Source organism: Hemiscyllium ocellatum, chromosome 2 (genome assembly GCF_020745735.1).
Source record: "Hemiscyllium ocellatum isolate sHemOce1 chromosome 2, sHemOce1.pat.X.cur, whole genome shotgun sequence".
NCBI classification, from domain to species: domain Eukaryota; kingdom Metazoa; phylum Chordata; class Chondrichthyes; order Orectolobiformes; family Hemiscylliidae; genus Hemiscyllium; species Hemiscyllium ocellatum.
The window spans coordinates 39,355,281-39,427,369 of NC_083402.1; the positions used below are offsets into that span (position 1 = coordinate 39,355,281).

The 72,089-nt window shown below is 40.0% G+C and overlaps 1 protein-coding gene across 2 annotated transcripts; it reads right to left on the reverse strand.

The window, feature by feature from the left end:
• Nucleotides 1-653: 653 nt before the first annotated feature.
• Nucleotides 654-43,171, reverse strand: hexb (hexosaminidase B (beta polypeptide)). Of its 2 annotated transcripts, none has more exons than XM_060836064.1 (13): nt 42,705-43,171; nt 36,808-36,873; nt 34,528-34,574; nt 30,641-30,751; nt 29,331-29,432; nt 26,904-27,033; nt 23,652-23,832; nt 18,505-18,591; nt 15,440-15,512; nt 11,104-11,278; nt 4,370-4,460; nt 1,458-1,562; nt 654-1,187 (listed from the first exon to the last, which is right to left on the reverse strand). In XM_060836064.1, exons 1-13 carry the CDS (start codon nt 43,111-43,113, stop codon nt 1,127-1,129), a joined length of 1,638 nt encoding a protein of 545 aa, XP_060692047.1. In that variant the 5' UTR covers nt 43,114-43,171; the 3' UTR covers nt 654-1,126. The 2 variants fall into 2 exon arrangements, with proteins under 2 accessions (XP_060692047.1, XP_060692057.1); XM_060836074.1 differs by lacking the exon at nt 11,104-11,278 and adding an exon at nt 10,311-10,482 and having other exon boundaries at nt 42,705-43,170.
• Nucleotides 43,172-72,089: the final 28,918 nt, after the last annotated feature.

Below are 72,089 nucleotides of genomic sequence, written 5' to 3' on the forward strand. Positions count from 1 at the left end.
ATTGATGCAAAAGGAAGTTAATCTAACAGTTGACAATAGGATTAACAACATTGTTGATGCGGAGATGAACACTAATAAGGATTGTTTGGGTCTAATAATCTTTGAGGTAGACACTCCTTTGTAATTTTCCAACACTAACTATTCAACTTAAAACTACTTCTAACAGTTTATCGGAACTAGTTCTCTTCATCTAATTGGAATCCTTCTTTACTTTTCAATTTTGATATTAGAATTAATTTTTTGTTTGGTCAATAATTTCCTAGGTGTTCCCTAATAACATACTATCTACGTTACCTACTTTGCTTTCTAGATTCAGCTCGGATTCATTTCTTGCATTAAGGCCATGATCTCTATGACTCTGATGTGGGTGGCACCAGAAAGGCTAGCATTTATTACCAATCTCAAAATACCTTCAAGAGACATACAGTCTGACTGGAGTGTTTCTGCATTTTCAGTCTACTGAAATTGCTGAGCTTCTCAAAACGTCTTCTGCCAAATTACCAAGCTTTTGTTTCTGTTCTTTAAATAGCTCAATAACTGATTAGCAAGCACTAAAAAAGGCCACTGGATTCGAAATGTTAACTCTGCTTTGTCGTCTTCACAGATGCTTCCAGACCTGCTGACAAACTCCAGCAATTTCTGTTTTTGAAAAATTAGGACATGATCAAATTTTATTTTCATTTAATTTCAACACACTGCATTTTTATAATTGTAAGGTTATACATAAACATTTTCTTTAAAAAAAAGTGTAGAGGAAATAATGCATCAAGATAAAATGCCATAATAGCTCAATATTGGTCATGTCGCAAATTTAGACTTTTGATTTTGGTAAGTTAAAATATAACACATAATATTTTCATCACTGACTAGATACATCATTAAAAAAATTCTAAGAGAAGGCAACAATAAAGTTCATTTTTAAAATATAATTTTGAACTTTATTGCACAATCCTTCCAAATGACATTTTAAAAAAAATCAAACATTCATTCTTATTCCAAAACAAAATTCTGTAAAACCTCAGTGTCGATCAAATTTAATTTTAAGTTATGTTAGTTTGCATTGAATTACTAAAGATGCATCGGTTTTCTTGTTCCAGAGAAGCTTCATTTGATCAGATGAATGTTGTTACCCTCTATACTCATAATCACAGTGGCCAACAAACAGTGGTTCAGCTGGTATCCCACGTCTGCAACAAGGGGGTAAAAAAAAACGTCAGTTGCTTGTACTAATACTGCAATTTAGTGAACAGGTTGAAAGGACGTCTTTCAATATGCTCCTTAAGCAGATTCAATGCATCAATATCATTACTAATGATGAAATCCAAATTAGAACCACCTTACTTGTTTACTGTGGATGTAGTGAGACTTGACGAGAGGGCAATTTAAACAAACACTAAAGACAATTATGCAAATGAGGAATATTTGAAATAAACAGCAAATTTTAGATCAGTTTTTACCGGACCATGCGGCAGCGATGTTTGGTTAGCCTCTTGTATGCATCACTTATATTTGTTGTATTTTCAGTGCTCCAAAGACGCTCACCAACTGCACTTGCCCGAGGCCTTCAGGGAAAAAGTGAAAGTAGAGATGCATTTTCAATGACCAGCCCTGTTCTATAGTTTGAATATGTTGAATTATGCAGGAAATATGAAAACTGGTCCTTTAGGCCTACTACATTAATGGATAATATCCTGCCTAATCCGACAGTGGCCTCTATTTTCCTGCCTGTCCTTCCATAAACTTGTATCCTTCAACAAAATCAAACAGCCTTCAAATGATTCAGCCTGCACTGCTTTCAGAGGAAGAGAATTCCACATGTCACAAATCCATAAAAAAACTCCTAACCTCCACCTTAATTGGCAGACTAATTTGTGAAAAATAAAATCCCGTCGTTCCACACTCACCCGAAGGGGGAACATCCTTTCAGCATTCACTGTAGCAAGTAACTTTAAGATCATGACTGTTTCAACAAAGATCATTATGCACTCTTCTGAACTTTAAATGGCTATAAGCCCACATGCTCAACTTAGCTTACAAAGATAAATCACTTCAGCTCAAAATCAGCTGAGTAAACCCAAGCAATTGTTATAAAGACAAAAAAAACATATATATGCATTTTAACCAATGTTCAAGCTGCAATAAAATTTCTTTTGTGAATTCTGTTCTTTTGCAAACAGCTATACCATTTGCCTTTCTAAGTACTTGCTGTGCCTGCACTCTGAATTTCTGTGGTTCATGATGCAGAACAACCGTGTTCCTCTATAAATTTAACTTAACAGCCCAGAAACAGGTCTTCTGTCCAATCCTCCTATGTCAACCAATATTTGCCAACATTTAGCCCATATTCCTCTAAACCCTTGTTGGTATTCATATACCCATCCTTTTAATGATGCCTTTTAAATGTTATAATTGTACTAGCCTCCATCAATTCCTCTAACAGCTCATTCCATACACTCACTACCCTCTGCATGAAAAAGTTGTCCATTCAATTCCTTTTAAATCTCTAATCTTTAAAGTATGCTTTTTAGTTCTGGACATCCCACTCCGGGGAAGAGACATTGTCTACTTCCCATAAACCTCTAAAGGTCACCCCTCAGCATCTGATGCTCCAAGTAAAATAACCTCAACCTATTCATTCTCTCCCTATAGCTCAAATCCTCTAACCCTAGCAACATCTTTGAAAGGGTTCAGAAAAGATTTACAAGTTTCACAACATCCTTCCTATATCAGAGACCAGAATTACACACAGTATTCCAAAAATCGCCTTACCAAATGTCCTTTACAACCCAACATTACTTCCAAACTCCTATACTCAATGCACAGATCAATAAAGGCAATCATACAAACATCATCTTCATTATCCTATCTACCTGTGACTCCACTTTCAAGGAACTATGAATTTGCACCCCAAGGTCTTTGTTCAGCCACATTCCAGAGGATCTTACCATTACCTGCCCTCATTTGCCTTTCCAAAATACAGTGCCTCACATTTATCGAAATTATCCATCTGCCACTTTTTGGCCCATCTGATCAAGATCCTGTTGTACTGAGGTATACTTCTTGGCTGTCCATCTGATTATACTTGTCCATAGTTGCATTGTAAATGTTGCACAATTCAGATAAAGAGCCTTTAGTTTTTTGTTAAAAATTAGTTTGTGGGATGTGGGTGTCACTGGCTGGCCAGCATTTATTGCTCATTACTAGTTGCTTGAGAGATGGTACTGAGTTGCTTTCTGAACCACTGCAGTCCACATTCTATAGGTTGACCCACAATGCTCTGAGGGAGGGAGGGAACTATCATTCTTGCTGCACTCCAAGTTCATATGTTCCACCATTCTCTGCTCGTCATTATATATGTCATGCCTTTTCTATCCTTGCCCTTTTTAATTTAATCACATATGACATATGAATCCTCCATTCTGGGCTACTAATTGATTACATTTGTTTTTAAGTCCTCCCTTGGATCAAGCATCGGGAATAAAATAAAGTATATTTAAGAGCCCACATCTGATAAATCGCAAATTAGACAAACAAAACTTAAGAAATTAAGAGAAGTGGGAAATCTTAAACTTTCAGTAGTAAATAACATTCTATTTTACTCTGGAGGATTTATTCACTTATTCAGTAGTCTGTTCATGAAACATCAAGTCAAAAAAAATCTCTTTAAAAATCTTTAATCTATAAAATACTTGTAAAACATTTATGTACTGCAGACTTGTTTCATTTGGAAGCACTTGTTGGGGTGGTGAGAGAACGAGATGAAAGGAGAAATGGAAAGGAAGCATCGGATCAGAAATATCAAGAAGAATGTGGGGTTTAAAATGCCAAGTACAAAGCCTGCATACTGAATACACCACATCTCAAAACATCATGTCCCCTCAGTCAAGGAGGATGTGGCAAAACTTGCACACAGTCAGGCTAAGCCCTCAAAAATAACCAATTTTATCAAAATAATAAATATTATTTGCCAGAACTGATTTCCCTTCAGAATCATACAAGATCTGTAGAGCTATTTTGAATGCCAAGAATTTCACAACCAGCAACAATATGCAACTTCTAAATCGCCCCAATAATGAATCTTATTTTCACCAAAAGTGTAAGTTAATCAATAGTTTATAGATGCCACCTGGCAAGATGTGAACTGGTAAAAGTGCCAAATATCTCATTCTACAAGCATTTTGTCGTCCATCCCCAACTACGATGGAGAAAAACCAAACAAAAATCTGAACACAGTATAACAAAACCATAACTACATACATTGCTGAATTAAAATGTATTGCATGAAAGGTTTTGAAAACTACAAAAAAAATTGACTTAATTTCTGGGTTGAGAAAACTATATATCTAATAGAAGCGGGAAATTTTGATACCATAATCGTGAGGCAAGATTGGTTGCATCCACATATTCACCCCAGAGACAAGCTTCTCCACCAATCACCAACTTCTTCTGTGCTGCAGTTCCTGTAAATTTTTTAAAACGAGGGAAGGTTACTAATGAGACAACAAATCAAGAAAGAAAAACTCTAAGTTCAATTATCCAAGCAAATAAGTAGACCTTTAGAATGAGTTGGCAGAATAATAATCATAAACTATATTGTAGAACAATTCACATTATTTAACATCTTTAGAATACTAAATGGATTCCAAAACTAAATATTTTACATTTGTGATATTTGCAGCAAAAAGAAAAATTGGAAAAAAATCATGCAACATTAACTCTGGGGGAAAAAAAAAAATCACAGTTGGGTTAACTTTTTTCCAACGATGTTGCCTAAAACAACTGTATGCAACATTTTCAACTGTCTCAAAATATAGTGCTGTTGAAGGCAATATTTATATTTGAAAAAGTACTATATTTATAGAATTGTGAAAATACAACATACACTAAAGAAAATACATGATGAAATTCATTGATCCAATCAAAATTAAAAACTTAATTACCACAAATCTATTGATTTAAATGGTAAGAGAATGCAGTAGTATGACGAACTTTTAAAAGTTTTTAAAAAATGTTCATTACTTGTTTTATTTAAAAAGACAAATTATGGCACAGGTGTCAATTGTGATGACCAAGCAAATAGAACAGATGAGTTTGCCTTTGTCAATCAAAAGAATAAAACGTATTGTAACATTTGAATACTGAAATATTCCTTGTACATGATGTTGCAAAGTGCAGACTTCCTTAATTTACAGAAATGTCAGCCCCATTTTGTATCAATCAGATTATGTATGGTCAGGTAGAGTTCAGTAAACTCTCCAAATCATTGACTAGTATATATTAAATCTATGAAGTAGAGGTTTGGACTGCTGCAGTTCGTTCATTTTATATGTTGCTACAAGAGATAGTGGCAATAGCAGATGAGATTCAAGTGTTTTCTATCCAAGTCCAGACACTTATGCCTTTCAACAAGGAATACCTAATCAAATCAATCAATCAATCAATCAGTTGTTTGAATGTTTCAAAAGTACACATTACTGAACGTAGAGCTTCTCCACGTGCTCTTTGGCATTTCAAAAAAATTGAAAGAAAGCTTGGCTGCATTGAATTTGGCAAAGATTACATTCTCAACAGCTCAAATGGCAAATGCAAATTATTTAAGTTAGTGGTAGTAAAGGGTGAAAGTTTGAGGAATGTGAAAAGATTTACAAAAATTGTTAGCAGCATGCACTTTTTGGAAAATGGTAAATCCTTCAAACAGAGAAAAAAAATTGTACAATCCAGAAGTCAAGCACTTAAAATGCTGCTTCTAAGTTACTGATTCAAATTTAAAGATCCAAATAGATTCTCTTGCATACTCTATTGTTTCAAACAAAACACTTAATGGTAAGGTCCTAGGGAATGTTGCTGAACAAAAGAGACCTTGGATTGCATGTTCGTAGTTCCTTGAAAGTGGAGTCACAGGTAGATAGGATAGTGAAGGCAGTGTTTGGTATGCTTTCCTTTATTGGTCAGAGTATTGAGTACAGGAGTTGGGAAGTCATGTTGCAGCTGTACAGGACATTGGTTAGGTCACTTTTGGAAGATTGTGTGCAATTTTGGTCTTCTTCATATCGGAAGGGAATTGTGAAACTTGAAAGGGTTCACAAAAGACTTACAAACGATGTTGCCAGGGTTGGAGAATTTGAGCTATACAGAGAGGTTGAATAGGCTACAGCTGCTTTCCCTGGCGCGTTGGAGGCTAATGGGTGACCTTATAGAGGTTTATAAAATCATGAGGGGCATGGATAGGATAAATAGACAAATTTTCTTCCCTGGGGTGGGGAGTCCAGAACTAGAGGGCATAGGTTTGGGGTGACAGGGGAAAGATATAAAAGCGACCGAAACAGTACAATACTTATAGAAGGTGGTATTCTATGATTCATGAAAACTGATTGCTCACTGTGATTATGGGTTGATATCTTCCCACCAGATGTGGATAAATGTACAAAGTATTGCAGTCTTTTCAGGAATCTCTGGAAATGTGGTTGTAATTTCTTGCTGCTTAAACTTACCAAATTGAAAGATTAAACTAGATGAACATGTGGGAAGGGTTGGAGTGGGATTGAGGGGAAGAGAGGTGCTGAAAGTTTGAGATCAGGTAGATAGAATGAGAATGTAAAAAAAAAGATAGATCAGTTGGGACAAAACGGCCTGTTGTTTCGATTTTTGTATATCGTGATATATTTTAGATAAAAGCAACATTCTGTCTATGCATATTAAAAGTTATGCATCTCATTTCATTTGCCCAAATAGTATACAACAATAAAATTAACCAAATTATGACAGTGTCCTAAACAGCAAGTACAGGCATATGATTTTACAAACCACACTAATAGGATTAGAGTGAGTGATTTATAAAAATATAATGCATTAACTTAAAGGGATGCCATGCAGAATACTGACTGCCACACGTCAATTAGAAAAGTTAAAAATGGAAGAGCTGGCATATTTTAATTGGGACAGGTGAAATATAGCATTTAGATAACTTTCCAAAAGTAAGAAAGCCTAGAGCAGGAGGTACAGAGTATGAAGTTATTCATTTGCCTGCTAGCACAGAACATTACAAAAAAACGGAGTTACTACCTGTTCAAAATGAGATATAATTCAATGGGAAGCAGGTGGTCAGTAACTAGAAAAGCAAATTTCTAATACTTAAACACAATGACCAAAGGAGAAAGGATTTGTGCAATACAGATGATCTGTAAAGAAGGAAATGATATAGAAAAGGAAAGCAGTGGAGGGTAATGCAGAATTACAAGGAATCAAGCTACTTAGAAGTTTCTCCAAAGAGCAAGCGAAGAAATGAGTTACATGGTTTATTTGAAGTGTATGGCTAGTGTTAAGAGGAGGTTGACACCCCTTTGATAATCAAAACCCACACACCCAAAGAAAATAACCTTGTCTTGTAAATCTGATAAAAGGGAGAAAATTTGCAATTTTTGTGAAGATTTGTAGCTCAGGCTGTAAGCTTGCTTGCTGAGCTGGAAGATTTGTTCTCAGCAGTGTCTGCACCATGCTAGGTAACATCAGTGAGCCTCCGTTGAAGTGTTGGTGTCATTTCCAGTTCTTTTTCTGAGAGGCTGGTAAATGGGGTCCAAATTGATATGTTTGTCAATGGAGTCCCGGTGTGAATGTCAGGCCTCTGAATTCCCTTCATTTAATCTGTCCCAAGATGGATGTATTGTCCCAGTCGAACAGGTGTCTCTAATCATCTGTGTGTAAGGATACTAGTGATAGTTGGTTGTCATCAAGTCATTGTCATTGCGATGTACAGCATGGAAACAGACCCTTCAGTCCAATTTGACCAAGCTGACCAGATATCCCAACTCAATCTAGTCCCATCTGCCAGCACCCAGCTCATATCCCTTTAAAGGGGTGGCACGGTGGCTCAGTTTAGATTCCAGCCTCAGGCGACTGTCAGTGTGGAGTTTGCACATTCTCCTAGTGTCTGCGTGGGTTTCTTCCCACAGTCCAAAGATTGCAGGTCAGGTGAATTGGCCATGCTAAAATTGCCCTTAGTGTTAAGTGCATTAGTCAGAGGGAAGGGAGTCTGGGTGGGTTACTCTTCGGAGGGTCGGTGTGGACTGGTTGGGCCCAAGTGCCTGTTTCTACACTGTAGGTAATCTAATCTAAAGCCTTCCTATTCATATACCCATCCAAATACTTTTCAAATGTTGCAATTGTACTTGACTCCATCAATTCCTCTGGCAGCTCACTCCATCCACACACCACCCTCTGCGTGAAAATGTTGCTCTTTAGGTCTCTTTTATATCTTTCCCCTCTCACCTTAAACCTATAGCCCTCTAGTTCTGGATTCCCCAGGGAAAAGACTTTGTCTATTTATTCTATCCATGCCTCTCATGATTTTATAAACCAAGGCTTCACTGGGAGGTCGCCACTGATGATGTTAACTAGCCAGGTAATGAAACGCCTGGATATCAAACCTACAGCTCAGTGAGCAAACCTACACCCTAAATTTTATAAACCTCCACAAGGTCACCCCTCAGCCAGGGAAAACAAACCCAGTCTATTCAACTTCTCCCTATAGCTCAAATCCTCCAACCTTGGCAACATCTTTTCTGAACCCTTTCAAGTTTTGTCGTGTCTTTTAGTGGCTAGTTGGTGCTCGTGTATCCTGGTAGCTAGATTCCTAGCCATCTGTCTGATGTAATGTTTACTCCAGACCATTCTGGCCACTAGGCATCATGGTAGCCCACAAACCTACCAACACAAATCTAAAAAGGAGCCTTTACCAACGACCAGCAAAACAAATGTCATATACAAAATACCCTGCAAAGACTGCAGCAAACATTACATTGGATAGACTGGCAGGAAACAAACAGGAGCACCAACTAGACACCAAAAGACATGACCAACTATCAATGGTATCCTTACACACAGACAATGACGTACACCAGTTCGACTGGGACAATACATCCATCATGAGACAGACTAAACGAAGACATGCACAGGAATTCTTAGAGGCCTGGCATTCAAACTGGAACTCCACTAACGTATTGGTTTGGACCTATTTACCAACCTCTCGGAAAAAGAACCAGAAGTAATATCACCCAGCACAACAGACCAAGACAGACTCAAACAGAAACTGAGACAGAACACCGGTGCTTCAACAGAGGCTCACTGGTGTTACCTAGTGTGGTGACAAAGCCTCTGAGAACAAATATTTCAGCTCAGCCAGCAAACTTACAACTTGAGTGAGAAAAGTGGTATAATTTACCTCTTATCCCAAACCTGTTATAAATGGAGTGGTTAAATGAAACGGAATTCTTTCACGCTCTCTAATTAACCAGTAACAATTTATTTATCTAATTCCAGCAGTGAACAAATTAACAGAATTACTAACAAACCAAACAATTTCCCCCTAACTATTCCTAATTGAACCATATTCTACAGTTTAATAATAGGTCCCACTTACACAAATCCAAGAAAACAATCAATTAAAAACTTAGTCTCTCAAAGTTCATAGAATGTGACTTCCAAAATTCTCCTCACCCTCTCCACTGATCATCTTTCTGAAACATGCCTCCACCAAATTTTGGTGACAGGACTGTTCTCTTGGAATTCTGCTGTCTGGAATAATAGCTAACCATGTTGTGGTAACTTTTACTATGGATAGATGGAGCTTTGAGAGAGTTGGAAGTTGTTATCTCTTCAGTTGGATCTTCCATATTTGCCAAAATGCCTTCACCTTTCTACCTTTGATGACCTATTAATTTCTTTACAATTGGATTAGTTCTCGGTTGTCAACACCATCAGGTTTAAATTGGATAGGTTTTTAGTATCTAAAGGCTTGGTTTAAATTAATGGACTAAATTTGAGAAGACTGGTTATCTTGGTAAAAATGCTGCTTGGCTGCTCGATAAAATGTTTCAATTTGGGTGTTCTTTATATAATTTCTTCCCCCCAGATCGCGAAGCATAGAAAAGATTTTTTTTTTAAAAAAAGGGACCACACACACACTTCCCCCCCCCCACCCCTTTACAATTTTATACACCAGCTTCACAACACTAGAAAATGAACTGTTTGTGTCCCTCGCTGTAGTTTCATTTCCCAACAAATAAACAAATAGCTGGAAACATCTCAAAAGTGGAGCAAATTTTAGTCCTCTGCTCATTTTTAGCCCAATTTAGTCACCATTGGCCTTTAAGAGTAACAATCTTAAATCATTATTTTCAATAATACATTCTGTGTCCTAATCATCTTTAAAAACACTTGCGTAGTTTGAAGCTCAATAACAGGTGCTAAAAAAGTTCAATGTCGGAAGAGTACAGATAAAATGTTCCTATATGTGGACAGTTGTAACAACACACCATTGAAGTTGTATGGTTCCACTGCATATATCTTCCGCCAGTCTTGGCCATATGAAATGACATTCAGGTACCATGGAGAGGACAGAAGAGCATGAAACTTAGCAAGTGTTACAGCTGCCATTTGCTGCTGGTAGCCACCTTTCCACACATGGATAATGGTATCCGGCTTCAACTACAAACCAAAAAAGTGCAGAGACAAGAAACCCAACATGATAATTTCAGTCTAACAAAATATCGTTATACAAAGATCTTAGAAACAAAGCTGTAGACTAAAACATCTAAAGTACTTGTTAAACATACTAGTCCCACTTCAGTTCTAAAAGCAAAATTAAGTCAGACATACAAACAGCAGGTAATAAGGAGTCCAATAAAACACATCCAGCTAAATTACGCCATGAATTAGCTCAAAAGTAGCTCAACCAGGCAATAGCAACGTTCCCCTATAAAAGCAGAACAGCTGAAGGAAATACGCAAAGATTTAGTGCTCTGAAACATACACCAGTATATAAAGTACCACAGATTTATGATCATTTAACTTTTACAGCTTCAGCCCAGGTAAAAAAAAACCTTAATCTGCAGGTGATCATCAAGAAAGGTGCAACACAAATGCAAGGAACATGGTATTAACAGAATAATGAAGCAAGTTAAATTTATCAGGTCATCTTATTTTTCACTGAGTGTATATTTAAAAATTAAAATTAGGAATTTTGGATTCAGAAATGTGTAACTAGGGAGGGACAATATATACTATGGCATTATCGTTCCTAATTTTAATTAATGAAAAGTAACCAACCGTTGAAATGGAGAGGCTCAACTTGATGGTACTTTTGCCAGTCCTGTCCATAGGAAATGTAATCTAAGTACCAGGGTGCTGCAAGAATGGTTGTAAACCCAGCTAGTGTTACTTTAGATAACTCTGCTTTCGCATTTCTCTCCATCCACACTTCAACTATAGTGTCTGGCTTAATCTGAAAAAGTAAGTACATTTAAAATTTACGGCCAACTATTCTTAGCATTCAAGTACGATCATCCAAATAAAAAGGATTACCACTGAAGACAATCTGTGTATTAAGGACAAATTATCACGTGAAAAGTTAATGCCCTCAATATTAAATTTGTCACAAAATCTATTGATTGAATTGAGTAGTAAGGCAGCCACATTAAAAGCAGCAAAATAGTTCACAGGTCGGCACAACATCAAGGGCTGAAAGGCCTGTTCTGTGCTGTATTGTTCTATATTCCAGAAGCATAAGGCCAGTACTCCTGTTTGCTGTTTTATTGCATATGCAGGAAATCACTGCATATTAAATGTAAAACAAATTTGATATTCTGATGTAAAAATTGCATTATACATAGCAGTTGACTGGACTACTCACTATGTTAGCTCCAATAGTAAATTTCACTCTGAACAGGACAGAAACTAAACTGCATTAGCATCACTTGCAGGATTGTGGAAGAGGCTCTTAAAATAAAAACAGCCAAATTAATAATGGCACTATATAGAATGACAGTATGGTTACAGACAAGAGGGAGGCATCTCCAAGAGCAATTCAGCTAGCACCACTACCCATATTTTCCTCACAAAAGATGCAAACATTTACACTGGCAGATGTATATTCGATTTTGATAGCCACAACAATTCAGTCGACCTTTATAAGCATTTCAGAACCACTTGCTGTTTAAAAATAACGTCCCTTATATCAGCTTTGAAGGTGCCTGGAAAATGAACCAATCTGTGCCTTCTGACTTTTTATCCTCTAATCGAGGAACTTCTGTCTAGCTGCTTATATTAGATCCTTCATGATCAAGGGAGGACAATCCTAGTTTCTTCAACTCACAACTGAAGTTTCATCGCTTCTCAAACCTTTTCTGCATAGATCCACTTTCAGGTGATGCTTCACAAAATGGATATTTTCAACATTTTTTAAACTAACAAGATGGAGCCGGCAGAGTGGGGCTGAAGAGGGAAAGAGGCAGAGAAAGAAAGAAAGATAAGATACATTTTCCTCAGGGGGTCTTTTCCTCGAAAGATGGTAGAGGCAGAGTATGAACATTTTTAAAAAGCAGAACCAGATAAATTCTTGATGAGCTAGGAATTGACTATTTATTGGGTGTGGATGGGAATAATCAAATCCACGATGATCTTACTGAGTGGCAGAACAGTTTCAAAGGACCATATACTTAATTTTTTTGTTAGTCAATTTCAAGAAATCCAAAAAGTAGTACCTAGAAGTCTAATTTTGTAACAATTTTCCTATCAAACCTTGGAAGAATTCTTTATGCTTCAGGCGATCACCTATTATTCTAAACTTTAAAGAATATAGGCTAAGCTTCCTTATAGGTTCAGGGTGTGATAGGTTGTCCTCCCTCTACAGCAAGTATATCCTTCTTTATACAGTATAAGCAGACCCAAAATAACTTCACACACTATATCCTAGGTTCAGTTTCACTAAGGCTTTATACAATTGGCAGCAAGATTTCTTTATTCCTTAGTGCCAATCTTCTTGCAATAAAATACCACATGCTATTTGCCTTGTGAACTGCTCACTGTACCCACATCTTACAGCGAGCAATGGACAAGGACACCAGAGTTCATTGGTGAGTTTTGATGTGCCAATTGACATGTTGGACACACATTCCTGATCACTCTCCTCACCTCTCCAAATTTCCCTTGAAGTCTCTTTGCAGCCTATTCAATTCATTCTCACTCACCTATTTGTCTTGTCAGCAAAACTTCAAATATTCTGAATGGTCTCCACTTTCAAACATTGAACACCTGGGGCCCAAGCATTGTTTCTTTTAGTATCACGCTAGTTACTGCCAACCTGAGAATGATCCTCTTTATTCCTGGTTTTAATCAGTAATGGATCCTTAATCCAAACCAATGCATGTACAACCCCATCCCATTTTTACTGATCACATTTTGTTTATCAAATTCTCATACAGAACTTGACTGGGCGCTTTATGAAAATTCAAATACAACACATTCACTTTACTTGCTGAGAAATTCCTACTGATTTGGCAAACATGATTTCCATTTCATAAATCCATGCTGACTCAACCCAATCCTACCATACTTTTCTAAGTGCCCAGCTATAACATTGAAAATAGATTCAAGAATTTATCTTACTAATGCCAAGCTAACTGGTCTATGGTTGTCACTCTCCTTCCTTTATTGAATATTAAGGTTACATTTGTTAATTTCCAATCTGCAGGAGCCATTTCTAGCATCAATAGAATTTTGAAACATGATGATCACCATTATAGTCACTGTCTATATAGCTACATCTTTCAAAATTCTAGGAGACAAATCCAACAATCAACTTTCAGTTTCATTTCTTTTGTCCAGCACTACATTATCACTAATTTCTCAGTTAAAATTTAATAGACAGGTGCAGGAGTAGGCCGTTCTGCCCTTCAAGCCTGCACCACTATTCATTATGATCATGGCTGATCATCCTCAATCAGTATCCTGTTCCTGCCTTATCTCCATAACCTTTGATTCCACTATCCTCGAGAGCTCTATCCAACTCTTTCTCTCTCGCTCCTTTCTTAAAGTGGTACAACATTAGCCACTCTCCAATCCACAGGAACTGATCCTGAACCTATCAAACTCTGGAAAATAAATCACCAACGCATCCACTATTTCTAGAGCCACCTCCTTCAGTACCCTGGGATGTAGACCATCAGGCGCCGGGGACTTATCAGCCTTCAGACCAAACAGTCTCTCCAACACCAATTCCTGGCAAATATAAATTCCCTTCAGTTCCGGTCCTTCAGCCACTGTTACCTCTGGGAAATTGCTTGCGTCTTCTCCAGTGAACACAGATCTGAAGTACCAATTCAACTCTTCTGCCATTTCTTTGTTCCCCATAATATATTCCCCTGTTTCTGTCTTCAAGGGCCCAATTTTAGTCTTAACCATTTTTTTCCCTGTCACATACCTAAAAAAGCTTTTACTATCCTTCTTTATATTTTTGGCCAGTTTACCTTCGTACCTCATTTTTTTCTGCGTATTTCCTTCTTAGTAATCCTCTGTTGTTCTTTAAAAGCTTCCCAGTCCTCCGTTTTCCCACTTATTTTTGCTATGTTATACTTTTTCTCTTTTGACTTTATATGTTTCTTAAATCCATAAAAAAATTTAAAAGGTATGGTTAAATGTGGTGAAGTCTACGGATTTCATCTCTTAGCACTGATGAGGCCAAGACCTTTCCTGGTATGGGGTCAAAAGTGAAGGGGGCGACTGCGAACCATGGCAGTCATAAAGGTGAAGAGGTGATTTTGATCAAGGGAATGAGGGAGAAATACTCCCTTTCATTGGTGAGTTGGTCACTGGGGGGTCATGGACTAAATAGATTGGGATGGACAGAGGAGGGAAATCTATTTTTTGATGCAGTCAAAACAGATTCACCAACAGCTTTAAAAGTAAAAGGATTTTTTTTAAAAAACCAACACAGATTTGATATATGGAAGGACATTTTCTTATGCTGTATGACTATAACTTGGACTTTAACTGCACTTCCAAAAAAAAATTCAGCGATGGTTTGTTCTTTTTGGCTAACTGATGCAAATTAATGGGTAATTAATACACTATGTCCGGAATTTCACAATGTACACATCCTCATTATCTGCATATTATAGACCTCATGCATGGTAGGGACTTATATAAGGAACATGCTATCTCTAAGGCAAAAAGGTGGTTCAGAAAACCTTAAAACAATACATACAATATCTTAAGAACTCACACTGTATTTTAACTAAATATTTGTAATTCTAAATAAGTTGCTTAACTGTTTGAGAAATTAATACCATGAACCCTTAAGAAAGAAAGCAAAAAAGCTAAAATAAGGCCATGCAATACCAAGCAGAAGAGCAAAAGCTGAAAAGACAAAAAACACAGAACATGAAATAGTCACAGCGCCAAGCTCAATTATTTCAATTTCTGGAATTACTATGAAACAGGTTGTAAATTTAACATTCATACTACAGTTGCTCTTTTAAGTTCAATTATTCAGACATGTATAGCTTTGCCACTGAGCCAATGCTTTAACTACTGGAAACATCAGGAGTATTCTGCTTTGCTTCTGGTTTTCAAATAAATGCAGACTACACTGACTCCACACACTTACCTTCACTCCATTATCAAAGACTTCCTGCCAGACCATGTAGCCTTTCATATAGCTTGCTACAATATCCAGAACACTGCAAGTAAATGTACACAAATTCAGTATTTGATTTGCAAAAAGCTAAAATCAATAGGAGCTTATGTTTATTTACAACATTTATTTCAGGAAACATTTGCAAAGCTTTGCCTTTTGGATTACAGTCAATTCTTCTATAACGTTATGGTTTCGTTCTTGTGCAATCCCGTGTTATAGAAAAATTGTACTTTAGAGACAAAGCTGAAAATGTTGGCAATGCAATCAAGTTACAGCCAATACATGTTTTAAAAGTTCATGCTTTAGAAACAGCATCCTTAATTCGTCAATCATGTTACAGTGAATTTACATTGATGAAACATATGTTACAGTTGAATGACCTGTACAACTAGTCAGATTCCTGGTGACTTCTGGGAAATGAGTGTTAAAAACTTGGACTTCAAGTTGGTTTGTTTTAAATTATAGTAACACTAAAACTAAAACTGATGAAATGGTACTTGCATAATAAATTGTACAGCCATTTCAGGCAAAGCAAGCAGAACATCTAAACTCATCCAAAAATTGTTATCTCCTTTGCATAACTCATTTATCGGACAAAATTCTGCCGCAACATTGAAATGCACTGAATGGTGCAAAGCTACTGTATATTTGCAGTAGGTACAAATGAACCTTGCCAAAGAAGCTCAATTTAGAGTAAGAACACATTGTCATGTGGAAATATTAGTGACTCCAGTTAATATCTGACACTGAAAATTACCTATTACAAGTTTGGAGTCAAAGTACTCCAGATATTAGTTCATAAATTTCCAACAGTTTACATATAATTACAAATAACTTTGCATTTGTCCCTTTCACACCATCTTTCCCTGAAATTGATTTACCATTGAATGTACCCACTCAATTCTATACTTGCTTCTCAATCCGTTAATATGACCAGCTAAGAACATACACCACCATGTGCCCATTTCACTTGGGACACTGGTGTTTGTTTCAGTCAAGCTTCATTAGGATACTTGCATCTTAGCTATTTTCCATGCATAGGAAAATGGAAAATCCCAAGCATGCAAAGTCAGGCAGATTGAATGAACAGAAGATAGGGTTAGATGCCCTTCTACAGCAAATTATGTATCAATAAGAGAATATTGAGCTAAATTTCCTACAACATAAAACCAAAGATCCACCAAAAATGCTTAAAGCTTCTACAGTTTTAAATCATAAAAGTAAACATGAAAGCCCCCTTCATAATAATGTGAACAAGTGTTCTCATAGCAAGTTTAAGAAAATTTCAGGGTGGTAAGCCAAGCAAATAGGATTGGACACTTATTATTGATGTCAGTAACAAATTGGGATCAATTCCTTTTCAAGTTACTGAATGCAGTAATACTTTAGATTCCAGATCTTCAGAACTATATTTCTTTTATATGTAATATCGGAACGTACATAAACTGAAGTCAGTGGGCAGAATTACATCTGATGCAATTGAATATATTTGCATACAAAGGATGGTAGATGGGAATATAATCTAAAATCCAAAAAAGGAAATAGTGAATAATGTTTAAAGGATCCACTGGCAATAGTATTTTAAAAGTGATTTGCCATTTCAAATCACACACACAAAAAAAATTGAGTTTCCAGACTTCCATCAAGGCATATAGAACAGAAGGCTGGAGCACTACTGCAAAACTGAGTGTTGGTGAAGTTACATTTGGAAGTTTTAGTATTTCATGACAAGAATGATTCACTGATCGTAACTGCCTAGAATTGATGACCTACGTCCTAGCTAGTCACAGCATTGTAATACATGGTAAACTACCAAGATACACATGACACCAGTGCTTTCCTTTCAAATGTTGTTGCCACCCAGTTAGCCACTTAATTTCAAAATCTCCATCTCAGTATAGCATTGCCTGTCCTCAACAACGAAAAACCCTCAAATTCCTTTCATGATGATCTTCATATTTATACCATCATAACCAATGTTGAAAGCTAATATCTTACTAAATTTCTTCTAACTATCACATGTTGCTTCCATGCTCATCCACCTTGATATATATCCTAAAAGTAAATCCTAAATCAAAAACTGTTTGAAAAGCTTTCGAGTTAGCTAATGTTATTTCCACCAATATCCAATGATCCAATTTAAAATCTTTCAAGTAATGAAGGAGGGAAGGGAGCTGAAAGGACAGATAAGGTCAACTATTTCTGCAGGAGAAAAATCAAGAACAATCCTACAATTCAAACAAAGCAGAAAAAAAATTTCAAAGAATGCAAGACGTAGAATGAATTTAAGGATTTGTGTGGGAAAGTAATACTTGGGAAATATCAAAAAATGACACCGAGATCAAAAGAGAATTTGCCTTCTTTAAAAGAAAATCATCTTGGTCAAAAAGACTTGGCCTGGATAGGCTCTTCCTACAAACTGAGGTAAGTGACAAATAGCTAGAAGAACTACAAAGTAATAGTTGATCACAATTCAGTTAGCAAGATTAAATCAAAAAAGTAGATATTTGCATTGTCTGCAGCAAGAGCTTGTTAAAATGTAATACAGTGCATACACATTCTGATGTATACTAAATAAGATTTATTTTTTGCATGTTTTCAGAATTATCAAGAGCAATTTGTAGCATTTTACACAATGCTGGAATGTAAACCTAGAGAGGTGGACCTCCACAGAACTAGGATGTTCTGAAGGAGGACGAAGTGCTCAGTTCAAGAACACAAAAGCAAAGAGATTCTCAGAACTGTGCAGAAGGAATGATCAGTGAATATTGAAGAGCAAGACAAAAACAAAAACAAACCTGGACTGTCCACATTCTAATGCAACGAGGTTTCTAAAAATGTGTTTAAAAAGATGAGAGGGATGCAAACCAAAAAAAAGGAATGGATGGTAGACAACTCCAAACTGAAAAAAAAGCAAAGCTCCTAATGAACATCCAACAAGGAAAGCACAAGACAGCAACAGTGGCAAAAACAAGTACCACAAATATACCGCCTGCAATATCAAAATTACATAATCGAAGGCAAAGAATCCTTACTTTTGGATATAGAAAGATTCCAGTTTTCTGTAATCATTTCCAAAGCCTTGCTTTTGCATGAACTCTGTAATAGCAGGATTGGATTTCCTGTAGAAAAAAAATAAAATCAGGGGTAAAAACCAGCACACCCTTGCTCCAGTCAACATAGGCATTTAATATGCTTGATATGAATCAACTATACTCTGATATTGTAATATTGGTATATAGCAAACTTTGTTTTAACCAGCATCTGATCAACCAGCACTCTTGATAATCTGGCAAAAATTAAATACCTGAAATATCACAATGTCCAAGTATTATACTTTTACTGCATAACAGTGATGTGTACATCTCAGCATTAAGTTTCTATCACTTACTGGGTATTTTTAACAATTTTAGAAGGTTTGTTGACATTTTTACATAGATTTTGAGACAGATGTTGACGTCATAAAGCTTTGCTTGGTGAGGATTTACTGCAGTTATGCGTACCTTTTATTATCTGGAATATTTGATCAACTAGCATGCTCCTGGTCCCAAAAGGTGTTTGTTAATAAAATGTTTGCTGTACTTACTTAAAGAACTGAGAACAAAGGAGCAGGGATAGGCCATTTGATCCCTTGAGGCTGATCTGCTATTTAACAATGATCATAGCTGATCAAACAACTGAATACCCTAAACCCACCTTTTGTGGCTGAATGGATCAAGGGATATCTAGCTCCTTCTTTCAAGGAGTGTTTTGACCTCAAATTATTTTCTGTTGTAGTGAATTCCACATGCTTACCACTCTGGGTGAAGAAATTTCTCTTTGTCTCAGTCCTAAAAGTTTTGCCCCTTATCCTTAAACTGCGAGTCCTGGTTCTGGACATCTCCCATCATCAGGAAAATCATTCCTATATCTAACCGGTCTAATACTGTTAAAATTTTATAAGTTTGAGGTCTGCCCTCAATCCTCTAAACTCAACTCAATACAATTTCAATCCACACAATCTCTCATGTCAGTCCTGCCATCCCACAGATCAATTTCTGAAAGCTTTGCTAAACTCTCTCTTTACCAAGAGCACCCTTTCTTAGATAAGGGGACCAAAACTGCACACAATATTCCAGGTGTGGCCTTGCCAATGCCCTGTATACACTATGAAACAAATGTAGAGTTTTGCACAAATCTACTTGATTATGTTCAGCATAGCATGCATACAAGGAGCAATGATATACAGACAGGTACTTATGCAATAGTGTCAAATTTATCCAAACCCCTTTTCTGAAAGCAAAAGAAATCAGCAAAGTGCAATATGATTTCATTCTGCAATGTTCAGAGGCAGTAAACAGAAACATAGAAAATAGGTGCAGGAGTAGGCCATTCAGCCCTTCAAGTTCACATTATCATTCAAAATGATCATAGCTGATCATGCATTTTCAGTATCCCATTCCAGCTTTCTCTCCATACTTCTTGATCTCTTTAGCCGCATGGGCCACGTCAAACTTCTTTCTTGAATATAATCAAAAGAACTGGCTCTAATAGCTTTGTGATACAGCATTCCACTGGTTCACAACTCAGTGAAGAAATCCTTCCTCATCTCAGTCCTGATTAGCTTACCCCTTACTCTTAGGTAGTGACCCCTAGTTCTGGGCTTCTCCAACAATCGGAAATATTCTTCCTGCATCTAGCCAGTCCAGTTTTGTCAGGATTTAAGTGCTTCAATGAGATTACCCCTCACCTCATTCTACTAAGTTCCAGGGAGAGTACAAGCCCAGTTGATCCAGTCTATCATAAAGTCAATCCTACCATCCCAGGAATCAGTGTGGTGAACCTCTGCTGGATTCTCTCAATAGCAAGAATGTCCTTCCTCAGACTATGAGACCTAAACTGCACGCAATACTCAAAATATGGCCTCACCAGTGCCCTGTATAACAGTAAGACATCCCTACGTATACTCAAATCCTCTTGTTATGAAGGCCAGCATGCCATTAGTTTTCCTTATTATCTGCTGCACCTCCATGCCAACCTTCAGCAACTGTTCCACCATGACATCAGGTCTTGTTGCACCTCACCTTTTCCTAAACTGCCACCATTCAGATAATAATCTGCCTTCCTGTTTTCTTCTCCAATTCATCCACATTATATTGCATTTGCTGAGGATTTGCCCACTCAGCCAGCCTACATCTTCTAAACGTCCTCCTTTAACACACTACCACACAGCTTAAAGTCATCTGCAAGTTTGGAGATATTGCGTTGTATTCCTTTGCCCAAATTGTTAGTGTATATTGTGAACAGCTGGGATCCCTATGATACCCCACTCACCATTGCCTGCCACTCTGAAAAGGACCCATTTGTTCCAACTCTCTACTTCCTGTTTGCCAACCAGTTTCTAATCATACAGAATAAATTATCTCTGACACCTATGCTTTAATTTTTCTTATTAATCTCACATGAATCCTTGTCAAAAGCCTTTTTGAAAGTCCATATGCACAAGATCTACTGACCCTCTGTCCCCTAGCGCTTCTGAAAGATTTGTCTTCTGTAGTGAAGACAGATCCAATGTCTTTGTTCAATTGGTTTGCCATCTCTGTTGTCCATCATGAATTCATCGGATTCTAACTGCAAGAGACCTACGTTTATCTTCACCAGTCTTTTTCTCTTCACGAAGCCATAGAAGCTTTTGCAATCAGTGTTTAGGTTTTCCACAAGCATACTTTCATATTCTATTTTCTCCTTCTGAATTAAACCTTTTTGTGCTCCTCTGCTGAATTTTAAGTTTCTCCCAGTTGTCAGGTATGCAGCTTTTCTGGCCAATTTACATTCCTCTTTTTGCCTTTAACACTATTCCTGGTTTCCCCCGTCAGCCATCTTCCCCGTTTTGCTCTTAAGCCAGACAGGGGTGTACAATTGTTGAAGTTCATCCATGTGTTCTGCCATTGCCTATCCACCTTAAGAACCTTTGGCCAGCTTATCCTAGCCAATGCATGCCTCATACCATCAACTTTAGTTTTAAGTTCAGGACCCTAGAATCAGATTTAACTGTCACTCTCTCTCACCATATTACAGTCACCCTTCCCTAAAAAAAATCTTGAACACAAGGTTGCTAATTAATTCTCTCTCATTACACAATACCAATCTAGGATGACTTGCTCTGTAGTTGGCTCTTTGACGTATTGGTCGAGGAAACCATCTGTCATACATTCCTGGAAATCCTCCTCCATTGCACTGCTACCAGTTTGGTTAGTCCAATCAATGTATAGATTGAAGTCATTCATAATAACTGCTGTACCTTTCTGCATGCATCTCTCACTTCCTGTTTGATGCTATCCCCATCACAATTACAGTTTGGTGATGTGTGCGCAATTTTGGTGTTTTGCAGTCTACCCATACAGATTCCACATTGTCCAGGCTAGTGTCCTCCCTTACTACAGCGTTAATCTCCTTCTTAAACAACAACACTACCCCAACTCCCTTTACATCCATCTTTCCTGAAAACTGAATAACCCTGGATATTGAGTTCTCATCCTTGGTCAATCTGGAGCCAGATCTCCATAATCCCAATTTACATCATATCCATTAATAATTGTCTGCACAATTATTCATCCACTTTATTACAAATGCTACCCATTGAGACAAAGTCTTCATACTTTTTGACATTTATTGCCATTTAGAAAAATAATATAACGTGGCCCTTTTTGATTTTTGTCTTTGGTGACTCTGCCTTCCACTTTTCTCCCCCATCCTGTCTTTTGTTTTGGTCCCCACTTTTACTTCCCTCCGTTCCTGCGTTGGTTCCCACCAACCTGCCATTTTAGTTTGAAACCTCCCCAAAAGCACCAGCAAACACTCCCCAGGACATTGGTTCCAGTCCTGTCCAGATGCAACTGTCTGGTTGGCACTGGTCCCACCTCCCCAAGAACTGGTTCCAATGCCAAGGAATTTGAATCCCTATCTCTTGCACCATCCCTCAAGTCAGTTTTGGGTTTTCATTAAGTTTTCAAAAAAAACTCAGGTGGCTGATACCATTTACTGTTCAACCCTAGTTCATGCCTGCCCCTAGATGGAGGGGACTCAACCATTTAGTTCCAGCTTTTTAATTTTGTACCTGCTAGTTGACCACACCACCTAATCAGTGTTTAATACTGGGCTGAAAAATCATCCTCTTTAGAGGGATTATAATATGCCATATTTGTATATAATGTCCTTACTGTGGGGAACAGGCTTACATAGATCATTGAAAAAGGCCTGTCACCCCACATTTGTGCCAACCACGATGCCATTCTAAACTAATCAAATCTGCCTGTACATGATCCATAATCTGTTTAAATGCTTCTTAAACATTGTTAGTGCATCCATCTCTACCATCTCCCATGACAGGAAGTTCTAGGCACCTATCACTCTGTATAAAAACAACTTTCCTCACACATCTCTTAAACATTTCCCCCCTCTTACCTTAAAGATATGCTCCCTCGCATAGGATATTTCCAACTAGGGAAAAGACTCCAACTACCCACCCTATCCATGGCTCTCAATTTTAGATACTTCTATCAGCTGGTCTATCAACCTCTCATACTCTCAGAAAAATCCAAGATTGTCCAACACTCCAATCCAGGCAACATCCTGGTAAACCTCTTTTGCACCCTCTACAAAGCTTTCACATTTTTCTGATAGTGTAATGATCAGATTTACACAAAATCCAAAATGTGCCTAATCAAATTCTTACACAGCTGCAGAAGTGAGTTATAGCAAGATTTTACCTATGTGATTAGCAGACAGGTACAGCTGCAACAAAATTTGTTGGTTTCTTCAATACCTTGAAATTTGGCAGAAACACCCTTTGCGGTATTGCCACTAAGCTATTCAAGCAGATAAATTCTAGATTCAAAAATGTATTCCATGCCATCACTTTACTCAGAACTTCCTCCAAGTCAACATAGAGATATTCATTCTATAGTTGTGGAAGAGGCTGTAGTTGATTGCATGGTGACTTGATTTTGTTTTAACTGTGAACTTGGCACAAATATCTGGACCGGAGCACTATTGCAAAGAAAACTGCTGTGCACTTTTGCATTTTTCATTAACAGATTCAGCCTTCTTAATTACTAAACGAGATTTAATAATTGAGATAATGATTACAAAAAAAAAGGCATACATTTCAGGGAAACAATAGGAGAGAGAGAAGTTGACATACCAACATGCAAAACTGACTTCATCACCTCCCAAATGAACATAAGCATCTGGAAACACCAAGCTGATCTCTTTAAAGAGCTGATTCAAAAATTCATAGGTTGTATTTAAAGAAGGATTTATCGGTCCAAATGTTCCAGAAAACTTCTCACCATTATAACATGGAGTAAGGAGGTTTTTTATGCCTAGACAATAAGGAAGAGGAAGTTTATATTACTGCAAAGTCAGCACAACTGTTCATTTCAAAATTATGCAACTATATTCTTCTCAACTGAAAAAAAACTACCCTATTTTAAAACTACTTCTATAAAAGACAGCAGATATTTTTTGTTCCATTTTCCAACATGGCCTTTAAATTGAGGGAACAGAGGACAAATTACTGACATGGCTGGGAAATTGGTTGAGTGGCAGATGACAAAGTACGAATAATAAATAGGTAGCCAAACTGGCATGATATGTCCGTGAGTGCCGTACAAGCACCCATGTTCGTTCTTCAATTATTCGCATTATTAATTATTTGGAGAATGGCATAGAATTATCGTTTAAGCCCAATGTGCTGTTGACACAAAGTCAGGCAGAGCGCGAGCGAGAGAGTGCGTGCGAAGATAATAGTACAAAATTAGAAAGGAACATTGATAAACCAAGTAAATGGGCAAAACATCAGCAAATGGAGTTCATTACAAGTGAGTGGTTATCCATTTTGGAGCAAAGTTTCCCAATCTACCCTTTTTATGATGGTATTAAATTACATATGTTAGACGTCCAAAGACACTTGGGAGTTCAGATGTATAGATCTTAAAATGCCATAAACAGATGCAGAAAATAATCAAGAAAGTTACTGGAATGATGGCCTTTATAACTAGAGGATGTTATGAAAAGGATGCAGAAGTTACGCTGCAATTTTATAAAACACTGGTTGGGCCCCATTTGGAGTACTGAGAGCAGATCTGGGTACCTCACTTTACAAAGGAGCCTTGGAGGGAGAAAAATGTAGGTTTACAAATACGATGACCTTCACCCCCGAAGTCCAAGTAAATTAGGAGGAAAGATTATATAGTGTGGTCTTCTTTAAAATTTAGAAGGTTAAGGATTGATCTGATCAAACTCTTCAAAATTATAACAGAAAAAGACAGGGTAGACAAAGATAAACTACTGCCTCCAACTGGAGGCTTTAGAACTAAGGGGTATATTCTAAAATGTAGGGCTAGACCATTCAGGAGGTAAGTTAGGAAGCACTTCTACACATAAAGGGCACCCGGTGTTAGATCAGTTGTTAGTTTTAAAATCTTCAATAGATACATTTTTAAGCAAAAAAAAGGGTTAAACGATATGAGCCATAGGTAGATACAGAACAACCTTGGCTATCCAAACATCAATTATCCGAATTTTGGATTATTCAAACAAGATCAAGGTCCTGTAAAAAGGTTACATCAAAAGAAGTGTTACTGACACTGGTGCAATGATTGCAATCAGGCAGAATTATCAAGAATATCCGTATTTACTAAGTCGTAACTTATTTTAAGGTAGTATTAAAAATTACTTTTGTTAGATATAATTATTTTGACTCTTCTACCTGCTGAGAGGCATAATATTGCATCTAAAGATATATTCATCCAAGATTGATAAAACTGACACCAATAGCATACATTTAATAGATGCCTCATTTGAAGTGTACACGAAGCAGTGGAGCAAAGAAACACAAACCCCTCAAGCAACAGCAACTAGATACTTTCTTCAAAAAAAAACAACCTCCACCTCAATTAATTTTATTTACACAAAAAGTGATTTCATTTGTAAAATATCATGAATTTTTAAGCAATATCCAGTGTTTGTACACATTTCAAATAATTGAATGAAATAAAAACTCTGTAAACATGCATTTTTACATAATTATGTTCAGTATGGCTTCCTATATTTATGATCAGATCAGTTATCCAAACAAAATACTCCCCGCCTGTCTCATTCAGATATTCAAGGCTGTTCAGTATATAGATTTAGATGACAGATCAGACTTGGTCTTATTAAATGGCAAAACAGGCTCAAGTGGCTGAATTACCTACTCCTGATTCTTTTAACATTGCTCTAAGAGTACCAAACAAAGATTCCTGACGAAGGGCTTATGCCCGAAACGTCGATTCTCCTGCTCCTTGGATGCTGCCTGACCTGCTGCACTTTTCCAGCAACACATTTTTCAGCTCGGATCTTCAGCATCTGCAGTCCTCACTTTCTCCTAAAAGATTTAAGTTAGGCCAGCATGGCTACTTGTAAAGGATGGCACTGCCACTTTGCCTCAAATGTTATAACTACAAAAATAGCCCCTTTCCTGTAACGTTGTTCAGACAAGTATAAAGCGAAAGTTCATTACGGCACATGGGATTAAACATCTCTGTTGGGGGTCGGGGGTGTGTGTGTGTGTGTGTGTGTGTGTGTGTGTGTGTGTGAGTGAAGTGAAAAGGGCAATATTTTACTGTGTCGCTTCACAATCCATTATGTAGGCTTTAACCTACAGTTTTTACATGGTAGTGAGCTTCCAACTTCAAATTTTCCATTTTTGTGAAAGTTAATATGCTGATAAACATTTAAAAAAGAAATACCGAGGACACCTTTGTATAGTAACTTTTTTTCCAAAACTGAGACCAAAATTTGGAAATTGAAGTGTTCTAATCTGAAACCTTATGTGCACCTTTTCTTCTTTGCCCATTATCACTCCCAAGAGAGCAATAAATTACCATATACTTTGTATTCTAATAATAATTCTTGGACAACTAAGTCTCTTCACCCTCTCTGTACCTGACTTTAGAACTGGAATGCAATGCAAGAATAGTTCTCAAAAAAAAAACCTCTGACCCCGAGCACTGAAGGACATAGGTTGCTAAGCTCAGCTGCATCCCTTCCCCTGACCAGGGGTGGTTGACCTTTGGATAGATTTTATTTAACACAAATATACCTGTCTAAAATTAATTTTCTTTTCACTACAAAATATTCTGATAAACCAATTCCCAGTTTTGTTTCAGATGAAAGAAAGTTCAAGTTTCTGCAAATAAAGTTAAGAAAATCTCCAGATTCTGAAAACGGATTACAAATGCATCTCAGTACAAACAGGCCGCGTTGCCTAAAGTTCTAAAATCAGGATGGACTACAACTGACTAATACGTTTACTAACATCCTGAACTGCATTGTTTAGAAAAAGGCCTTTGTCTACTAATAAAATTACAAAAAGAGGCAAAATTGTTTAGTTAGGTGATAATTCACTCACCTCTCCAAGACTGTGTGTGCCCAGGGGTGTCAAACTCTGGGATGACCCGAATCCCTCTCTCACGAGCATACTCAATAACCATTTTCACATCTGCCAATGTATAAATGTGTGTGACTGGATGGTACGCACCCTACAAAATATAAAGGGAGAGGGCCAAGAACAGTGGGTCAGTACTAAACATGAGGAAAAAAAAAAAATCGCAGCTGAACAAGAATACCAACTAAAAAAAAAAAAAGAGTTTTGATATATTTCATTCAGACTTTTAAAGAAAGGTAAAAGAGAGAAAAAAAATTGATTGATTGGGACTATATTCATTGAAATTTAACAGAATGGGTTGGGGGGGAAATCTTGTAGAAACATAAAATTATATTTCCACTGGCAGATGAAACTAGAATTAGGGGGCATAGCCTCAAAATGAGAGGTGTCAGATCTAGGATTAAAGTCAAGGATGAGCTTTACCCAAAGGATTGTAAATCTGTGGAATTCCCTATCCAGTGAAGCAGTTGAGGCTGCCTCATCGAATGTTTAAGGCAAAGATAGACTTTTGAACAGTAAAGGAATTAAGGGTTATGGTAAATAGGTGGGTATGTGGATCTAAATCCACAAAAAGATCATTCATGATCTTATTGAATGGCAGAGCAGGCTTGAGGGGCCAGATGGCCTACTTTCTTATGTACTTAAACATCCCCTTCAAAACACTGTGCTTCGCAAAGCAAATATTCTAATGAATAGTATTTATAAAACCAACATGTCTAGTGGATATGGAGTCAGATTCTACTTCATAGAGAAAGGGAAAGATGATGGACTACAGAGCAAGTACAAAGATCTTTTTCCTTAAATGGAGGTTAATGGCAATTATTCATTGCAAATAAGAAACTGAATTTAGACATTTCAATAAAAACACCACCAAAAGAATGAGGCAAAACAAAAATTAAAGACGCTAAAGAACAGCCAAGGGAACCAATGCAAATCTAGAGACTTCAAATTTGCTTCAGGATAGGACTGGAATATATAGGAAGCTAGAAAGAAGGGCAAGACTATGAAGCAGCTTGCAACATGGAGGATGAGAATTTTGTGTGTGCTTGACCTGCATTGTACCCTGTATCCAATGGGCAGAGGGTGATGTTTTCCCACATTCAAATAAATTCAAGAGAGATACTTTATCGCATGCATAACTGGTTTAACCATTCTTGCCAAATTTGGATAGACTGTATTACCCCATGAGCCTTTGCTATCCAGGATGATTCAGTTGTGGAAAAGCAAGCTGGTTTGACAGAAATAATTTCTAGCTTCTTGCAACCACTATTGACACACAGTCTATAAACTGCCCTCTAACTACAAAAAAAAGTCCAAAGAGCAGATGAATTTTGACACCAAGAAAACTTGCTCTACTGTTTGCTGATGATTACTTGATAAATTAGAACATCCATCCTTCACTTTACCAAACCAGAACCCATGCCTTCCTTCAGATTCACACATCACCCCATACACAAGCTCACAACAACAGGTTCTATTCCTACTAACCAAAGAAAGTCACTATTCAGTCTGTCAAATTGCAGAACAGCTGTCCAGCAATGGGTTAGATGAAAATACATAAAGTTAAAGTCCACAGGCAGAAGTGGTGTAAGGTATCACTTTCGTCACTAAACTAGAAAAGGCTGGTCCCCAGAACTGAATGCAATAATTATACTTCATCCATCTCAAGCTATGGTGGTGGCTTAAATGAAGCAGCAGAACAACTGTCTATTCCTTATTCAACTGATTACAATTCAAGAGAGCTGTTACATACACTTAAAAGGTTATTGGGCTTTAGTGCTTATCACCCAGTGTAGTGCTCCATGGCAAGTCAGATGAGGTGGATTTGAATACTTCTACAGAGGTGGCTTTCCAACACAATTTATCAAAATTGATATAAATTAAAACTATACAGAATAAAGTAATTACAAGGCAAAAAAAGGTGCAGATTAATGTTTGAAACAGATCAGACTAGTCATGGAACCACTTAAATCATTGTAAAGAAAAACAACAACAACAACAACTCTTATTTCACTTTACTTTGCTCTGGTAACTACAGACTTCTACCACATAGCAGAATCAGTTATAAATCTTTTCTCCAATAGGAAATAGCAAGGTAACTTTATGGGTTCGTCTGATATTGAAAATTAAAGTCTATAGGAGTAGAACTTCTATACTGTTGCATCAATTGTGGAATCATAAGTATATACAATTTGAACAGAACCAAAGTTTAGTTTGCTTGATGACCACGTTGAGCACCAAGCTGGTCAGTATAAAAACGTTGTCAGTTATGTAGGAAATGTAATTTTTTTAGCACATCATATACATTGAACTGTATAAGTTACTTTGCAATCAGAAAGCGGTATGTAAAGTAGTAGTTTAAAAAAAAATTGTAAAAATGCCTTTACTAACCTGTGTACTCAGCTCAGGGAAGCTGATACTTTGATAAGGGAATGATGGGTCATCCACAATATGCCAATGGAAAACATTAAACTTATTGAATGACATAGCCTCCTGAAATAAGCCAAAAGCACGAGAACTATGAGGTAGAGCTTCTAAAACCTACAACAGTTAACTTTGGCCACTTTATTGCTTATTCTAATCAAATAGATATTAACATTAGCACAGAAAGCTATAAAGAGGAGGTAATATTTAATAAAAGATATGGCTGAGACAGAAATGGCCAACATCAGACTAGTCATGGAACCACTTAAATCATTGTAAAGAAAAACAACAACAAATCTTATTTCACAATTGAGCATAAAATTAAAGCTAGAATTTTAATAGCTGGCTTGTTTTCTTTTAAAGGCTATTCCCCAAATTATAGCATTGATGCCGACTCTTTGGCGTGGAGCTGCAAGTCCTTTAGAAAAAGCGCAAGTAGCTTTATCTAATGCTACACCTTTAAACATTTGTTCTAAGAAACAAAGCATTCAATCATCAAAAGCTTTAGATCCAGGGTGTAAAAAAGATAGGATCAACACAATATGGGTTTATTAAATACAGGCAGAAGACAGGACATGTAAACCCCTGTAAATATATCTGATTTTGCGTGTCCATTACATATATATTTTATATTCTCCAAAGTCTCTGTTGCTTTATTGAGTTCTGGTGAAGTGGGATTACAAACACGTGGATAGAATGGGAGACAAAGGGCTATTTTTCTTAAGCAGTGGAGATTTAGAGGAGATGTTTGAAATCTCTCCCTGAACGTACTTGAGGAGATAGTTCTAAAATCTATCAGGGAGCTGGTTGCTTTGCTGAACTGACATAATAGAGGAGTTGTGGTCTTGGGCAGATCAGCCATGTTGAATGGCAGATGAGACTTGAAGGACCTACTGGTCTACTCTTGCACCTATTTCTTATATTCTTAAAATCATAAGGGTTCATGGAGTAAACTAGAGAGATTACTTGCATTGTAGGAAGGGTAATTTGTGATTTGTTTTTCCAGTGCTACTCTGCGCTTGTAGAACTCTGATGTGGTTTTCAAAAGCAAAATTAGCACTGAAGAATTTCAACAGGTCAGAAACTAGAGCTAGACAAACCCTTCAATTATCTCACCTTCAAAAGAAAATTAACCAGGCATATTGCCTATTTCTGATTTCCATTTCAGATTCAAAGTTCTTTCTCCCTTAGCTTTAAATATAATATCCCAGTTTTAGAACTATAAATTATAAAATGCATGGAGGAGGAGTTTACTAACATTCACTAGACGTACTCACCAAAGTTTCAAAGATTACTTTAAGAGGTAAATAGTGCCGCGATGTATCAAGTAAAATTCCTCTATGAGCAAATCTTGGAGAATCCAAAATCTGAGTTTTATTAATGAGAGGCTGAAAGAGCACAAAGGTATTTTGAATAAGTGGAAAAATTAGTACAGATTTTTCAGTTGAAGAAGCCCCAATTCCCTCAAATGAGGAGGCTAAAAATCACACGACAGCAGATTACAGTCCAAAAGGCTTATAACCTGGTGTCATGAGATTCTTAACTTCGTCCACCCCAGTCCAACATCGGCATGTCCACCTCAATGAGAACACATACAAAATAGTGAATAGTTCCTTTTAGAGCACTGTCCATAATCAGATTATCACACCTGAACAAGGGTGGTGTGAGTCTGTTCCTTTTCCTAATTCTGCTGATCGTATCACTGCAGCTTAATCAGAAGCTTTTATCAGGCAACCACCATAACTTGAAAGATTCTTGGTTCTTTTCAATCTCAAAATCTGTTACTACTTCCAAAAAGCAACATAGTGAATGTAAGGTTGCTCGCTGAACTGGAAGGCTGGTTTTCAGACATTTCATCATTATACTAGGGAACATCATCAGTGAGCCTTCAGTGAAGCACTGGTGTTATGGCCCACTTTCTATGTAGGTGTTTGAGTTTCCTTGGATTGGTGATGTCATTTCCTGTTCTTTTCTCAGGATGACAGATGGGATCCAAATGGTGCGTTTATTGATAGCATTCCAGTTGGAATACTATGCTTCTAGGAATACTTTTGTATGTCTCTGCTTGGCTTGTCAGAGCTTGGATGTGTTAAAACCAGTTGAAGTGGTGTCCTTCCTTATCTGTATGAGAGGATACCAGTGATAGTGGTTATGTCCTTTGGTGGCTCGTTGATGCTCAGGTACGCTGTGGACTAGTTTTCTCCCCATTTGTCCAATGTAGCGTTTGTTACAGTTCTTGAAAAGTATTTTGTAAATGATGCTTGTTACCTGTATTAGGCATTCTAAAGTTCATTAGCTGCTATTTTAGTATGTTGGTGGGCTATCACAATACCAAGGGTCTGAGCAATTCTTGATATAGGGGAAAGTGGCTAGGGTTTCTGGGTGCATTTTGTCTGTTTGTGAGGTATATAAGAACCCTACTCTTATTTTCAGGTTGAGCCTTGAGACATCAATCATAGTTACAGATAGTAGGCCTCATCGCTCAGCAGCTATCTTTGAAAAGCATGTGAACCTTCAAGTGTAACAGGAAGCTGAGAATTATTAAAGTTATCATGGTAGCTTCTAGGGTATTTTACACAAACCTCTGTTAGAGGTAGCACCAATGATCACTCAGTACTAAAAACGAGATGGTGATTATTTGTTGATACTAGGGGCATGGAGATTAGATTAAAGCACCATACATCTGATGAACAGCAGCTGGCCTTGCAAAGCTTAGTACCCAGACTGCAACATTATTAACTCTTAATACAGTGGAGTTAAAAAGGTAACTAGAGCTTAGTGGATTTAGGAAGCCATCCAGCTATCTAAAAGTTAAGCACAACTGTAATGACTACTCACCCCTTCAGTTCACTTATCTATCACAGGAGAGGATAGTTCTGATGGTATCCCAGGCCTGCACCAAACCCCCTCACTCACCTGAAAATGAGCAAGCCAATAGACCTTGTGTCTCCTAAGCACCCAAGGGGATCTTTAGCTGGGTAAGTTAGCAGATGTAGGTCATTTGCCCCATTGACCCTACATCCTCAAAAAAAGGGATGAGTAGATATGAAATTTTCAACTTCACTTTCCAGCTGTTTCTGCCCCCACCCCATAACAATTCTCTTAATGATAGAGATCTCAGCCTTGAATATACTTAATCAGTAAGTCTTTATACAATCTTATAAAGGGATTCCATATATACTTATGACCCAAGGAGCTTCTTAAATGGGTGGGGGGTGTGATCCCTTGACCCACACTTTCCCCAGATCTACCTTGTCAAGGTTCCCCATCCCCACCGTATTTGAAGGCTCCTATTCTTTTAGACTAAATATAGAGCCAGCTTACTCAACCACTCCCATAATAAAACCCCTTAAACGCAGCTGGCCTCAGCAATTCTCTGGACAGCCTCCAAAAGCAGTATAGTTAACTAACTGTACAAATGCAGTCTAACTACAACCTTGTACACTGGCCATAAATCCAAATGAATTGGGTAGGGAAATAAGTAGAATAGGTCCTAGTTAATGTAAGCAGACAGAATTCATTTCTTGATACAATTAACCATTGAAGACTGAAAAATCATCATGGAATTTTCATAGATATTTGACACAAGGACCTTATTCTGATAAGTGTAGCACAAACCATATCTTGTAAAGACAGTGGAATTACTGAAGTGTGGTCTCCCAAAACCTCATTCCTTATGAAAATGTAGATGTAATGCTACCTGTTTCTTGCTGTTACAAGAAACATAATCAGCCTGATCAATGCAGTCTCTAGGATCCTGGATTGCCTTTTGATAGACAACAGATGCCAAGGTTGTCTGGGACAGATCTTACTTCAGAGACCACTATGATCAATGTCATGATCATGACATGGCCAGTATTGATTTTCCATTGGTCACTGCATGTATTTCAGCCAGTGATACAAGCCCTGACTTATTTCCTTTGACCATGAAATATAGCAATTTGCTTAAGTGCTGCAGAGTAACATATCCATCCCTTTGATCACTAAAACCAGTCTGGCTTTATCTGCCTTGAAAGAGAAGTATTGGGTAGCTGCAAGTCTAACTCCGGTAGCAAAGTTCAAAGCCAAGGCATTTGTAAGCAAAGATGAAAAGTGAACAACCAGTAAGCAGCAGCTAAGAGCCCAGAGACACATGACAAGTGGTTGCAGTAGCACTTCAATTAACAAAGTCAAAGTCAGAGTGCTCCAAACTGTAGTGTTGAATTAAATCAGTGAATTATAGATGGTGAGTTTGGCATCATATGTACCAACCTCTGAAGATAGATGCATGTGGTTATTTATGGAGCATAACCTGAGACATTAGGAATACTGGGCAAGAAATAGGCTGCAAAGGAACAAGTTATCACTGGATATCAGTTCATGACATGAAACTCAGTCACCATAAAAGTTTCTTTTTGCTACCTGAAAAATAGCAAGCTGCATATAAAAAAAGTGATATTCTGTAAATGAAATTTTATGCATAAAAAGCCTCTTGCTGATTCTTAGTTTGCAAACAAGCTTCTTTTCAGGTTGGAGAATTTCATTTCATTTCATCTCCAACTTACTATGGCCCACATTAGATGAAATGTTTGTTCACTTAAGCATTCAGCATTGTGGCTTTTCAAATATACCCTTGAATTTTAGGGTCGTTGCACAGGATTTAAGATTAGGTCCTTCAAAATAAACATCTCTGCATAGCAGCACACAAACTTAAACATTTTAAGTTATAGCTGCCTGTACCAGAAGCTTACTCATTATACTAAGTTTGGTATTAATCTTTGTTTTAATGACAGATCTGAGGAATGTATATTGTTGCGGTATAACAAATGGAGACAATTTAAAGTGGTCATCTCTATTTACTTGAAGCAATTTAAATTGAAAATTTCTCAATGAAGAAATCAGCAAGTTCAGTAAAGTGGGGAATTACAATAGTGTTATTGATAGAATACACTTGTACAAAGACAATATTGCAATTTTACAGTTGGTACATAAATACTTGTCTAGCAATGAGTTGAAACAATTTATTCTAACTGGATTAAGTTTGTATTTAGATTTCTTAGAAATAAGATTTGTCAGAGAACAAAGATACAGTATAAACTTGGACAGACTAAATTTTTAAAACATTGTAATGAGTGCCATGGAAATCTACAATATTTGCAAAGCCAAAAATTCCTAAAATGCTTACAGTATCATATTGATCTTCATACACCAATTGGCTGAAGGTCTCCAGTCCTGAAACAAATTAATTGTTTAAGTACTCATGAATATACACAACTGTATAATTCTAACATTTAAAAGTAACCATTTAGCTAGCCCACAAGAAAGTCAATCATTTGCCAAGCAGTGTTTTCTACTTCTCATATTAAAATTAAAATACTGGATTATGTCAGAGTAGGAACAATGGGTATTAGTTAAACTATGCAGATCAGTTCACCTCCATAAATTTTAAAACCCCCAGGCATTAGTTGACAATGGATTGAAGGAATGGAGACTATTCTTCCCAGAGAGCAAAGGGGGTTAAGAGGAGATCCAAGAAGTTTCCAAAGTCACAAAGGGGCTAGAGTAACAGCTGCTTAAAAAGGATCAATTAGGGGCACAGATTTAAAGTTATTTGCAAGAAAAACATGGTGTAAACATTCCCTCCCTCCCCCAAAAGTAGCTTTTTAATGTCTGAATGGACTGCCTGTATATGGTGGGGGCAGATTCATTGAGCATCCAAGGGTACTGGATGATTAGCCAACATTGAGAATGTCAGTGTTAAAGGCTCTCACTGTGTTCATTTGGAGAATACTACTAACACTAGGCCAAAAACCTCTAGTATTCCCCATTCTTGCTCAGCAACAGACTACTGGTCTTTCCTGTTTAATTTAGGACCAACCTTAAATTAAAGGGAGTCTCCCAGTGGGAAAAGTATTTGTGACAGATTAAGAAAGCTTCATTTAAATTCAGAATTACATTGTCTTTCCCAACAAAGGGGGTAGAAGAATTAAACATACTTTATACATGATATCATGTATATTGTTTAAACAGTAGGGAAGAATAGTGACCATTAAGGACCATGATAACAAAACTGGGGAGCGAAAGACATTTGCAAGAGGGACTGAGGTTCTTGAGCATTGATATATAGAGGGAAGTGGTTTTGACAGGCTGAGGAACCAAGAAATCCCAGATGTGGATGATTTGAATCCCAGGATGCTGCAAGAGATAAGGTAGGAAGTTAGATGGCTGACCCAAATTTTTAATTCCTTTCTGACCAAAAAAGGGAGGTGCCACAGGTAGTGTGGCTCCAATTTTCAACAAGGACAATGGAGATAAACCAGTCAATCTACTGGAGAAAATTCTGGAGGAAAGAATCAATCAGTCTCCACTTGGAGGGGAATGACCAAATATAACCAGCATAGCTTTTTCAGAAGTCAAACTTGTAAAGTTTTGCAAGGAGGTGACCAGGTGTCTACAAGACAGTGCAGTTAATTAAAATACAGCAAAGCCTTTAAAAGACCAACATGAGAAAATGACAAAGTAAAAAAACACCACAATCCAAAACTGGCTTAGTGTAAGAAACAACAGTGGCAGAAGACTGATGTCCAGTGGCATACCATAGGGATGAGTGCTGTGTTCCTTTTGCTCATGATTATACAATGATCCAAAAAGGATCACTGGGTGAAAGAATAAGCTTGCAGATCATAAGATTAGCTGGGTGGTTAATTGATACATCTTTTGTTACAGGAGGATATTGATAGATTATTAGAAGAGCAGATGAAGCTTTACACTGGGAAAAGGAGTAATGTGTTCAGAATTCGTAACAAGACAAGGGAGCACTTCATGAATGTCTGTTGGAAAGTCACATTGAAGCTATACAAGCTATAGATGGAGTATAGACTGACAAGTAGGAGGCTGGAAGAACACAGCAAGCCAGGCAGTAATCAGGTGGAGAAGTCAATGTTTTGGGTGTAATCTCTCTTCAGGACTGACTATTGTCAGCAGTTCTGCTCAATATAGCAAGATTGATTGTATGGAGGTGAAGTAGAAGAAATTCACCCAGATGCTACTGGAGATGGAGCAGTTTAACTAAGAGCTCAGAGTGTTCTTTCAGAAAAGAAAAAAAGTGACCTATTGAGATGGTGATGGAGGGTATGGGCAGGATGGATATAAAACACTCTCCTTATTAGTCATCAATACATGGGCATATGCTTTGAGAGGTGAAAGGCAGGAGGATTTGAGTATACAAATTAGAGGGTAATAGAAACCCGGAATGCATTCACTGGAGAGGGTAGTCTCTATCTTTAAGGAAAAAGAGCACTTGAAATGTTATAACATTCAAGACTATGGACAAAGTGCTGAAAAGTGATCAAGTAGTTTTTTTAGTGCAGACTCAATGGGCTAAAGGACCTCTTCTGTATTCTACAGTTATTGAAATACAAAACCACTAGTGCATAGAAAGATAAGCTATCTTGCTAACACTCACCTCGCAGTGCACCCCACACATTTTCAGATTTCAGAACAGCTACTGGTTGAGTAATGACAATCTCATCTAAAAGGGAGAAAATTAAAAGTAGACAGACAAAAATCTGAGGATTCTGATAAAGTTACAGATTAATAATTGACAAAAATGCCAAATTACCACACTTGGGCAATTCTAAAATGTTTGCAATAATTGTTGAGTCAAGGTTCCAGATTCAAATCTCATGCTGGACGCAAGTACAAAGTCCAACTGACACTGCAGTACTGAAAGAGTGCCACGTTGGAGGTGTCACTGCTCAGTTCAGACATTGAAAGCAGATCAGAGCTGAAAAGTGTTGCTGGAAAAGTGCAGTAGGTCAGGCAGCATCCAAGGAGCAGGAGAATCAACGTTTTGGCATAAGCCCTTCAGGCTTATGCCCAAAACATCAATTCTCTTGCTCCTTGGATGCTGCCTACCTGCTGCACTTTTCCAGCAACACATTTTTCAGCTGATCTCCAGTCCTCACTTTCTCCTAATTAAAAGCAGATCTGCCTATTTAGATGTCAGAAAGGTTCAACTATACGGTTTTGAACAACAGTAGCAGAATGATCCATGGTAGGTTGGCCAAATTTATTCTTCAAAATACCCAAATTTTAATATCAAATTACTGCTTGAGTTTGGCACATGGAAGTTATGTCACATTCTTGTAGTACAAGATTGCATTGGCTGTAAAGGGAGATAATTAGTTGCATATCACATTTCATGTGAAGTTTTAAGTCAGTTTTGTCTATAGTAATAGAGCCAAATTCTCAGAAGAACCTCAATTATCTGAAGGACACAGACAGTATTTCATTTAAATCAATTAATGACTGGATAACCACTATCCAATCAGGACCTTGCAATCTTGTTTGGTTAATTGAACGCTAGATGAGGGTTCTCTAGTTATATTTAGAAATGTGATCTGTCAGAATACAGAGCAACTTTTCGAATAAGGCCATAGTTTTGCCAACAGCCCAGATAGCCTCCTTCAAGGACCGCAGATTCCCCCCAGACGTGATCAACGATGCCCTCCACTGCATCTCTCCCGCTCCTCCGCCCTTGAGCCCCACTCCTCCAACCGCCACCAAGACAGAACCCCACTGGTTCTCACCTACCACCCTCTGTATACAGCATATCATCTGCCATCATTTCCACCACCTCCAAACGGACCCCATCACCAGGGATATATTTTCCTCCCCTATCAGCGTTTCGCAAAGACCACTCCCTTTGTGACTCCCTCGTCAGGTGCACACCCCCCCACCAACCCAGCCTCCACTCCCGGCACCTTCCCCTGCAACCGCAGGAAGTGTAAAACTTGCGCCTACACCTCCTCCCTTACTTCTCTCAAAGGCCCCAAGGGATCCTTCCATATCTGCCACAAATTCACCTGCACCTCCACACACCATCTATTGCATCCGCTCACCCGATGTGGCCTCTTCTATATTGGGGAGATGGGCCACCTACTTGCAGAACGCTTCAGGGAACACCTCTGGGATGCCAGGACCAACCAACCCAACCACCCTGTAGCTCAACACTAACTCTCCCTCCCACTCCACCGAGGACATGCAGGTCCTTGGACTCTTCCATTGGCAGAACATACATGACGGTTGGAGGAAGAGCGCCTGATCTTCCGCCTGGGAACCCTCCAACCACAAGGTTGGAATTCAGATTTCTCCAGTTTCCTCATTTCCCCTCCCCCCACCTTGTCTCAGTCGGTTCCCTCAATTCAGCAATGCCCTCCTAACCTGCAATCTTCTTCCTGACCTCTCCACCCCCACCCTATCACCCTCACCTTGACCTCCTTCCACCTATCACATCTCCATCACCCCTCCCCCTACCTTTTATCTTAGCCTGCCTGGCACACTCTCCTCATTCCTGATGAAGGGCTCTGGTTCAAAATGTCAAATTTCCTGTTCCTTGGATGCTGCCTAACCTGCTGTGCTTTGACCAGCAACACATTTTCAGCATTGTTTTTCCACATGGAGTGCCAAATAAGGCCTAAAATGCATTCCATTTTTAATGAAATTAAATCTAGATAAAGTAATTGGCTCAATTCATCCATGGTTTAAATGCAGGAAGATAAAGCTAGCTAGCCAAGGAGAAGAATTGTAAAAGGTTACATGGAAGCCAAATTGTCAAGACATGGGTCATCTGTGATATAGAAAACTAACATTGCAGGCATAAGGAATTAAGAGGTCTAAGCCTTTTCCCAATACGATTCCCTAGATATCCTGTAATCACTGCTGCAGCCTGACAACAAATGATCACCAGGAATGAAATTCAGTGGAAAAAAGGAGAAAAACATTTATACTGCTGACTGATCGGCAGATTGTCTTGAGGTATCCCCATAGAAAATCCACTAATTGATGACTGGCAGCTTAGTGCCAAACTTTGTTCAAATTTTAAAGTCAGACAAGTTCACTGATTAGCCAAAGCATGCCATGAGAAATGAACCAGAAAATGGCTCACTAATTTGGAGATGAAACAAGAAGTGCACATACATGTTCTGACTATCTGCAAAGGACAGTGCTACGTCTTAGTAGATGCAGCTTTAAATATTTGTACAGGTAGTTAAGCAGCATTGGGAAAACAGATAAGGTTGAATATAGACTCAAACTATACAGGTAACGTCAGGAAAAGCACTCAAGAAATTAGAAAAGCGTGCAAAAAGATAGAGATGTAATTAAGGGCATCTTTAATCTATATATAGATTGGAGTAATTCTTGAAGAGTTTATGAAGTCTGGATAAGTATGAGAAACAACTACAGGACAGGGCATTCTAGCTTAGATTTGTGTAAATGAGACAGGAATAATTGGAAGTCTAGCTGTAGAAGCTCAGTAAGGAAGAAAGTGACCATGAGATCAAATTCTTCAAAACAAGAAAGTGGCAAGTGACAGATTCAGCACCTTTATTCTCAGAATCAAAGTAGAGGAAACCACAATGGTATTAGGCAGGAGATGGCTATCAAATTAGGAACACAAGATGATCATGTCAAACATTTATGTAGAACAGTACAGCGCAAGAATAGGCCCTTCAGCTTATGTCTTGCCAAGATTACGCTACTCAAACTAATCCCATCTACCTGCATGTGGTAGATATTCCTCTATTCACTGCCTGTTCATGTCAGTCCAAGTGACTCAAACTTTGCAATCATATCTGCTTCTACCACTTAGCTGCCTAGGGCATACTGTCATGGTATCACTGACTATCATCTCTCCTTTGCACATTCCCCTCACTTTAAACCTATTGTTTAGTTCTTTTCCTGAGATTCCACACACAAGATGCTATTCACAACAAAACAGATACATTGCTGGTCATCTTCCAAGATTCTATATAGGCTCTGGAACAGCTCTTATGGATTGTTGGTAGCCAATGTAACCCCAGTATTAAAAAAAGGGAGAAAAATAGCAATTATAAGCATCTTAGCCTGACATTAGTAATCAGTGAAAATACTAGAGTGTGTTACAAACAATTCAATAGCAGAGCATAGAAAAGTGACAGTTTAGTCACAGTCAGCATGATTTACAAAAGGGACTATCTACTAGAATTTATTAGAAACTAGTAGAGTCGATGAAGGGGAAACCAGATGTTACTTGGAGTTTCAGAAGGCTTTCCACAAAGTCCTATATTAGACATGCATAGAAAAATAAAGATCAAAACATGGGGATTGGAGTGGCGTACTGATAAAACTGACTGGAGGTCAGGAAACAAAGTATTAAGTGGGTCATACGAGTGGCAGTCTGACCACAGATCACCATTTGGACCTCATAGATAACTAGTTTAATATCACCAAGTTTGCAGATAACTGCATTGGGTGAGACAGTGAGCTGTGCAGAAGATGCAGAGTAGCTTCAGTGTGATTTGAACATGATGAGTGAATGGGGAAGAGGATGGCAGTTGAAGCATAGTGTGGCTAAATGTTAGTTATATAACTGAAAGTCAGTGAAGGGCAAGTTACCTGGATGCCAACAAACCAACAAAGGGAAGAGGTGCATCAAGACATTGTGTCCTTATGAAGTAAGCAGCCAATGGTATTAGTTTTCATTGCTAAAGGAGGGTACATGGGCAAAGATCTCTTGTGGCAGTCTATAGTAGCTTGATGAGATCACATCTGAAGTGATGTATGCAATTTTATCTGAAGGAAGAGTTCAACTACAGGTCACCTCAATTCCTGACATGGTATAAGTGATCAATGGGAATTGATTGGTTAGGACTGCATTTGTCAGTTTTAAAAGAATTTGGTTAGGAGAGAATGAGAAGGGTATTCCCAACAACAAGAGCCCAGAATCAAGTCACAGTCCAAGATTGCAAGGTAGGTTATTTAGGACGAAGGAGAAATTTCATCAAGACAGTGATGAGTCTGTAGAATTCTGCCACCGAAAGCAGTTGAGGTCAAAATGTTGACTTAAATAGCTACAGTTTAGGGTTAAAGGGATCATAGGGAGAAAGCAATAACAGCATAGAGTTGAGTGATCAGCCACAAGTCATTAGATTAGATTACTTAGTGTGGAAACAGGCCCTTCGGTCTAACAAGTCCACACTGACCCGCCGAAGCGCAACCCACCCATACCCCTACATTTACCCCTTACCTAACTATGGGCAATTTAACATGGCCAATTCACCTGACCCACACATCTTTGGACCGTGGGAGGAAACCAGAGCACCCGGAGGAAACCCACGCAGACACGGGGAGAACGTGCAAACTCCAGTGTCGCCTGAGTTAGGAAATGAACCCGGGTCTCAGGCGCTGTGAGGGAGCAGTGCTAGCCAACGTGCCACCCACTGTCACCGTGCAACCCACCATTGACTGACAGAACAGTCTCAAGTGGCTACGTTCTCTATTCCTGCTCCTATTTTCTATAGTTTTATAGACTTTCATTGGCCATTATCAGTACATGCTCAGTAACTTATTACATTTAGTTCAGTTTCATTTTTTAGTCCCACTAAGCAATGACCCTGCTTAAGAAAAATGATACATTATCTAGTCTTTAGAGCTTGCTTTGCAGGTTCATTGCAGTTCCTCCCCCACCACAAAATACTTATGATAACTGGCTTTAATACTGCAGGACATCCTACCTTGAAAGGCCTTCCACAGAAAACAGTAGTGACATAGTGACATAGCTATCTCCAGATTTGTGATCAAGTTTTCAAAATAGTTGGAAGTGGGTGATTAGCTCAGTTGACAGGTTTACCATGCAGAATGATGGGTGTGATTCCCACACTGGCTAAAGTTACCACAAAAGGACCATCTTTCACAACTTCATCCTTCACACAAGGCATGGGAATCTTAGACAAAGCCATCACAAGTCACTCCTTAATGAGTGATTAGTCCATTGGACTATAATGGCTTTACCTTTTACTTCATTAGAGCCAGAACCTAAGGTATAAAAACACACCTTTGGGTTTAACTTATTTATGCCAACTGAGTCATCTCATTTGCCTGCATTTGGGTCATATCCTCTGTCCAAGTGTATTTTAAAAGTTGCAAGAATACCTGCATCTTTACTTCCTCTGCACACTTTGGGAACATTGCCTTAAACTCAACTCGATTGATTAACCTGGACGGACTGTAAGAGTTCGTTTCAGGAACTACTCAAACTACCACAGAAGTCAAAATTCGTTCAGGGAGGGAAATCTGTTGACCTCAGACCTAGAGCTGACAGTTAAGTGCCCCTTGAAGCGGCTTAGCAAGACTCAGAATTAGGAACGGGCAACAGACATTGGCTTTGCCAGGGACACCCATATTGAGAAAGTTTGGGGGAAGTGAAATTTTAGAAGTTACATTTATATGGCGCCAAGTAGGCACCATTTCCGGGTGTCACCTCTACCCCATTCCCCCACCCCTCAGGAGGACAGGGGAGGGGGACGGAACAATACTCACAGGTTTCGACAGAAGTGACGCTGGGATGTTGGTTACACTCGGGGTCACTGCCGGTGACAGTGACCTGCAGCTGAGTCAACTCCTCGACATCGCTGCCGGCCAGCTGACTCCTCTCGGCGGAGCTGCCGAAGATGTAGTAGAAATACCGGCGGAAGGCGTTGTCCAGAATGGAGCAGCCGACCGAAGCGGTGGACTGGGGCGAGTGGACGATCTGGAAAGTCGCGGGGCTCAGCCGGTAAAGCTCGGACTCAATGTGGACGTTCTGGGGCAAGGGCCAGAGGGAGCCGAACGGCGAGTCCTCTTCGTCAGGCGAGAGCGCTGTGCCGCGCCCCAGGAGTAGCAGCGCGGCGAGGAGAAGCCGGAGCCCCTGTTGTGCCGGTGACACTAACACACTCCTCGACGCCGCCATCCCCCGCCTGACTGGGCAGGGCTCCTCGAGCTCCGCTTTAAGCAGCCGCGCGGACAGTCATGTGAGCGGAGCTCCTCACGTGACACATTCAAAAACCCCTTCAACCGTCGGGAATGTGCTGGGACTCCGCTGGGTCTTAGCGCCGACTACCGGGCATTTCCCATGTCTGCACCTGAGGGACGTGGGAAGACTGGCGTCACCTGGCGGGAAGGATTCAAAAATAAATTTCAAAGCATCCACCTTCCTTCGGGCATCGCAGCCGCAATGAAACAAACAACCTTATAATTTGGAGATGCCGGTGTTGGACTGGGGTGTACAAAGTTAAAAATCACACAACACCAGGTTATAGTCCAACAGGTTTAATTAGAAATACACTAGCTTTCGGAGCGACGCTCCTTCATCAGGTGCAGGGCTCAATCCTAACACACAGAATTTATAGCAAAAATTTACAGTGTGATGTAACTGAAATTATACATTGAAACATTGAATATCTGTTAAACCTTTCATCTGTTAGAATACTGTGATTGTTTCACTTCTTTCATGTGTAAATCACAAAACCTTTTTGTAAAAAAGTTAAAAATCACACAACACCAGTTATAGCCCAGCAGATATATTTGGAAGCATTAATACAACCATCTGATGAAGGAGCGTCGCTCCGAAAGCTAGTGCTTCCAATTAAACCTGTTGGACTATAACCTGGTGTTGTGTGATTTTTAACTTTGTACACCCCTGTCCAACACCGGCATCTCCAAATCATTTTTTTTAAAAAAGGTTGCATTCTCGGCTTAGCTGTTAACAATGGTGATAGCTAGACAATATGTTGAAGGTAAAAACAATGACTGCAGATGCTGGAAACCAGATTCTGGATTAGTGGTGCTGGAAGAGCACAGCAGTTCAGGCAGCATCGGAGGAGCAGCAAAATCGACGTTTCGGACAAAAGCCCTTCATCAGGAAATATGTTGGCCCCCCTTGTGTTCTCTGTCTATGCCATGATGTTTAGATTGATTCACTACTGTTAACAGCTAACCTGAGAATGCAACCTTTTTCAAAAAAAGGTTTTGTGATTTACACATGAAAGAAATGAAACTATCACGGTATTCTAACAGATGAAAGGCTTAACAGACAATCAATTTTTCAATGTATAATTTCAGTTACATCACACTGTAAATTCTTGCTATAAATTCTGTGTGTTAGCATTGAGTCCTCCATGACCACCTGATGAAGGAGCATCGTTCCAAAAGCTAGTGTGCTTCCAATTAAACCTGTTGAACTATAACCTGGTGGTGTGTGATTTTTAACCTTATAATGTGATTATTAAGGCTCATCAAGTACATTGCAGCATTTTGGTAGACATGATTTGTAGATGCCGGTGTTGGACTGGGGTGTACAAAGTTAAAAATCACACAACAACAGGTTTAATTAGAAGCCCTAGCTTTCGGAGTGCTGCTCCTTCATCAGGTGGTTGTATTAGTGCTTCCAAATATACCAGCTGGGCTATAACCTGGTGTTGCAATCCCACTCCCAATCCAGCAGCCCTGAAAGTTCATTTCTCTCAAATGGAAATTGAATAATTAAGTCGTAATGTTACTCTGAAGATATTCTTGGGGAGATGGTGGCATCTTGGTAATGTCATTGGAAAGTAATCCAGAGGCTCAGACTAATGCTGCTGGACATAGGTTCAAATGGTACCTGATTGAATTTTAATTCAGTTAATATAATCTGGTCTCAGTAATGGTAGCGATCGAATATCATTTGTTTTAAAAAAACAGAAATTGCTGGAGAAGCTCAGCAGGTCTGGTAGCATCTGTGAAGAGAAATCAGTTAATGTTTCAGACTTGTGACTCGTCTTCAGGACTGATGGTAGTTAGGAAAATGTTGGTTTATATGCAGAAGGTAGGGTGGAGAGAGGGAGTAAGGAGTAAACAATAAGGGGGATAGAGCTCAAAGAGAGAAGAACAGTTGGACAGACAAGGGAGTGGATAACGATCTGGCTAGAGGGTGAATGATCCTGAGCTTCCAGTTCCCCTTTAATACACCGCCCTGTCCCCTGGCCAATATCCCTGACTCAGGCTTGCAACTGTGTTCCAGTGAAAGCTCAGCATAAGCTGGAAGAACAACACCTCATTTTCTGCTTGGAGACCCTGAAACCTTCTGGACTCAATATTGAATTTGATAACTTTAGGTCTTGATCTCTCCTACATCCTAGTCCCCAACCCACATACCAGGCCTTATCTGCTATCATACACAACCCATTGTTAGCCACTAACAGTCTCCATTAACAGCTATTCACACTCCTAGCCAGATTGGTATCCACTCCTTTGTCTGTCCAACTGTTCTCTCTCTTTGGGGTCTATCCCCAAGCATTGTTTACTTCTTACCCCCTCTCCTTACCCTTTCTTCTGCGTATAAACTAACATTTTCCAAGCTACCATCAGTTCTGAGGAAGGGTCGCCAGAACTAACATGTTAACTCTGATTTCTCTTCACAGATGCTGCCAGACCTGCTGAATTTTTCCACCAATTTCTGTTTTTGTTTCTGATTTACAGGATCTGGAGTTCTTTCAGTTTTTATTTGTTGAAAAAACCTGTCTGTTTCACTAACGTGCTTTAGGGAAGGAAATCTGCCATTAATTTGCAAGCCATTAATTTCAAGGGCAATCAAGGATGGCAACAAGTGCTGGCATTGCCATCGATGCCCAGATCTCAAGAAAAGAATAAAGAAAAAAAATTTTGGCTGGTTTTTAATGTACCTGAAAATACAATATCACAGAGCCATAGAGATATGCATGGAAAGAGAACCTTTACTTCAGCCCGTCCATGCAGACCAGATATGCTCCCTGTCCAGATGCCACCCAGCCATATACGATATCATAGGCTGGCAAGCAGAGCAGTCTCACCCCTCTGTACCACCACCATGCACAGGTCTGGGCCAATGGATTGTTCCATAGATGTGTTTGGATGAGGATAAGATGTTGCTCATAAGCAAAGTGCTCGAGTGATTTAAAGGATACGACAATGTAGTAAACGCCACTCTTAATTTATTCCTTATTTCAATTATGTCACCATTTATACAATTAACTCCATCGGTCACAAAATGTGTTGGTAGATTACTCTTGTTTCACCTTCTCCCCTGTCCCAATACTTTTTAACATCTTTCCTCAATAAACTTAAAACTCCTATTGGAAAGAGTTTATGGCCCCTGCTTCAATATGAATTCGTGAGAGAATTCTACATTCTAATAATTCTGCACAAACAATAGCACATAAAGAGGCCACTCAGTTCCTTGTGCTTGTACTAATTCTTCGGCTGGAGTTGTGCACTTCAATCCATTTTTGTGCTCTGTTCCAACATTAATTTATATTCCTTTTTCAGATTATTAAGTAATTTATAGGTTACAGTTAAGTTATAATTTCAGCATGCAAATGATTCCGTTCGCACATCATGTGTGTCCTAAGGACATCAGGATATTTGTAACTCATGAACATGTACATGACAACAGAATATAAACAGAGAGATCTTTTGACATGGTGTGCTCCAAAACTCTTGATGTGGACCTTTAAATGTATTTCTGTAACTAGCAGACATCACCAGTCTGGATAGCTATTATACATGGGAAATTATGTGACTGCACATCAAGCAAATGTTAGAAATGTTGTGAATGCCCACATGGTGCAAATTGCAAATAACCAACTGCGAATTGGCAGTATAGATTAACTGGAATATTTTCAGTGTGTCTTAAAGTGCTTTACAATCAGCAGTAATTTTGTAATTTTGAAGTATTGAAGTCAACAAAAATTAGATAATTTGAAAGTTTTTGTAAATAGTAAAGCAAAAGTGAACAGAGTCATAACTTTTCAGATGTTGTCTGAGAGACATACATTGGCCAGGACACCAAGACATACAATTCATGACCAGCCAAGCATAACAGAATATAAAAACTTAAACCTCAAACTTAAAACTTCCAAAGAGCTTCAAATAAAAAATTAATAACGTCAATTACTTGTCAATCTGTACTATGGCCTAGCTATTTATAGAGGCATAGAGATGTGCAGCACGGAAACAGACCCTTCAGTCCAACTCATCCATGCCGACCAGATATCGTAACCCAATCTAGTCCGATCTGTCAGCACCCGGCCCATATCCCTCTAAACCCTTCCTATTCATATACCCATCTAGATGCCTTTTAAATGTTGCAATTGTACTAGCCTCCACCACGTCCTCTGGCAGCTCATTCCATACACATACCATCCTCTGCTTGAACAAGTTGCCCCTTAGGTCTCTTTTATTTCTTTCCCCTCTCACCCTAAACCTACACCCTCTAGCTGGACTCCCCCACCCCAGGGAAAAGACTTTGTCTATTTATCCTATCCATACCCCTCATGATTTTATAAATCTCTATAAAGTCACCCTCCCAGCCCCTCGACGCTCTAGGGAAAACAGCCCTAGCCTATTCAACCTCTCCCTATAGCTCAATTCCTCCAACCTAGCAACATCCTGGTAAATCTTTTCTGAACCCTTTCAATATCCTTCAATAGGAAGGAGACTAGGATTGCACGCCACGTTCCAAAAGTGGCCTAACCAATGTTCTGTACAGCGCAACATGACCCTCCAATTCCTGTACTCGATACTCTGACCAATAAAGGAAAACATACCAAACGCCTTCTTCACTATTCTATCTACCTGTGACTCTACTTTCAAGGAGCTATGAACCTGCACTCCAAGTTCAGCAACACTTCCTAGGCCCTTATCATTAAGTGTATAAGTCCTGCTAAGAATTGTTTTCCCAAAATGCAGCACCTCGCATTTATCTAAATTAAACTCTATCTGCCACTTCTCAGCCCATTGGCTCATCTGAATAAGATCCCGTTGTAATCTGAGGTAATCTTCTTCGCTGTCCACTATACCTCCAATTTTGGTGTCACCTACAAACTTATTAACTATACTTCTTATGCTCACATCCAAATCATTTATAGAAATGATGAAAAGTAGTGAACCCAGCACTGATCCTTGTGGCACTCCACTCTGCACAGGCCTCCAATCTGAAACACAACCCTCCACCACCACCTTCTGTCTTCTATCTTTTAGCCATTTTTGTATCTTAATTTCTGTATTCCATGACATCTAATCTTGCTAACCAGTCTCCCATGAGGAACCTTGTTGAATGCCTTACTGAAGTCCATATAGATCACGTCTACAAGTCTGCCCTCATCAATCCTCTTTGTTACTTCTTCAAAAAACTCAATCAAGTTTGTGAGACATGATTTCCCATGCACAAAGCCATGTTGACTATCCCTTATCAGTTCTTGCCTTTCCAAGAACATGTGATTCCTTTCCCTCAGGATTCCCTCCAACAACTTGCCCACCACTGATATCAGGCTCACTGGCCTAAAGTTTCCTGGCTTGTCCTTATTAGGCAACCTCCAGTCTTCTGGCACCTCACCCGTGACTATCGATAATGCAAATATCTCAGCAAGAGGCCCAGCAATCACTTTCCTCACTTCCCACAGAATTCTAGGGTACACCTGATCAGGTCCTGGGGATTTATCCACTTTAATGCGTTTCAAGACATCCAGCACTTCCTCCTCTGTAATATGGGCATTTTACAAGATGTCATCATCTATTTCCCTACAGTCTATATCTTCCATATCCTTTTCCACAGTAAATACTGATGCAAAATACTCATTTAGTATCTGCCCCATCTCCTGTGTCTCCACGCAATGGCCGCCTTGCTGATCTTTGAGGGGTCCTATTCTTAGTTATTCAGTTCAAGGACAATTAGCAATGCCAACAAATGTTAACTTTGCCAGGATCATGTACATCCCATAAAAGAATAAAGAGAAAAAGTATTTTTATGTGCCAACATTGCCCAATACATATTTTGAAGAACTTAATATATTCAAATGAGAACCACACCTGTATGTCCATTCATTCAAATACTCCTGTATAACTTAGTTGGTACCTGTATTATGAAATTATGAAGAAAATGTCACAGAGATTTGCTTTTGACATACATCTATGTCACACAATGAAATGGTAATTCAACATATTGAATTTTACTCCCTCGATATAATCCAATGCACATAGTGCTTCACTCTACACCAGCATCATATTTTAAAAAGGTGAGAAATGTGAAAACAATTCTCCTGGTAGCTGTTTGAACAGCTGCGCCACAATCATCTGTTGATGGCATTCTTCAAGGTATTGTAATCCTCATATACATGTCAAATTTCATAATCTGTTTTGCTAAAGAGCAAATATATCATAACGTTCAGATTGTATGAATTATAAATTGTGTCAGATGCTTGCTGAAATAATTGCTTTAACTTCAGGAGTCTCAACACATGCTGACATTCAGTGGAGGTAACACTCTTTGACACATTTTGATTTGAAAACTTTTGTTGTGCACTTTCTCAGCAACATAAGACTGGGATTCTCCTGAAAGGGGTAATGCACAACTTATCTACCATGGTAGGGTCTGTACTTCATCAGAAGGCAAGGGAATTGCAGCAGCAATCTTCCCAGCAGCAGCCCCACCATCCAGTTCAGTCTCAGCACTTTTGTCTCCAGAACGTGGGCAATTCTTGGTTAGCACCAAGAAACCTGCCCATTGCTGAATCTTCAAGGCTATCATGTGGGTTCCTACATTTTGAGCTATACTTGTGTCTCTCTCTTGAGCCAGGCAGTCCAATGATTACTGGCGAAAACCTTCCAGTTGTTCGTTCATCACATTTGAATAGCTCCATGAAAAAAATTATCCAATTTCCTCCGTGGCTCTTTGAGTTTATACTCAGCTTGTTGTGTTACAATAAATTCTAGGACTGTATGGAAAAAGATGGTGAGGAATCAGTCTCCTCATCCATTCAACCCATCCATGGAAACGTGAAACCTTGTCATATATGTACTTTCACCACATCCAGAAATAATTTAACTTCACAGAGGATGAAACTCCAAATCATTCAGAGGAAATAAAATTGTAAAAATTTATTTTCCAATTTTTTGAGTGATTAGAACTAGTCTAACAGTCTATTTGGATATCTATCCTAATTCTATCTTTATATTGCTTGAGACTGTGACTCCAGTCCTCTCTAACCAATTTAACATGAAACAAATTAACGGCACAAGCAATTTTATAAACATGCTGCCAATCCTAAGTAATCTACTTACTCCTATTCTCTCCCTAATTGGCCCTCCATTCATGTACCTTTAATATGTTCCCTTTAATATTGTATGATGCAATGTTATTAATCTCCATATCATCAAACTTCTAAATATTTAAATATCTATTTATTTCTTTTTATATATGTGATTATTTATTTGAATTGTTAAGAAAACTATGGCTTTCTGAATCTTGACATTAAGTTGCAGTCACTGGTAATTACATCCATGTGTTTGAAAAACAATCAAACGTGAAACATTAACTCTGTTCCTCTCTTCATTGATGGTACTAGACCTGCTGAGTTTCTGCAGCACTTCCTATTATTATTTCAGGTTTCCAGCTTCTGCAGTATTTTGATTTAATTTGGTAATTACATGGTTAGGTTGTGATATTTTGAAGCAAAGTATACCTTTGCCTGATGAGGGACATGTGCCAATCTCATGCCTGAAATCATTTAAGTCAAGATGGAGTATTATTTGTCTTTTATTTATACTTAATTGTACAGTAGTTAGGTATTTGGCATTAACTGGGAATCTTCTGATACTTGGATATATTTTAATAAAGCTGTTCATACATGCCATGACACACCTCTGGAGCAGATGGAACTTGATTCCAGGACCCAGAGTTAGGGTCTAGGTAATCCAAGATGGAGGATGGGAAAATGTTGTGGCTGTAACAGCTGGTCTTTAAGGAGAATCTAGAGGGATTTTATAAATACATTAAGGACAAACGGGTAACTATGAAGAGAATAGGACCACTCAAAGATCAGCAAGGCAGCCTGTGTATGGAACTGCAGGAGATGTGGGGAGATACTAAACAAGTATTTTGCATCAGTATTTACTGTGGGGAAGGACATGGAAGATACAGTATGTGGGGAAGTAAATGGTGACATTTTGAAAATGTCCATATTAAGATGACTTAAATTGCATGGATAAATCCCTAGGACCTAATCACGTGTACCCTATAACTCTGTGGGAAGCTAGGGAAGTGATTATTGGATCCTTCATTGAGATATTTGTATCATTGATAGTCACAGGTGAAATGCTGGAAGACTGGAGGTTGGCTAATGTGTTGCCACAATTCATGAAATGTGGTAAGGAAAAGTCAGAGAACTTTGAACGGTGAGCCTGGCATCGGTGGTGGGAAAGTTGTTGGAGGGAATCCGGAGGGACTGGATGTATGTGTATTTGGAAAGGCAAGGACTGAATACGGTTAGTCAACATGGCTTTGCACTTGGGAAATCGTGTCTCACTAACTTGATTGCATTTTTGAAGAAGTAACAAAGAGGATTGGTGAGGGCAGAGTGGTAGATGTGATCTACATGGATGTCAGTAAGGCATTTGACAAGGTTCCTCTTGGTGGACTGATTAGCAAGGTTAAGTCTCATGGAACACAGGGAGAACTAGCCATTTGGATACAGAACTGGCTCAAAGGTAGAAGACAGAGGGTAATGGTGGAGGGTTGTTTTTCAGATTGAAGGCCAGAGACCAGTGGAATGCCACAAGGATTGGTGCTGGGTCCACTGGTTTTCATAAATGATTCGGATGTGAACATAGGAGGTATAGTTAGTAAGTCTGCAAATGACACCAAAATTGGAGGTATAGTGGACAACGAAGAAGGTTACCTCAGAGTACAACAAGATCTTGATCAGATGGGTTAATGGGATGAGGAATGGCAGATGGGGTTTTATTTAGATAAATGTGAGGTGCTGCATTTTTGAATGGCAAATCTTAGCAGGACTTAATGGTACGGTTTTGGGGAGTGATACTGATCAAAGACACCTTGGAGTGCAGATTCACAGTTTCTTGAAAATGGATTCTCAGGTAATTAGGATAGTGAAAAAGGTATGCTTTCCTTTATTGGTCAGAGTATTGAGTACAGGAGTTGGGAGGTCATGTTGCGGCTGTACAGGATGTCGGTTAGGCCACTGTTGGAATATTGGGTGCAATTCTGATCACCCTCCCAAAGGAAAGATGTTGTGAAACTTGAAAGGTTTCAGAAAAGATTTACAAGGATGTTGCCAGGATTGGAGGGTTTGAACTATAGGGAGAGGCTGACTAGCTGGGGCTGTTTTCCCTGGAGAGTCGGAGGTTGAGGGGTGGTCTTATAGAGTTTTATAAAATCATGAGTGGCATGGATAGGGTAAATAGACAAGGTCTTTTTCCTGGGATGTGGGAGTCCAGAACTAGAGTGCAAAGGTTTAGGGTGAGAGGGGAAAGATATAAAAGAGACCTAACTGGCAATTTTTTCATGGAAAGGGTGGTGCGTGTATGCGTGCCAGAAGATATGCTGGAGGCTGGGACAATTACAACATTTAAAAGGCATCTGGATAGGCATATGAATAGGAAGGGTTTAGAGGGATATGGGGCAAATGCTGACATATTGGATTAGATTAATTTAGGGTATCTGGTTGGCATGGATGAGTAGGACTAAAGGGTCTGTTTCTGTGCTGTATATCCCTATGATTGTATGACTCTGCCACTGTACCACAAGACCCCTCTATCAGATTTAGCCATTGACTTAAACTATGGTTGTTGAGTTTGTACTCAATTTGTAACCTGTAAATGCACATAAATGGTGGTATATGAAAATTGGTGTCAATTATGTCTCGCAGACTTTCTAGGCTACGAAAAGAGTGAGACTGTAATGGATGCTAATCTGTGCCCCCATTCAATCTTCAGTGCTTTTCTGCTGCATTCCCATTCAACAGGGTGTGAATAAATTCTGCCTTAGGGTCTTGGGTCAAACAAAGAAAACTTGTTGCTGGTGTAGCAATTCAATATACAGCAGGAGTGAAAACATAAAGGGAGAACAATGCAAAGACCTTTTAAATTAAAGGCCTGTTCCCCATAACTATACAGTACACTGTGAAACTGGCTGAAATATGGGGAACTGTCAAAAAAGGAGACTGAAGAAGTGATTATTGTCCAAAAAGAAGCAAAATTTTATTTGCCAATTACGGGGTGTGTTTGGGTGTAATTTGGGAGGGAGGACATTTTAAAGTCATGAAAATCCTAGCCTGTTGAAAACCTGACATGATCCCGCTTATGCCTGAGTTTTGCCAGGGTAATTCTTTGAAGTAAGAAGTGATTTGCACGAGTGAGCATGCAGAGGAGGTTCATCAGGATGTTGTCTGGGATGGAGCATCTCTGCTATGTAAAGACTAGATAGATTGGTGTTGTTTTCCTTGGAACAGAGAGGCGGTACCTGCTTGAGGAATACAAAGTTATGAGAGGCATAGATAGGAAGAACCTTTCCCCTTTATTAAAGTAAAATTCCAAGGAATGTATGTACAACCAAAACCTATAGCTAAAAGATTGTGCACAGCTAAAATTAAAGTTCCATTATTAAATCCCTAAATTAAATAACTAAATGCTCTCCAACCTGATTGAAAACTACTACACCATACCAACCCTTAGGAAGGGGAAGTAAGAACAAGGAATTCCCCTCCTATATTGGGGTGGCTGACTCAAATTGCTGTATTTATAAAACTAGCTTCAAGAGAACAATTTTTACAAAATATCAAGATATAGGAAAGTGAAAAGTAGATCTTGAAACATGAACAAAATAAGAAGACATTGCTATTCATTCGAAAATTGAGTGTATATGTGATATCGATCCATATTAAATTGTTCAGCCCTTGTGTCAATACATGGCATCATGTCAGTGAGGAAAAGTACATGAGCACCCTCTACTGTCAAAGAAAGTTTACAGCAAGCAGTAGTGTCAGATGTCTTCTATTTACATTTGATTCTGTTTATCAAGCATCAAATTGATTAGTATAGCTATCGATATTGAATGGTCCTTCTTTTTAGCCTAAAACTTCTTCTGCAGAATGATGGATGCAAGGTACATCACACTGTTCTAATGTTATTACTGACAAGGAAGTTCACTAAAAATGATATTCACTCCATTCCAGTGTATCTGACACCAAAGACAAAAGATGCCAGTTGCAAAGAAAAATTACTCTCAGGTTGGCAAGAGCACTTTTATTGTCTATTTTTGGTTTGTTAAAAAAAGGGAAATTTTCACAATTGACTTACAAGATAGCAAAGAAAGTCAACACATAAAGTGGAATAAATTTAAAGGGGAAGGTGTAGTGTCACACTAATACAATACAGACCTAGAGATCTATTGAAAATTGATGCTACCTTTGTAAACCTGAGTCACATCACCTTTTGCTTTGCCCTGGAGGCCTTGCCAGACTTCTCAACAAACTCACCCCCTGATTTGCCCTTCTGGCATCCCTGATTCCTGATTCTAGCCCCAGTTTACAATGCACCTTTCCTAGAAGATCTTGCCATTCAGTGGATATCCTGGATTTAACCAGCATCCCTTGCCTCTATGGCATCTTTAAAATCCTATTGTGCATTCAGACAATACTGTTAATCTGGAACAAAAACACAAGTGGTGGGGGAAACTCTACAGCTCTGGTAGCATCTCTGGAGAGAAAACAGTTAACATTTCGATGTAAGTGACCCAGCTTCAGAGTAAACCATCCTGACAATATTTTTGGTATTCTATAGAGTGCACAGGAGAGGAGAGTCTTACTGTGCTTGAAAACAAATCATTTAAAGGAGGTGTTGTTAAGTATACAGTGTGCATGGTTAGCCCTGTGGCTCCATATTGGGCAGTCTCGGAGGGTAGAGCCTATGCAGTCACAAAGCTGTACAAGCTTCAGTCAGGAGCCTGGGCACTTCTTATCTGTGGCTGTCTGGTTAGGTGACTCAAGAGGCTGGGCTACATCAATCCACACGTACCCATCCAAGAGGAGAAGGGAGTCACAGGGTTGGTGAGGGTCGCTGCCACAGGAAGGACACTTGACAAGTTATTCTTCAAGACTGGGGCTGCAAGTTGTGGAAAGGGGGTAGGGGATGATAATTCTGAACAGGAGAGGCAATAGTATACCCAAGTGGGGTATATGGTAGAACAAAGATGGGAGGGGGTCATGTGGTTGGTGGTTTCCTCTAAGATCAGGAACATCTGAGGGATTCAGTGGCAGGATCACCTCATAGGCCAGGTGTTGTGGCATGGCTGGGGCAGGTGGTTTGAGTGGGCACCTAGGGAGGTGGGAAAACCTTGAGGTTTACTGAAGGGCACCTGGGAAAGGGATTTGAATATTTGGAGGCTCCAACTAATGGTGGAACGCTCACTGCCACCTTCCATCATGCTCAAAATTAAATGTGCACAAAGGAGAAGAAAATGGCTATGACCATGCTCTAAGTGGGTTGGAAAGTGACTCCTCCCATCAGAAAGGAGAGGGTAAGCATGGTCCAATGCTGTGAGAAAGGATTGAACATTACACAAGTACAGGATCCCAGGCCAACCTAATCCTTACTCTCCTGTTTGCTGGGCACCTCTCTGCCCCACACATTGCTAACCAACTCATTCATGCTACCACCTTTGGACAGAAAAACAAGGAAAAATCAGAGATGTTGTATGGTAAAGGCCAAATGTTACAGCCACACATAGCCACACCTTGTCCCTCTTGCTTCCACACAATGTAGCAAGCTATTAATACAGATATCCATCCAAGAAGCATCACCTGTGGCCATGAAATGATGCCTCATGATGGAACATTAACATTGGGTCTTCACAAAAGGACAAAAAAGATGTAAGGTGACAACAGTGCCATTTATAAAAAAGTGTAAAGTCACAAATGGTGCATTGTCGCTCACTCCACAGAAGTATCTTCACCCTCCCACTATGTCTAGTATACTCCCAGATTCCACACTTGGGGTGGAGGGACCCTGGTCAACAATGCAGCCCCTTTGGTCGAGTAAAACCAGGGGCGCTTCCATCTGGTCAGACCGAGCCATGCCATGGTCTTCTTGAAGGAGCAAATGAACCTTCTTCAGCATGAATTTCCAAGGGTTGGTTGGGGGTCAGTAGAGTGGAGGTGGGGAGGGGGCCCAGCTGGAGTGTCCTGAGCCGAGACTCCTGAGGACGTTGTGTGCAGATCCTCCTCCGACCCTATGGTGCTTCCCTGTCTCTTGGGGAGGATGGGGTGTCTGGAGTTTACTCCAGGTTCCCCCCCCCAACCCTGTCACCATGTCTTCCAGCCTGAGGAGCAATGGCTGGGGAGTTGGAGTGAAGGTGTGAGTGACCCTGTGGAGGCTGGACTTTGGTCTCCAGAGCAGCCACCAACCTGTCCTTGGAGGCAGAGAGATGGCCACGCAACTTGCTGTACTGCTCCTTCTGGACAATGGGGGACCATTGAGTCCCACAGACCCATCTGCTGCTCCTGCTCCTCCCTGTGCTGGTGGATGCAGTCCCTACTTGCTGACACCCACGGAGTCTTCCTTGCCAGGGGCTGAGCAGTTGCCTGGTCTCTGACAATCCCCTGACTTTCAATGCAAAGGGCCTAACAGGGAAGGCAGATGAACTCAGGGCATGGTTAGGAACATGGGACTAGGATATCATAGCAATTACAGAAACATGGCTCAGGGATGGACAGGACTGGCAGCTTAATGTTCCAGGATACAAATGCTACAGGAAGGAAAGAAAGGGAGGCAAGAGAGGAGGGGGAGTGGCATTTTTGATAAGGGATAGCATTACAGCTGTGCTGAGGGAGGACATTCCCGGGAATACATCCAGGGAAGTTATTTGGGTGGAACTGAGAAATAAGAAAGGGGTGATCACCTTATTGGAATTGTATTATAGCACCCCCCCCCCCCAAGAGTCAGAGGGAAATTGAGAAACAAACTTGTAAGGAGATCTCAGCTATCTGTAAGAATAATAGGGTAGTTATGGTAGGGGATTTTAACTTCCAAACATCGACTGGGACTGCCATAGTATTAAAGGTTTAGATGGAATATCTTAAGTGCTTACAAGACAATTTTCTGCTTCAGTATGTGGATGTACCTACCAGAGAAGGTGCAAAACTTGACCTACTCGTGGGAAATAAGGTAGGTGACTGAGGTGTCAGTGGGGGAGCACTTTGGGGTCAGTGACCATAATTCTATTCGTTTTAAAATAGTGATGGAAAAGGATAGACCAGAAGTTGTAAATTGGAGAAAGGCCAATTTTGACAGTATTAGGCAAGAACTTTTGAAAGCTGATTGGAGGCAGATGTTCGCAGGTAAAGGGATGGCTGGAAAATGGGAAGCCTTCAGAAATGAGATAACATGAATCCAGGGAAAGTATATTCCTGTCAAGATGGAAGGGAAGGCTAGTAGGTATAGGGAATGCTTGATGACTAAAGAAATTGAGGGTTTGGTTAAGAAAAAGAAGGAAGCATATGTCATGTATAGACAGGATAGATCGAGTGAATCCTTAGAAGAGTATAAAGGAAGTACGAGTATACTTAAGAGGGAAATCAGGAGGGAAAAAAGGGGACATGAGATAGCATTGGCAAATAGAAATAAGGAGAATCCAAAGGGTTTTTACAAAGACATTAAGGATAAAAGGGTAACTAGGGAGAGAATAGGGTCCCTCAAAGATCAGCAAGATGGCCTTTATGTGGAGCCACAGAAAATTTTCAGTATTTTGAATCAGTATTTACTGTGGAAAAGGATATGGAAGATATAGACTGTAGGGAAATAGATGGTGACATTTTGCAAAATGTCCAGATTACAGAGGATGAAGTGCTGAATGTCTTGAAATGGTTAAAGCTGGATTAATCCCCAGAACCTGATCAGGTGTACCTGAGAACTCTGTTGGAAGCTAGAGAAGTGATTGCTGGGCCTCTTGCTGAGATATTTGTATCATCAATAGTCACAGGTGAGGTGCCGGAAGACTGGAGGTTGGTAAATGTGGTGCCACTGTTTAAGAAGGGCGGTAAAGACAAGCCAGGGAACAATAGACTGGTGAGCCTGACTTCCGTGGTGGGCAAGTTGTTGGGGGGAATCCTGAGGGACAGGATGTACATGTATTTGGAAAGGCAAGGACTGATTCAGGATAGTCAACATGGCTTTGTGTGTGGGAAATCATGTCTCACAAACTTGATTGAGTTTTGTGAAGGAGTAACAAAAAAGATTGATGAGGTCAGAGCAGTAGATGTGATCTATATGGACTTCAGTAAGGCGTTCGACAAGGTTTCCCCATGGGAGACTGATTAGCAAGGTTAGATCTCATGGAATACAGGGAGAACTAGCCATTTGGATTCAGAACTGGCTCAAAGGCAGAAGACAGAGGGTAGTGGTGGATGGTAGTTTTTCAGACTGGAGGCCTGTGACCAGTGGAGCGCCACAAGGATCAGTGCTGGGTCCTCTACTTTTTGTCATTTACATAAATGATTTGGATGCGATTATAAGGGGTACAGTTAGTAAGTTTGCAGATGACGCCAAAATTAGTGGTGTAGTGGACAGCGAAGAGGGTTACCTCAGATTACAACAGGATCTTGACCAGATGGGCCAATGGGCTGACGAGTGGCAGATGGAGTTTAATTCAGATAAATGCGAGGTGCTGCATTTTGGGAAAGCAAATCTTAGCAGGATTTATACACTTAATGGTAAGGTCCTAGGGAGTGTTGCTGAACAAAGAGACCTTGGAGTGCAGGTTCGTAGCTCCTTGAAAGTGGAGTCACAGGTAGATAGGATAGTGGAGAAAGTGTTTGGTATGCTTTCCTTTATTGGTCAGAGTATTGAGTACAGGAGTTGGGAGGTCATGTTGCGGCTATACAGGAAATTGGTTAGGCCACTGTTGGAATATTGCGTGCATTTCTAGTCTCCTTCCTATCGGAAAGATGTTGTGAAACTTAGAAGGGTTTAGAAAAGATTTACAAGGATGTTGCCAGGGTTGGAGGATCTGAGCTCCAGGGAGAGGCTGAACAGGCTGGGGTTGTTTTCCCTGGAGCGTCGAAGGCTGAGGGGTGACCTTATAGAGGTTTACAAAATTAAGAGGGGCATGGATAGGATAAATAGGCAAAGTCTTTTCTCTGGGGTCAGGGAGTCCAGAACTAGAGGGCATAGCTTTAGGGTGAGAGGGGAACGATATGAAAGAGCCTAAGGGGCAACCTTTTCACGCAGAGGGTGGTACATGTATGGAATGAACTACCAGAGGAAACGGTGGAGGCTGGTACAATTGCAACATTTAAAAGGCATTGGATGGGTATATGAATAGGAAGGGTTTGGAGGGATATGGGCCGGGTGCTGGCAGGTGGGATTATATTGGGTTGGGATATCTGGTCGGCATGGACAGGTTGGACTGAAGGGTCTGTTTCCATCCTGGATGATTGGAAGACTGCTGTTGTAACCCCATTGTTCAAGAAAGGATCAAGACAAAAGCTGGAAAATTATAGGCCAATTAGTCTAACCTCGGTTGTTGGTAAAATTCTAGAATCCATCGTTAAGAATGAGGTTTCTAAATTCTTGGAAGAGCGGGGTCGGATTAGAACAAGTCAACATGGATTTAGTAAGGGGAGGTCGTGCCTGACAAACCTGTTGAAATTCTTTGGAGAGGTGACAAGTAGGTTAGACCAGGGAAACCCCGTGGATGTGGTCTATCTAGAATTCCAAAAGGCCTTTGATAAGGTGCCACACGGGAGGCTGCTGAGTAAGGTGAGGGCCCATGATGTTCGAGGTGAGCAACTGGCATGGATTGAGGATTGGCTGTCTGACAGAAGGCAGAGAGTTGGGATTAGAGATTCTTTTTCGGAATGGCAGCCGGTAACAAGTGTTGTCCCACAGGGTTTAGTGTTGGGGCCGCAGCTGTTCACATTATATATTAATGATCTGGATGAAGGCACTGGGGGCATTCTAGCAAAGTTTGCCGATGATACGAAGATGGGTGGACAGGCAGGTAGTACTGAGGAAGTGGGGAGGCTGCAGAAGGATCTAGACAGTTTGGGAGAGTGGTCCAGGAAATGGCTGATGAAGTTCAATGTGATCAAATGCGAGGTCTTGCACTTTGGAAAAAAGAATACAAGCATGGATTACTTTCTAAACGGTGAGAAAATTCATAAAGCCAAAATACAAAGGAATCTGGGAATGCTAGTCGAGGATTCTCTCAAGGTAAACATGCAGGTTGAATCCGTGATTAAGAAAGCAAATGCAGTGTTGTCATTTATCTCAAGAGGGTTGGAATATAAAAGCAGCGATGTGCTACTGAGACTTTATAAAGGTCTGATTAGGCCCCATTTGGAGTACTGTGTTCAGTTTTGCACCCCACACCTCAGGAGGGACATACTGGCACTGGAGCATGTCCAGCGGAGATTCACACGGATGATCCCTGGAATGGTAGATGTAACATATGAGGAACAGCTGAGGATCCTGGGATTGTACTCATTGGAGTTTAGAAGGTTAAGGGGAGGTCTAATAGAAACTTGCAAGATAATGCATGGCTTGGAAAGGGTGGACGCTAAGAAATTGTTTATGTTAGGCGAGGAGACTAGGACCTGTAGACACAGCCTTAGAATTAGAGGGGGTCAATTCAGAACAGAAATGCGGAGACATTTCTTCAGCCAGAGAGTGGTGGGCCTGTGGAATTCATTGCCGCGGAGTGCAGTGGAGGCCGGGACACTAAATGTCTTCAAGGCAGAGGTTGATAAATTCTTGATGTCACAAGGAGTTAAGGGCTACGGGGAGAATGCGGGTAAGTGGAGTTGAAATGCCCATCAGGAGAAAGTGAGGACTGCAGATGCTGGAGAACAGAGCTGAAAATGTGTTGCTGGAAAAGCGCAGCAGGTCAGGCAGCATCCAAGGAGCAGGAGAATTGACGTTTCTGGCATGAGCCTGAAGAAGGGCTCCTGCCCGAAACGTCGATTCTCCTGCTCCTTGGATGTTGCCTGACCTGCTGCACTTTTCCAGCAACACATTTTCAGCTTTGAAATGCCCATCAGCATGATTAAATGGCGGAGTGGACTTGATGGGCCGAATGGCCTTACTTCCACTCCCATGTCTTATGGTCTTATGATCTTAATTCTTGAGTCCAGTTTTTATATAGCCATTCCGTGTCCTTCGATATCTTATTACCTAGTGAATGATAGAAAGTACTGACCGAGGGTACACCCATTGGCTGAAGCACTCTCCTTTCCATATTTGATTTGTAAGGATTGGTCATCAATGTGATTTTTTTTTTGTACGAAGTCTTGTACTTAAAAGTATCAATAAAGGTCCTTGCTAGGACACCCGAACATCTAACGCATCTGTTCGCAGGACATCATGACCACCTCATCAAACAAATCTCCCAAACAGAAGATGCCTCTGGACTCCCAAATTTTAAATCCAGCGTATGTCAAGCGCGGCTGAAATCCCAACGTTTCCACTATAGGAGTAAATGGGGAGGTTTTTGTAAATTACCCTCATCCAGTCACATCATTCTCCAAGATTTGATTGTGTTTAGTACAATTGGGTTTTTACAATGATCCATAATAACTCTCATCCATAAATATTAAATTGATGAGGGGGCATTTTGCTTGGGGAGCCTCGATATCCAGCCCAATTGATTGTGGATCACAAGGGACCCATACAGCCACATATGATAACAGGGAACTCAATTGGTACTTCCTAAAATCCAGAAAGTCTAGACCTCCCCTTACTTGTGGAGCTGCAACTTATCTAATATAATAAGGGGCCATCTATGATTCCAAATAAAAGAACCAAGCCAACCATAAAGCTTACGCAGCACCTGTCTCGGCAACATCAAAGGAAGCATTTTTATGGGGTATAATAGGCGAGGGAGAATATTCATCCTATTCTTCCTAGCCAGGATATCGGGAGATCTTCCCAACATTCCCTGCCTTATTTTCTCTAATAAATGAATATCATTAGCTGTATATAGCTGACCAAATACCGGGGTAATAAAAATACCTAAATAGAGAAAGCATACCAGTGACCACCGAAAGGGGAAACAGGACCCATCTGGAACATTGGATATGCTGATAAGACTTCCTAGCGGCATGGCCTCTGATTTTATAAAGTTAATTTTGTACCCTGAAAACATACCAAATGAATTAACCACTTGAATTATGTGGGACGCAGATGTCGATGGATTATTTAAGAAAAGAAGGACGTCATCCGCATAAAGAGTACTCGATCCTACCTCCGGGGCCATTATATTGGGGTCAGTTCGATTAGCTTCCGCCAGCGGTTCTATCACTAGTGTAAATAGCACTGGCGAGAGAGGACATCCTTGATGACAACCTCTGCCAACACTAAAGTTATCCGATCTTATGCCATTGATAGTCACCGCTGCTTACGGGTTGTTATATAACACTGCGATCCATTTGGTAAAAACCTCTCCAATGCCAAAACGCTCCATAGTATAAGAAAGGTATGGCCATTTTACTCAATCGAATGCTTTCTCTGCATCTAGGGAGATGACTAATCCCGGTAATGCTCTTTGCTGGCAGACTTGTGCCATGTTTAACACTCTTCTAATGTTATTAGTAGATTTGCGACCCTTAATAAACTCCGTCTGATCCTCTTTTATAATAAATGGTAAAACCCTCTCCAGTCTTAACGCCAACATTTTTGTGAGGATTTTAAAGTCCACATTCAATAAGGATATAGGTCTGTATGATGTACAGTCATCTGGTGCTTTTCCTTTCTTAAGAATGAGAGATATTTGCTTCTCTCTGGGAGGGTGGGAGGCTACCCTGGCTATATGAATAGTTATATGTATCTATATGTGGTCCAGCCAATTCAGCTATAAACTCTTTTTAACACTCAATCTGAAATCCATCTGGCCTGGGTGCTTTACCACTCTGAAGCTGCCTCACCACCTCTTGCACTTCCTGAGTTGTCGGGGGGGAGGGGGGGGCATTCAAAAGAGACACCTGCTCCAAGTTTAAGCCCGAAAGGACCAGATTCTTTAAAAAAGGACTCCATCTTCCTTGCTCTATCCTCACAGCCCTCCAACTGATACAGCTCAAAATAGAACTTTTTAAAAGCTGCTTTGATCTTTTTAGGATCACAAGGCAAAGTATCAGCACTATCTCTAATAGATTTAATGGATATGGGAGCCTTTTTCTTTCTGGCAAGATACCTGGCCAGCTTATTGCCATGCTCAATAATCTCAGCTTCACAAATAATATCTCCCTCTTTGCTATTTGAGTAAGTGTGGTATTCAAAGTTGCCCTGAGGACTGTAATCAGATGTAGTTTAGTAATGGAGGGCTGTCAACATACGCTGTCTCAGCCGCTTTCAGGCAAGCCTTGAGCAGATGCTGTTGCTCTCCCTTTTGTCTTTTCCGGGTCGCAGAATATGAGATGCCTTAGCAGCCTCCCACACCACCAATGGGTTACTGGCTGCACCTGAGTTGATGTCCCAGAAAGCTTTAACTTCCTGCGAGAAGTATTCTATGAGCTTAACTATCCTTCAATAGGAAAAGATCCATACGCCAATGCCGGGAACCCATCTTGCCATCACTAGTTTTGACCTCCATATACACAGCTGCGAGGTCAGAAATAGTTATATTGCTTATTTTACAAGACAATATCAAATTCAGGAAGGTCGAGGGGCCAAAAAACATATCGATTCTAGTATGGCACTTGTGCGGGTTAGAATAAAAAGTAAAATCTCTACCCTCGGGTGAAGACACTCCACACATCTACCAGTCCCAACTCCCTATTCAGTTCAGCCAACTGCCTAGGTCTCAGAGATATACCCGCAGAGCTCCTAGGTATCCTGTCCATCTCGGGATCGATAATACAATTAAAATCTCCCCCTTTTATTATGTGAAACACCCCGAGGGCCATCAACTTGGAGAGCACAACTGTTACAAATTTAAAAGGATAGTCTGGGAGGCAATATACACTCAAAACCCTGTACTCCTCTCCATATATTGAGCTTTAAGTATTATAAACTGTCCGGACTCATCCTTTACCTGGCTTAGCATTTGGAAGGGAAGATTCTTCCGGATAAGAATGGCCACTCTCCTACTTTTTGAGATGAAGGATGAGAAGAACACCTGGCCAAATCCTCCCGCTGCAGCTTCAAATGTTCCTGATCAGGTAGATGTGTTTCCTGTAAAAGGCAATAGCAACTCTCCCTTTTTTAAGACTTGATAGTATCTTTTTCCTTTTCATAATATATATTTTTATTGAAAAATAAGATTTTTGAGATTTTTTTACAAAATTACAAAAATAATACAAACTAGTGTATTCCACTTTACTATATAATAACAACGCCAATATAAGATTTAAAAAAACTAACTACTAATCTATTCTACAAACAACCAAAACATAAAATTGGATATCATACATCCTATCATACATTACTAACATAATCAAAGGAAGAAAAGACTACAAATAAGTAAATAAATCACTAAATACATATTCAAAATAGATTTATATCAAGACATAACAAAACCCATATTTATATGGAATTCCTCCTCCCGGGGGCCCCCGAACCAACCTGAGCCACTATCACAGCCAAGCAAAGATCCTGGACAATATGGCCAAAATATCTGTGTCAGTGTAGTTCAACAAGGGTTGCCAAGTTCTATAAAATAATTCCGTTTTTTGGTGCATCATATTCATAAGGAAATCAAGGGGAATATATCCCATGACTACCCTGTGCCAGTTTGAGAGTCCTGAGGGACCTTTGGATATCCAATTCACTAAAATATTTTTCCTCACACAAAAGAAAAGGATAGTGAATAATGTCCTCTCGTATACATCCAAAGAGGGAAAATTCGGGGAGCCCAAGAGTAGAGACGCCGGGTCAAATCCAATCTCCGCACCCAAAATCTTTGTCAAGGTATTCACTACTCTGTCCCAATACCTGTGTATCTTACGGCATGTCCACAGACAATGCGTGAGAGTACCAACTTCAATTTTGCATTTAGGACACCTTGGAGTGCTCCTGTCTTGAACTTTGCAAGTCATTCAGGTGCCATGTGAGCCCTTTGAAATATCTTCAATTGAGTAGTCTGAGTTCTATTACAGATAGAGAGCTTCCTGGCATTTTCCTAGACGTCCTCCCACATTTCTAAGGAGATTTCCAACCCTAATTCTTGACTCCAGGTTTTATATAACCGTTCCATGTCCTTCAGTACCTTATTATAGTAAGTGGTAGAGAGTACTGACCAGGGGCGGAGCAATCGGCTGAAGCACTCTCCTTTCTCAATCTGATTTATAAGGATTGATTATTAGTGTGGTCTTCTTTTGTATAAAATTTCATATTTGCTGGGCAGCCCAAACTTCTGGTGCAGCTGCTCAAAGGTCATCATAACCTCCCCATCGAACAGATCTCCCTAACAGGAGTTACCTCTGGACTCCCAATTTTGAATATAGCATCGGTCAGCCCTGGCTGGAATCCCAATGTTCCCACTATAGGGATATAAGGGGAGGTTTTTTGCAGGTTACCCTCATCTTGTCGCATTATCCTCCAGGCTTTGATTGTATTTAATACAATGGGTTTTTACAATAATCAGTAATGACTCTCATCTTGTCAATAAATAGTAGACTGATGAGGGGACATTTTGCTTGGGAGGCCTCAATATCTAACCAGATTGATTGTGGGTCACAAGAGACCCAATCAGCTACATAAGATAATAGGGAGCTCAGTTGGTACCTTCTGAAATCTGGAAAGTCCAGCCCTCCCCTTACTTGTGAAAGCTGCAGCTTTTCTAATTTGATAAGGGGCCGTCTATGACTCTAATAAAGAAGCTGAACCAACCATAAAGCTTACGCAGTGCCTGTCTCGGCAGCATCAAGGGGAGCATTCTCATACGGTTTAAAGACAACATAGAATATTCATCTTAATTAAGGCTACTCTACCTAGCCAAGATATTGGGAGATCGTCCCAGCATTGAAGGTCCTGTCTTATTTTCTCTAATAAGTGTATATAATTGGCTTTATATAGCTGACCAAATACCTGAGTAATAAAAATACCTAAGTACAGAAAACCTTCTAGTGACCACCGAAAGGGAAAACAGGATCCAGGGAAAATTGTATATATTGGCAAGGCCTCCCAATGGCAGGGCCTCCGATTTCACAAAATTGGTTTTGTAACCTGAGAACATACCAAGTAAGTTGACCACTTGAATTAAGTGGGACACCGATGTCAAAGGATCACTTAAGAAAAGGAGGACATCGTCCGCATAATTTTGTGCTTGCCCGATCCAACCCTCGGAGCTGTTGTATTAGGGTCAGTTCGTATAGCTTCCGCCAGCAGTTCAATCACTAGCGTAAATAATAATGGTGAGAGAGGACATGCCTGACAACAGCCTCTGCCAACGCTAAAGCTATCCGAATTTACTCCATTGGTGATCACCGCTGCTTTGGGATCATTATATCATACTATAACCCATTTAGTAAAGACCTCTCCAACAGCAAACCATTCCAGCGTATAAGAGATATGACCATTCTACCCAATCGATTGTCTTCTCTGCATCTAGGGAGACAACTAATCTCAGTGTCGCTCCCTGCTGGCAGACTTATATCATATTTAAGACTCTTCTAATGTTATTAGTTCACCTGCGACCCTTTATAAACCCCGTCTGTTCCTGTTTTATAATGAATGGTAAAACCCTCTCCAGTCTTAATGCTAACATTTTTGAGAGATTTTAAGATCCACATTTAACAAGGATATGGGTCTGTATGAAGAGCAGTCTTCTGGGGCTTTTCCCTTCTTAAGAATGAGACAAATGTTTGCTTCTCTCAACGAAGGCGGGAGGCAGCGCTGAATATGTGAGTAATTATACATATTTATAAGTGGCCCGGCCAGTTCCCCTATAAATTCTTTATAGAACCCAGCCTGGAATCCGTCTGGTCCAGGCACCTTGCCACTCTGAAGCTGCCTCACCATCTCCTGTACTTCCTGGGTTGTCAGGGGGGCATTCAAGAAGGACACCTGCTCCGAGGTTAGGCCTGGGAGGGCCAGATTTTTAAAGAAAGACTCCATCTTCCTCATTCTATCCTCACAGTCCTGTGATTTTTACAATTCAAAATAGAACTTTCTAAAAGCTGCATTGATCTTTTTACAACTACAAGTCAGGGTACCAGCACTCTCTCTAATAGACATAATGGCTTGGGAAGTCTTTTTCTTTCTGGCAAGGCATGCCAGGTACCTGCCGGGCTTGTCGCCGTATTCAAATAGTCTCTGCTTCGCGAATAATATCTCCCTCTTTGCTGTTTGAGTAAGTGCAGTATTCAAGGTTGCCCTAAGGGCTGTGACCCGCTGTAGTTTAGTAATGGAGGGCCTATCAGCATACGCTGTCTCAGCAGTCCTCAAGCGAGCCTCAGGCAGATGCTGTTGCTCTCCCTTTTGTCTTTTCCGAGTCGCAGAATATGAGATAATCTGTCGTCATTTTTATAAATGACCTGGATGAGGGCTTAGAGGGTGGGTTAGTAAGTTTGTGGACGACACTAAGGTCAGTGGAGTTGTGGGTAGTGACGAAGGATGTAGTAGGTTGCAGAGAGACATAGATAGGATGCAGAGCTGGGCTGAGAGGTGGCAAATGGAGTTTAATGTGGAAAGTACTGGGCTAATGGTAAGATTCTTGGGAGTGCAGAGAGAGATCTCAGTGTCCAGGTAAACAGATCCCTGAAAGTTGCCACCCAGATTGACAGGGTTGTTAAGAAGGCATACAGTGTTGTGGCCTTTATTAATAGAGGGATTGAGTTCCAGAACCAGGAGTTATGCTGCAGCTGTACAAAGCTCTGGTACGGCCACACTTGGAGTATTGTGTACAGTTCTGGTCACTGCATTATATGAAGGACGTGGAAGCTTTGGAAAGGGTGCAGAGAAGATTTACTAGGATGTTGCCTGGTATGGAAGGAATGTCTTACGAGGAAAGGCTGAGGGCCTTGAGGCTGTTCTTGTTAGAGAGAAGAAGGTTGAGAGGTGACTTAATAGAGACATACAAGATAATCAGAGGGTTAGATAGGATGGACAGGGAGAGCCTTTTTCCAAGTATGGGGATGGCAAACATGAGGGGACACAACTTTAAAGTGAGGGGAGATAGGGATAAGACAAATGTCAGAGGTAGTTTCTTTACTCAGAGAGTAGTAAGGGTATGGAATGCTTTGCCTGCAACGATAGTAGATTCGCCAAGGTTAAGTGTATTTAAGTCGTCATTGGACAGGCAAATGGACGTACATGCAAAAGTGTAGGTGGGATGGGCTTCAGATTAGTATGACAGGGCAGCGCAACATCGAGGGCCAAAGGGCCTGTACTGTGCTGTCATGTTTTATGTTCTACAACCATGCCTTGCGTGTATGCCTTAGCAGTCTCCCATGTCGCTGCAGGGTTGTTGGCTGTGCCTGAGTTGATATCCCAGAAGGTTTTAAATTTCTGTGAAAAATATTTTATGAACTTGCTATCCTTCAATAAAAAAAGGGTCCATACGCCAATGTTGGGAACCTATCTCATCATCACTAGTCTTAACCTCCATATATACTGCGGCATGGTCAGAAATAGTTATATTACCCATTTTACAAGACAAAAAGGTCGAGGGGACAAAAAGCATGTCAATTCTGATATGGCACTTGTGTGGGTTAGAATAAAAAGTAAAGGCTCTACCCTCAGGATGGAAACACCTCCAAACATCTACCAGCCCCAACTCCCTATTTAGATCTGCCAGCTGCCTAGATCTCAAAGATATGCCCACAGAGCTCCGAGGTGTCCTGTCCATCTCTGGGTCAATGATACAATTAAAATCTCCCCCTATAATTGTATGATGGATCCCGAGAGCCATCAACTTAGAGAATGCTCCACTATAAATTTAAAAGGGTGTGCTGGGGTGGGGGGCAATATAGATTCAAAATCCCATATTCCTCTCCATATATTAGGGCTTTAATCAATATACACCGTCCAGACTCATCTTTTATCTGGCTTAACATTTGGAAGGGAAGATTCTTCCGAATAAGAATGGCTACTCCCCTACTTTTTGAGCTGAAAAATGAAAAGAACACCTAGCCAAACCCACCCTGTTGCAGCTTCAAATGCTCCTTATCAAGTAGATGTGTCTCTTGTAAAAGAGCTACATCAACCCTTTCCTTTTTAAGGTTTGATTATATCTTTTTCCTTTTGATTGGCGAATGGCTCCCCTTGATATTCCAGATGCACCACCTAAATGAATGGCTGGCCATGATCGTTCAAGCAAGCCCAAGACCCCCCAGGAGGAAGAACCCTACCAAAAAGACATTGAATAAAGACTAAAAACAATTCACATATGAAAAATCTCTTTAAAACAGTTAAATCAAAACAACTAAGAACTACTCCCAAATAAAAATAACATGAAGCATATTTAAAAGGAGACTTTCCCCCTTACTTACAGGGGGTATGACTACCTTCCAATAACCCCACCATGACCTCTCCCAGCTAGAGCCATGCCCTTGGCCCAGGCATTACAAAATAGAGTAAATAAATTCCAGTATCTTATAAAACAGGAGTTAAAAGTGGGCGACCCACCCATTCCCGCCCCAAACACAATCACCTAGATACGCTTAACAAAACAACACAAGATAAAAATATATAAGATTACAAAATTACAATCCCAGCAAGTATTCAGCAACTAAATAAGAAAAAATAGCCCCACTCAGAGACATTTCCAAATAATCAAATAAACTGCGCGAGCTATAGATAAGAGGCCAAAGAAAGAATAAGGAACGAGCCCCCACCCACCCCCAAGGAAAGATAGAGGGAGAAAGGAAGAAGGAAAGACAAAAGGGGGGCAACATAAAGTCGTTATCCATATAGTTCAAGTCCCGCAGTCTATTTCAGAGCATCCAGGAAATCGTTTACTTTTTACAGTGACCCAAAGTTATATACAGATCCTCCATGACTGAAGCGCAGCATTGCCGGATATCACATGGAATATTGAATATTTAAGTCCCTCAGATGCTTCTTCACCTTGTCAGATGCCCTCCTCTTGTGGTCCACAACCGGATAAAAGTCCAGAAACAACATTATCTTGGAGCCCTTGTAAATCATGGCATGGGGATCCTTCCCCAAGACTCTAGAGGCCTCCAGCAGCATTTGCTTTTCCCTGTAGTGTTAAAGTCGGACTAAGACTGGGCGGGGGCACTGGTCTGAGCTGGGCCTGTGTACAGTAACCTGGAGGGCCAGCTCAACCCGCACCCGGCCCAGCTCTGACTCCAATTTCAGAAGTTGCGGGAGCCATTGCTCCAGGAAATCCACAAGTTGGCCTTCCTCCTCCTGTTCAGGAAGGCCCAGCAACTGAATATTTTTCCAACGACCTCGATTTTCGAGGTCATCGATATGTTCCTCCAGGGTCTGGACTCGTTGCTCCAGAGCCCGGACGTGACCCACGGATGACTCAGCAGCAGTCTCCGAAGTCGCGGCACATTCTTCCACCTCTCCAATACGCTGCCCGAGTTTCTCGATCGACTCCCACCTGGAGCGGGTATCCTCGATGGACGCATCAATCTTCTCTTGGAGTTTGGTGAACTCTGAGATCAGACTCGTCTCTGCAGGTAGGTCCTCCGAGGTGGCCATGGGCGTCTCTGCTGCTGCAGCGGAGGGGAGAGGGGGTCCTTGCCTGTTGCGAACTGCGAGAGCCTTTGCCCTTAGTCATTTTAAAAAGCACCAAACTGTTAAAGTTTGATGCAAAGTGGCCAAGGGTGCTGGGCAAAAACGATTTTAAGTAATTTAGCAGTTGAGGTGAGGGTGGGCACCCCACTTTGCCTGAGTCTTGGGCAGAGCTCTGCAGACTCAGACCTACTGGGTTGCCGCCATCTTGGATCTCCATCCTTTTCCTTTTAATTGACGAATGGCTCCCTTTGACATTCCAGGTGCACCATTTAAATGAATGGCTAGCCATGATTATTCAAGAAAGTCCAAGACACCCTAGGAGGAAGAACAGCACTCAAAAAGCATTGAGTAAAGACCATAAACAATTCACATAAACTTAGAAATACAGCCTTTGAAACAACTAAATCAAGACTACTAAGAACTACTCCCAAGAAATAATAACTAAGACATAATTAAAAGGAAACTTTCCCCTTTGTCCACAGGGGGCACTCCTACCTTCCAATAATTCCACCAACACACCTTGAGAGATAGAGACATGCCCTCAGCCCAGACATCACAAATTAAGATAAACTCATACCAATGTCTTATAATACAGAAATTAGAAGTGGACAATCAACTCCCCCTCTTCATATTATTACCTGAGCATTCTTAACAAAGCAGCAACATGAAATAAAATATATACAATTACAATCCCAGCAAATATTAAAGGAAAACTCAAAAACATCCCCTAACAACCAGATAAACCAAGCAAGTTATAAATAAGATTTAAGAGAAAAGAACCCCCCAGGAATGATGAAAAAGAGAAAGGAGGAAAGAGAAACAAAGGGGGTAAAGTAAAATAATTGTCCATATAGTTCATGTCCTTCAGTCTATTTGAGAGTATCCAAAAATTCTTTTGTTTCTTCCTGTGATCTGAAGTTATACACAGACCATCTGTGACCGCAGCGCAGCGTTGCCAGGTATCTCATGGAGTACTGAATATTTAAATCCCTCGGTCGCTTCTTTACCACGTGTGTACCATAACCGGAGAGAAATCTGGAAATAGCATTATTTTGAATCCCTTGTATACCATAGCTTGGGAATCCTTCCCCAAAGCATTGGAGGCCTCCAACAGCATTTGTTTCCTCCCTGTAGTGCTGGAGTCGCACTAGAACCAGGCGGGGGCGCTCATCTGACCCAGGCCTGCGCACAGCAACCCAGTGGGACTGCTCAACCCGAATACGGCCTAATTCAGACTCCAGCCTCAGCAGTTGTGGGAGCCATTGCTCCAAAAAGTCATCAAGCTAGCCTTCCTCCTCCCATTTGGGAAGGCCCAGCAGCCGAATATTCTTCCGACGACCTCAATTTTCAAGGTTCCTGCCTGTTGCAACCTCCGTGATCCTTTACCTTTAGTCATTTTAGAATGTACCAAACTGCTAAACTTTGGTGCAAAATGAC

Bases quoted from the DNA above. Each gene is read 5' to 3' on its own strand.
- hexb (XM_060836064.1), bottom strand. From the start codon at position 43,113: ATGGCGGCGTCGAGGAGTGTGTTAGTGTCACCGGCACAACAGGGGCTC. The intron at 23,833-26,903 runs GTGAGTGAATTA...CTTATTGTCTAG, and splicing joins GCACACACAGTCTTGGAGAG to GCATAAAAAACCTCCTTACT. The intron at 15,513-18,504 runs GTAAGGATTCTT...ATTTACTTGCAG, and splicing joins GAATCTTTCTATATCCAAAA to TGTTCTGGATATTGTAGCAA.